At 34.5% G+C, this 72,089-nt stretch overlaps 2 protein-coding genes across 2 annotated transcripts; one reads left to right on the plus strand and one right to left on the minus strand.

Annotated features, from left to right (window-relative positions):
• Positions 1 to 21,325: 21,325 nt before the first annotated feature.
• LOC137401739 (uncharacterized) lies at positions 21,326 to 30,304 on the minus strand. Its single transcript, XM_068088208.1, has 6 exons — positions 30,188 to 30,304; positions 28,286 to 28,480; positions 27,396 to 27,521; positions 25,243 to 25,346; positions 22,528 to 22,661; positions 21,326 to 21,865 (listed from the first exon to the last, which is right to left on the minus strand). The coding sequence occupies exons 2-6, from the start codon at positions 28,472 to 28,474 to the stop codon at positions 21,780 to 21,782; spliced, it is 639 nt and encodes a 212-aa protein (XP_067944309.1). The 5' UTR covers positions 28,475 to 28,480; positions 30,188 to 30,304; the 3' UTR covers positions 21,326 to 21,779.
• A 1,954-nt stretch (positions 30,305 to 32,258) lies between these two features.
• LOC137401835 (uncharacterized) lies at positions 32,259 to 41,159 on the plus strand. Its single transcript, XM_068088307.1, has 5 exons — positions 32,259 to 32,290; positions 33,910 to 34,076; positions 35,631 to 35,792; positions 39,185 to 39,309; positions 41,083 to 41,159. Exons 1-5 carry the CDS (start codon positions 32,288 to 32,290, stop codon positions 41,157 to 41,159), a joined length of 534 nt encoding a protein of 177 aa, XP_067944408.1. The 5' UTR covers positions 32,259 to 32,287.
• The last annotated feature ends 30,930 nt before the right edge of the window (positions 41,160 to 72,089 follow it).

Raw genomic sequence — 72,089 nt, forward strand, 5'->3', positions numbered from 1 at the left:
TTGAACTCGCAGGTTTATCTTTTCTCAAGTAATAAAAATTTTGAGCTATTCATTATTGCAGGTTAAGGTTGCTAGGTCAAAAGGTCAAAAGCTAGGTCTACTGCGCCCTGTGCTCTTTATTGTTAACTTTATTGTTAACCAGCAGGTGCTCATCTTATGACAAGGCAGTGCAAGTCCCTATTCAGATTGACTAGACATTCATTTTAAATTGATAGGTTAGACTTAACATGGAATAAGTAACAAACAATACTTATAGAACAATTATACGCTGAAAATTCTTATAATTCATTTACCGTGATCAAAGTATGGTAGAAAATATAAAATCTACAATGCTTCAGTTAATTCTATTCTCTCTTTGTGATTTCTTTTTAGATTCAAAGCAAGTTGAATAAAAATACTGTCAAAATATTTCTGACCAAGTAGCATCCCCACACAGCTGTGTGCAAAGATATTTGTTTACACGCCAAATTTATTGAGTAATGTACTAGCTTTATCTGGTAGTTTTTACGCTTGAGACAAATAAAAACTGTTTTACATATGAAGACCACAATGGAAAAAATCAGTGATGTCACATTTTGGTTTTTTGGAGTTATTGCCACCTACCTGTAGTTTTGGCGCTGTAGAATTGTATGGTGAATTAAAAATTTGAAAAAAACCAGTGTTATCTTATGAAAAACTGAGTTTAAGTTTTATTCTCAAATGAATAAACAGAAAATGTCCTAGCCATAATATGGAAAAATCGGTTAAGTCCAACAGCTAAACAAATCAAACAGAGTTTCGCTCCTTAACGCGGTCTTGCATTGTTTAATGTTGCTTAGCTAGCAGATACGATTGATGTGTAACGCGTCTTTGTTCGCTAAATTATTACAATAATGAGTGCTTCTGAAGATAGATCAAGTCTTCAGAAAAAACTGAGAAGCCTAAAAAACAAATAAAAGATGGTGGTGCACAAAAGCAGGCTAAGAAGCAAAAGTTTTTTAGTCGCACAACAAGAAAAAATTGCTTATGCAAACAGTTAAAACACTTTGCAAATGTGTGCAGATGACAGGCAGAAGTTGTTTCCTGATATTAATAAATTTTACACTACAAAAAATACAAAATGATTATTTATCTTTGCTAATAACTGTGCGCAAAGTGTAAAGAAGAAGGCCCCATTGAAAGCTACATAGGTCCCAAAGTACTGTAGTGCAGTTAGATTCGTTATGTGATAGCTACGCTGGAAAGAATAAAAATTACCTACTCATTAACTATTTTCATTGGCTTGTGCATGAGAAAACTTTTTTAACAAGATCACAATAAGCTATTCAGTGCGTGATAGTTCTTACATAAAATGTGATTGAGGCATGACTGCAGTGAGTTGCAAGTCAGATGTAAAACTACCGTCTCATTGGGTGAAGTCGTTTAGAAATGCTCACAAACATCCTAAACCTTTTAATCCAGTTTATCTTAACAGCTCAAAGTTCTTTAATAACACAAAATATCTTAAACAGATGTACCTGACAACTTTCCCAATGAAAACTAGGCATATAAGTCAAGTGAAAGCTGTGAATACGGAATTCATGGCATTTTATAAAAATCGTGAAATGGCAGTTGCGTCGAGAGTGCTATTAAAAAACAGCCTAAGCTTCTTCATTGAACTCAATCAACTATCATTACCATCATTCGATTGCCAGTCAGCAAAGCAAAATACTAAGACTGGCATTTCCCTAAACAATTTTGCAAACTAGAGAAAACCATATTTTGACAATTTTACAACCAGTGATGTTGTGACAGCAGATAGTGATGAAATTTAGACATTGTAGTGAAACTTTAAACTGCTATTAATTACTGGTTATGTTACAGTTTTTATATTATAGTTAAACATTGTTTGAAGTAAAAAAAAAAGTTAAATTGAACAAAACCTTTTTAGTGCATTCAAATGGAAAAATAGGTGATGTCCGTTGCCGAGATGCATGTTCATTTTTGACCACTGAATTACAAAAAAAAACAATATTTTGAGTTAAAAAAGTTATTTTATAACTATCAAATTATGTATCTGTCAAAAAACCTACATATATTTGTCATAAGCTGTATTTTGATTGCGTGATTCAGTCTCAAATCTTAAAAATTGATTTTCTCGAAACTGCAAAAGTGTGACCACACTGTCTTTTTCCATTGTGGTCTTCATATACGTATGTAAATCCTGATCCTCCGCAAGGTCTGGTATGCTATGGAGACTACATACTGGTAGCTGCATGCAACAGCTCTATCATCTACACACTCAGCTATGCTACAGGTAAGTTGTATGTATGAGGTGCTGGTTAGTAAAATTTATTGAGAGTGTCATGTTTGATTATGATTAGATAATCATCAGCTTTGGACTGCATGCTCAAATACCCTACATGATGAAAATATTCGATGATTATAAAAATTCGCGATTTCGCGAACAGTAAATTCCAAGAACTTTTGAATTTGACAAAAAATTAGTTCTATTTTTAATCACAAGAGAGAATAACTACTGCCTCAAAATTAAAAACTAGCCGCTAGACATAAATACTAAACGTAGTTGAGTTCCAAAACATTTTTTAAAATCTTTGCTGGGGCTTTGAGTTATCCCCATTGCTGATGCATCACATTTTTTTACAAAATTATTCAAGGTTGTCACAAGAGAGGTATTCAGAATGGCGTCATTGCCAATATAGCCGCTAGGTAGAAGTGCTAAACGTAGCAGAGTTCCAAAACTTCTTTAAAATCATCAACGGGCTTCGACTTTTATTGCCACTGCATCTAAATTCTTTACAAATTTATTTAAGGTTTTCACAAGTTATTTGGCATAGCTTCCTCTTCGCAAAAATTTCTCTTATAGTCTTTTGACATTGAAATCAACTCTATCAATCTGATTCTGATCTGGACATTATGGTACGTATTTGATTTGCATTGCAGATACGTTTTTTCCATAATTACCTGTGTTAGTTAATTCTCTCGTTTTAAAACTGATCGCTTTCATTAAATACTTCAGCTATTGTTTGTATACTTCCTGAACACTTATTAATATTTTTTTGTTTTTGTGTTTACTGCAGATTGAGAATGAAATATAACCTATTCTGATTATGAAAACTAGAGACAAGTAGTAATATTCATCAATACAGGAATATTGGCAGAGAAGCAACCAGTTAGCCTACACCCCTTCATCAACAACTCCTTGATATCGCTGCAGCAAACATGATTGTATTACATATTTCATTTCATGTATAGATATATTATAATTTATTACAAACTTGCATGTACAAATAAAATATTTCAAATACAAATAGTATTTTACAAAAGATGAATGGAGTGAATATAAACAGTTCAGTACATATAACAGTTGTCTAGCAATAAAATTAAACCGGTACTTTTGATAAGTGAATACTAGCGTGTAATGGTGCTCTCTGACTAGTTATTTTAGTAATAGCAGCTCTATATCGCTGTCACTGTGTTGGGTAGATGTTAAAGGCAATTCTCTTACTACTACATAGCTGGTGAGGAAGTTATCATCAAAACTCTCTTTGTGGCTTACTATTTCAATGCAAAGTTTTGCCGGTTGGCCAACTATTTGTGCTGGAAAAGGCATTTTTGGTCCTTTTTAAAACATATATATTATTCTCAATAGCTGCTGCAGTTGCTTCTACCTCATTTCAAGACCTCCCTGAATAATTGGTGATCTTCTATGAATGACATATACCACCCTTGCCATCATTGTGCCTATGTTTATGATGAAAAATCTCTCTCTCCCACTAAAACAAATAACGAAGCGGTAGAGATAGAAAAAAATAAATATTGCTTGTTACCAAAAAAACTAAAGTAAAATTCAACTATTTTAGTGAATGGTTTTGAAAAAACTCTTACCACAAGTTGTCGGTTATTAAAGGCCTCCAAATCTATGAATTTTCGTGAAAACCTCTGAATGCAGCCAAAAAAATTTTAGCTTTGCCCAATCGACCCGTAGTGGTAAGCTAAATAGAAACCGAAACACGCAGTGTGCGCATGCATAAGGTTAACTCTTCATAGAGAGGTACAACGTGTTCAGACGCAAATAAATTAATCCGCGAATATGCATGAAATGGCAATTTTTGAGAAATTTAACTTCGCGAATAAATTCATACTGTAGGGAAATCCATTCTATCCTCAACATATTGTCACGTTAAAGTAAATTTTAATGTAGGGCGACAAACAGACAATTTACTATATTGTTGTGAAATGTGATCCACTGAGAGCTGAGCTGAGCCTAGGACTGAGCCTAGGGCTGAGCTAAGCCGAGCCGGGCTGTGCTCATTCAGGCAGAATAACGAGGTGAGAGTTAAGCCAGTCAGAGCCAAGCCGAGCCGAGCCAAGTACATGTAGAGCCAAGCCAAACCAAAGCATAGTCGGGTAAAGCCCAGCCAAGCAGAATGAGAGGCGGGCCTACCCGCTATATAAGCTTGAATATTTGTGATAGAGAGCAGAGCTGTTCTAGGACTGTTCATTGCCTGTTACTTGAGCATTCTTGTACAACTTATGCGCTAAGCAGAAAATAAATGTATAAACTCATGCACCGAGTCTTGTACCAGTGGAGAAAAGTAAAGGTTGCATAAAACCTGTACACCGGTGGCAGCAGTGGGATCTCTGACGATCCCAAGAACTCCAGGGCTCACATGGGAACTTTAGGGAACGCAGAGCTCGCATCAGGATCACTAAACTCTGGATGAACTGGGCTGCCTGAAAAAACGGCGACATTGCTCCTACTGGAGGAACTTACTGGCAACAGGAAGAAAGCCAGAGAGAAAGCTGTGGAAAGCCCTGCAGTGTCGGACCCAGTAGATGCACTGCTACAGGAGCAGAAACCCACTGAAGGCTCTAACAGGACATGTCTGATGAACCAGTGTTGTTCCTACTGGAAGAACTTCCTGGCAACAGGAAGAAGCCCAAAAAGGGAGCCGACGGTCACGGACTCAGTAGATGCACTGCTATGAAAAGGGAGCAGAAACCTACCAAAAGCCAAGCATGGCCAATAGGAAATCACGTAGCGCTAGGTATTACTGCTGCCAAGGGTGCAGGAACCGGCACCGTGTTTCAGGACTCCCAGTACATTGAAAAGAGAGATGTGTAATACTTCATTGCTCGCTTCATGGAGGTAGCCGATGCCAAGCAGTGAATGAAAAGAGCAACCCTGTTGTACCTCTGAGAGGCACTGGGCAAACCGGCTGAGGACTGTGCGCGGGCCGAGGACAGGAGGCTATTTTCAATGCCCTCTAGGCAAGATCGGGCTATCCTCTCGGCAGGCACTAAGCCAGCTTAACACTCTTAGGCGAAAGGAAGGAATGACGCTTCAGGAGCATACTATGGAGGTCGAGAGGCTGGTGCGCATTGCATACAGAGATCTGCTGCATCGCCACTAGAACAGCATGGCCATGGAAACTTTTTGAAGCTCACTAAGGGACCCTGCCTTGCAGCGACATCTGTGTGCCGTACACACGCCCACACTAGCTAGCACACACGTTGTACAGACCAGACATGATTACCTCCAAATCCGGGAAGGCAAGTGCAAACACACCGGATCTTTGGTATGGGCCCTGGAGGGGGGATCCTCTGACAAGGTGAACTCAGCCGAAACCGATGTCATTGGCCAACTAGCCCAGTTAGTCCAATCTCTCACAGGAAAAGTGGAACGGCTCGAGTAGCAGGTTCACACTCTAATCGAGAGGGGGATTAAGCCAGCTATCCTTTGCTGGAGTTATGGTCAGCCAGGGCACGTGCGAAAGAATTTCTCTCGCTACTCAAAACCGGCTTTAGGAAACGAACAGAGGCCACAGCAGTAGTTCTGATTATTTGCTGTGCCAAGGCCAAACAACCCCGAAAACACAGTAGGAGTACACGGGCTTCAGTGACAGCCGACGGTTGGTTTGAACCAGCAAAGACTAGGCTGAGAAAATATGTGCATAGGAAAGGCCTGTAGAGACACAAAACTGCTATCAGTCTTGGAGTGAGGGCAGTCTGGACATGTTTTTTGTCTCGAATACCCCCTTTGCCCCCCACCAATGCAAACGGCAGGGATGTAGCCAAAACGAAGAAAAGTGACTCCCATATCCCCTCCACCCCAGACATTGAGAACTACTCCCACTGGACTGGATGGTCGGAAGCCTGCCTTAAAAGCGGCAGAACCAACCCCTTCTCCGCCTTGGGAATGGCAATCACAGGAGCCTCAGGTCTAACTGTGAGACGTGGGACCAGAACGTAGGACGACCTGAGGAACCGACTCCGCCTCCAACACAAAAAGGAAAGCTTCCAGGTTTTACCGAAGATGTCTTGGAAGACACCACTAGGGCGCAAGCCCTCACCCTACCTCACTCCACTAGATATTTCCTCCTAGGAAAAGTGGAGGGGTGGCCCATCCAGTTTCTTTTAAACACAGGATGCACCACAAACCTGATCAATAAGCAGGTATTTGACCAATTGGCAGGAGCTGTACGGGACCAATTCAAGGAGAGTGAAAGCCATGGGTTATTGGCTAATGGAACACAGATCCGCTTTTATGGGATAATTCGTTTGACCATCCGCCTGAGTATGTGAAGTCGGAGGAAATCTTTGTAGTCAGCCGTCTAAGCGAGGATGCCATACTTGCAGTGCCATTTTTCCTGGTCCATCAGTGCTCTCTCGAGCTTGAGCAACCGGTGGTCCAAGTGGATGGCAAGCAGCTAGTCTGCCAAGATCGACATGGACGGCTGCTACCAAGCAAGGTACAGGTGATCAGGGGGTGGTGGTTCCTGCCCGGACAGAGATGGCGATACACTGTCGCTTCACCACACAGAATTATGGCCCCATAGGACTGATTGAAGGATTTTCCGACAGACTCCTGGTAGCAAATAGCCTGACTCAGCCGGAACCCAAGAGGCAGGTCATCACCTGCTGCATGAATGCTTTAGAGCGGCCATTGATCTTCCGGTCTGGAGCCACTCCCACCACTTACTCGGGGGGTAGAGACCCTGCAGGTCAAAGAAGAGGATCCATTATTGTATGAAGTCAGTGCAACTTCAATCAATGGAATGCCCGGCTTACCTTGAGGAGTTGTGGCAGGCGGCCCGGCTGAACTGTGAGAGAACAGGCCGGACAGTGAGGTTGGCCTGCTTGCTGAGTCAATATGCCACTGTGTTCAGCACGGATGACGGCGACATAGGGGGATCTCCGAGGCAGAAAATTCCATGCCCCTTAAATAGGGCACTAGGGTAATCCAGGAACCCTCCACAGACTCGGACCAAAGAGGGAGGCAGAAGTCAAGTGACAGGTCCAATATCTACTTTAAAGGGGGCTTATAGAACTAGCTAGAGGAGCTTGGAGCTCCCTCGTAGTTTTCGGTCCAAAAATAGGATGGGAAGTGGCGCGTCTGCATAGACAACCGGCGTTTGAGCGCCGTCATTGAGCAAGATGCCTACCCTTTACTCGGGATCAATGAAAGCCTGGATGCCCAGTATGGCAGCCGCTACTTCAGTATGCTCGACCTGGTGAGCGGGTATTGGCAGGTACACCTGGATGCAAAAGTGCAGGTGAAGTCGGCTTTCTCAACGAAGTCTGAATTGTTTAAGTGAAAGGTGTTGCCTTTTGGTCTAACGTGTGCTCTAGCCACCTTCCAAAGGCTCAGGGAACGCATTATACATGGCTTCCACTAGAGAACGCTGCTACTGTATTTTGATGATATTAAAGTTATTGCCCCGGACTTTGATACGCACTTGCATCGGCTAGAGGAGGTCTTCCAGAGACTCCACAAGGCCTGACTGAAACTGGAACCATGCAAATGTGAACTGTTGCAACCCCAGGTTTGCTACCTGAGTCACCTAGTAAGCCAGGACAGAGCCTCTACAGACCCTGGCAAGATTAAGGCAGTCACAGAATGGTCAAGCCCCCACGGAGTGAAGGAACTTCAAGGATTCATCAGGACCATCAGTTACTACTTACAGTATATCCCGGAGTTTGCCACTATAGCACATTCCTCACACCGGCTGACTGCAAAAGGAGAGACTTGGAGATAGACAGAAGAGAACAGGTCACCTTCAACAAACTGAAGGGCAGTATCAGCACCACCCCGATCTTTTGCTACCCAGACCCCCGGAGGCAGTACTTTCTGGACACGGATGCCAGCGGATGTGGAGGGAAACCGTGTTGTCCTAAGTATGGAAGGGCTGCGACAGGATCATTGCCTATTACAGCAAAACCCTCACTCCTCGGAGGGCAATTACTGCGTCACTCAATGAGAGTTGCTCCCGGTGGTCAAAGCGGGGAAGCGCTTTCGACCCTATCTGTATGGACAAGAGTTCCTTCTACGGACAGATCGTGCTTCACTATAGTGGTCATGTAGGAAAAGGGAACCTTCGAATCAGGTGACCAGGTGTCTTGATATTCTGTCGGCGCTCCACTACACTTTGGAACACAGGTAAAAAAGTCGCCACTGAATCGCCGATGGGCTGAGTAGGCAAACCTGCAAGGACTGCTGGCAATGCCCAAGCATTAAACAGAGAGACAGAGGTCCTTCCCGAAAGGAGTTCGCATGGGAGCAGGAGAAGTTAAGCGCGTGGGTACCGACCAGTTGCCTGGATGGGTCTCCCGCCCTGGACACAGCGGGATTGACGCTGGGCAACATCGGGCACAAATGGTTGCCAACTGGCAGCTCGCATGGAACTCCCGCCTCAACAGTGGCGAGATTGAACCTGAGTGCCTGTGGTACCCCAATGGGCTACCAGCCCCGCCAAGGAAATCAGGACGGAAGGGCGAGCTGGCAAGGCTACAGGCCACCGGACAGGAACTGGTAGCCATTATGTATGACAGAATGGCTACAGGAAAAGAGGTATCGATGGAACACCTGGAAGTTGGAAGCAGAGAACTGGCTATACTGTACCACATGCAGGGCTCTATGCAAATACGACAGGATGCGCGTGCCTCCACAGGATGCACAACAGGATGCATGCATGCTTCCATGACAGGATGCACACGTGCCTCCACGCGTGCCTCCACGCGTGCCTTTAGCACGCGTGGCCCCACAGGGCAGAGCTAGTTGGTGCGCCATCTGTCCGCCGGCCATGCGGGAAACCATGGTATGCCAACACATGCCTTGGCCCACTCTGGAGTGGGAAGGATGACAAGCCGCCTCCAGCTGACCTGGTACTGGCTCGAACTGAATCCATAGTCAGACGGCTCATCAAGAGTTGCGAGGTGTGCCAGGCCGCAAAGCATAGAGGAACAAACATGGCTGGAGGGAAAATAAAGCTTTACACCAGATAACCTTGGCAGAAAGTAGCTGTGAATCATGTCGGGCCATTTCCGGCCAGTTCAAAAGGAAATAAGTGTGTGCTGGGCCTCACTAACCATTTCACCCGATGGCACGACGCACTAGCACTGCCTGATGCTACGGCACCGGTGGTCGCAAATGCGCTAGATGAGCGAGTGTTCTGCTACCTGGGGCTTCCAGAGCAGATCCGTACAAACCAGGGGGCACAGCTCGAGAGCCAACTGATGGCCAGACTGTGCCAACTTTAGAATGTGAAGAAAACATATACCACTCCTTACCACCTACAGGCCAATGGAATTGTGGAATGGAATAACCGGGGACTCGGAGATTCCTTAAAAGAATTAATCCCTGCCCGGGGACAGGACAAGTGGGATCTGTTGCTTTCCTAGCTGATGTGGGCACACCGAGGCACCCATTACTCTGCAACCAAAAAAAACAGCCAACATGCTGATGCTTGGATGAAAGATGAGGTTGCCAGACCAGCTGGAGAAACACCCCCACCGACTGAGTTCTTTCCTGCTCTTGAGCACGCCCTCAATGTAAGGTGATGGTTACAAATAGTACACAAGTCACTACGACAGAGCCAGATAGACGTTAGACAGGAGGACTAGGGGGAGCCACAGCTGTACGCCCAAGGTGACTGGGTATGGCTCACGAACAAAAGCTGAAGACAGGGAAAAAGTCTCAAGCTGCAGCGCAAAGTTCGTGGGACTATACCAGGTCCTAAAAGTTTGGGGCAACCACACATATCTGGTGGACCGACAGGGCCAGTTTTCTATCCAGAAGGATGCAAGGCTAAAGCCCAACTATGCTAGCCCAGAGAAACTGGGACAAGCCCCGGCGGGGGATGGAGCCAAAAGAGGGGCCCTAACATGAAAGGGGCTCAGCCCAGAAGGGCGGAGAGAAAGACAGAGGAAGTCAGGAGCAACCAAGTGCCAATGATGCCACCCCCACTAGGAAAAATTGTTGATGGATGCCGCAGAAGAAAGAAAACTAGAGACAACTCCCAAGGAATACCCGGCCGGACTGGAGGAAGGAGAGCGCCAAGAACCGAGTTCAAGAAAAATCATAATGGTTTGGCTAAGAGAAGAACTTCCGGGAGAACCGGAATCAAACTCGGAGGAGGCCGGAGTGACCGTGACTCCAAAAGTTTCATCAACTCCAGAAGTCCCATCACCTCCAGTCCGGCACAATCTGAGACCGGCTCAGACTACTAGGAAGCCGGAACGGTACGGAGATGGGGTATGCTACTCCATGGAAATGTCAGAAAACGGCCCGGAGGTCGAACAGGAAGGCAGTAAAACGGTCCTCACAAACGCGACCAATTATTTTCTTTTAAAACACTCATTTTTTCTTAACGACGTTAGAGCAATCAAGAAGATGGACAGCGAGGGTAACATCTCGCTACAGGATTTATTGACTTCGGTCACTACTAGCTTGAAAGAAGCTGAGGAAGCACTGGGTGCACCGGAGCCGGTAGGTGTGGCAGCACTCAAGGGAGATCAGGAGTGGTGGGGGTGACTGCTGAGGCCAGCATGATCTGCCTCAGAGAAGCTGCCTCTGAAGCGGATGATGAGGACCTGGACAGAACCCTGACAGGAGAAGAGGAGGTCTGCCGAGTGGTTACCATAGGCTCTCTCCCAAGATCTAGATTGGAGAGTGTGGTCACCGATGAAGGGTAGAGTGTTGTGGAATGTGATTCACTGAAAGCTGAGCCTAGGGCTGAGATAAGTCGAGCCAAGCTGTGCCCAGCCAGGCAGAATAACGAGGTGAGAGTTTATCCAGTCAGAGCCAAGCCGAGCTGAACCGAGCTGAGTAGAGCCAAGCCAAGCCTTTGCCGAGCCGGGTCAAGCTCAGCCAAGCAGAACGAGAGGTGGGGCCTACTTGCTATATAAGCCTGAACATTTGTGCTAGAGAGCAGAGCTGTTCAGGGCCTGTTCATTGCCTGTTATTTGAGCATTATTGTACAACTTATGAGCTAAGCAGAAATTATATGTATAAACTCATGCACCAAGTCTCGTGCTAGTGGAAGCAAGTAAAGGCCGCACAAAACCTTTACAATATTATCATCAATTTTATCTTTAGCATTTTATTAGTTTAGCTGCCTACAGTTATTTTGATTTGTGTACAGAATTGATCATATAGTTTAAACGAAACCATTATTTTAGTGTCCTATTTAGTATCATATGAAATTGGTTGAGGCAATCATAAGTAATATTTTGAGCTGTGAACAAATTGACAGAATTACAAGTCTGATAATAATATACGAGTGCTATGACAGCGTCTACTGCTAATTAAATACATCTTGCTGCATGTAGAGTATATGAAACAGTGACAAGGAAGGAGACTAAATTATCAAGCACTAACACTAAACTTATATCTATCTATTGTATCATATTAATATCAATGAAGAACAGGATTTAAAATAAAACTGAGTAACACATAATGGATAAGACAGACTTTCTGATATAGAGTAGTCATGAGAGATGAATATAATGACTCATTCAGCTCGTGATATACTTATTACTGTTCATCTTTATTATTCTTTTATATCATCTACAAAAAATATTGTTATCCGTTGAAAAACAATCGCATGAAACCTGTACATTTATTGAGTGTAAAGGAATGTGTTTATATTCAGAGATTTTGCTTCAACCTTCACAAAAATTAGCCAGCAAGCGTAGGCAGTGTATTGCATATAAGCGAGATAATATTTGTATTATGAATAACACAATTGCAGTAACGATAATAACAATGTTATATAGGTACGACAGTAGTAATGCAATAAAAATATGATATGTAGTAGTTGTGATAACATCGGTGTAAGCTACGGGGTAAAAATCTAAAAATACTCAATAATGGCGCTTTTCTGTATATCTGATCTTGAGCTCTTCAGTCCAAATGGATACATGTAGATTAATACGAGTGGACATCATCTGTTAAATACAAAAGTTATGCGAAAAGAAATTGCCATTGTCAGATTAATAAAGAAATTATAAAATGTACTTATGGCTATACTATTACAAAAAAAAATTACTGCTACCATATGATAGTCTAGGTCAAACAGTACCATCTAGCAGCCCCATTCTATCGTTACTACTACACAATTGTTCGCTAAAGGGCGATTTCTGGTAGACAGCCACACGATCTTCATCTATTTGACTGTTATCACCTTTAGCTCTCCAGGAAGTTCGTTTATCAAGAGTTTTCCTATCTCTATAGTTTCACTTCAAGTGTATATATGTCTCTATCGGGTGATAATATTTATATAGCCTGATCTGGTAGTAGGATATCCTAGCTGAACTGAACTTGCATATAACTATGGGTAATGACTCATATAATTGTACTTTCACCTTTGACCATACTATTCCTATCTTATCCGTTTTGATAGTTTTTGGGTTATTTTTTTGAAAATTAGATACTAGATGTTATGTTTATGCTCTTTGGTAATTTTAATTTAGTTAGATCAAATCTTACAAATCATTAACTGTATACTCACATATCACGTATCAATAAGGAATATCTCTACTACTGCCTATAGACAATAAATTGATGGTATGTTACAGACATATAAATACTACTCACAGTTCTCTTTCAATGTAACAAATAGTCAAAGGTCAAGTACAACAATTTCAATTAGTAATTATCTTGTGTCGGTACCAGAAAGAATATAATATTACCTACTCTGATTGACTAGGTCAGAATATAATTATAAAAACTGGAGTATATCAGCTGGTCTAAACTATGGTAGAACTAGGTGTTTATTGTTAACAATAGTTTTCTGACCTCTAAGACTTGAGGCTAACACTACTTGCTAAGTATGTTCTGTATAATCCTTATAAATAACAGTTATTTTAGATTTCAATTAGAAGTAATATTTAATGGGAAGACCTACAGGTACATCGTCTATACTGTACATGGAATAATTTGTTTCATGTCCGCTAAAAAGTCTTATTAAAAACCTAAATTTCAAGAATTATTAAAAATCAACATGGTTTTTTTCACAATACTTATAGCTCTTGGACCTTAGAAATTAAAGCTGTGGCAAAATGTCCAAATTATTTAGGACAATTGTTATTTTCTATCGCAGATATAAGTAAGTTATATAGGTAAGTTTCAAATGCTGCTTAGATCAATATTAAATAAAAGTGGTGTGAGGTACTCTCTGCCTAGTAATTATCGTTACAAGTGTACCCTGCAGAATGAATTTACTCGCAGAGTTAAATTTTGCGAAATTGTCATTTCATGCATATTCGCAGATTAATTTGTTCGCGGCTGAACACTGTCACTCTTTGTGAAGAATTAACCTTATGCATGCGCACATTGCATGTCCCGGTTTCTATTTAGCTTACAAATACGAGTCGATCATGCTAAGCTATATAGTTTTTGCTGCGTTCAAAAGTTTAAACGAATATTCATAGATTTTGAGGCTTTTGATGAACCAACAATTTGGGGTAGGTAATGAGTTTTTTTCAAAACCATTTACTGAATTAATTGAATTTTACTTTAGTTTTTCGGTAAAACACAATGTTTATTTTTTCCATCCCTACCGCTTTGTTATTTGTTTTTGTGTGAGAGAGAATTTTCATCATACATGGAGACACAATAACTGCAAGGGTGGTAGATGTCATGCTTAGAAGATCACCAATCATTCAGGGAGGTCTTGAAATTGAGGTAGAAGTGACCGCAGCTGCTAAAGAAAAGAAAATATATGTTTTAAAAAAGGAACAAAAACGTCTTTACGAGCACCTATTTTTGGCCAATCGGCAGAACTTTGCAATAGTAAGCCATAAGGAGCATTCTGATGACACCTTTAACATCTACCCAAGACAGTGACTGCAATATAGAGCTGCTATTACCAAAAGAACTAGTCAGAGAGCACTATTACATGCTAGTATTCACTTATCAATAGTACCAGTTTAATTTTATTGCTAGACAACCGCCATATGGACTAAACTGTTTATGTTTCTCTATTGATCATTTGTAAAATATTATTTGTATTTAAAATATTTTATTTGTACACTCAAGTTTGTAATAAATTATAATATATCTATACATGAAATGAAATATATAATATAATCAGGTTTGCTGCAGCGATATCAAGGAGTTGTTGTTGATGAATGGTTCTAGGCTGACGGGTTGCTTCTCTGCCAATATTTCTGCCTTGAATAATTTTACTACGTGTCTCTAGTTTTCGTCATAGGAATAGGTTATATTTCATTCTCAATCTGCAGTAAACACAAAAACGAAAAAATATTAATAAGTGTTATGGAAGTACAAAAACAATAGCCGAAATATTAAATGAAAATGATCAGTTTTTAAACAAAAGAATTAACTAACACAGTTAATTATGGAAAAACGTATCTGCATTGCAAACCAAATACATACCATAATTTCCAGATCAGAATCATTATCACCCTCAACTACGGTATTAGAGATTTATGGAGTTGATTTCATTGTCAAAAGGCTGTAATAGAGATTCTTGCAATGACTAAGCCATGCTGAATAACTGGTGAAAACCTTGAATAATTTTGTAAAGAAGTTCGACGCAATGGCAATAGAACTCGAAGCCCCGGAGATGATTTTAAAAAAGTTTTGGAACTCGGCTACATTTAGTACTTCTGCTTAGCGACTACTTTTGCGATGACGCCGTTCTGCATATCGTGTGACAACCTTGAGTAGTTTTGTAAAGAAATGTGATTCATTAGCAATAGGGTTAACTCAAAACCCCAGCAATGACTTTAAAAAGGTTTTGGAACTCAACTACGTTTATTATTTGTGCCTAGCGGCTAGTTTTTAATTTTGAGGCAGTAATTATTCTCTTTTCTGATTAAACATAGAACTAATTTTTTGGGGAATTCAATAATTTGTGGAATTGACTGTTCGAGAAATTGCGAATTTTTATATCCATCAAATATTTTCATACTGAAGGGTATAATAAGAGTACATTAGATGTGATAATTATACATTAATAATAATATATTCATGGACTCTATTACAGGTAAAAAAGCATCAGAGATGAGAGATAATGGTTTTGGTTTTGACTATATCTATAGCTTAAGTGCTACTGGTAAAACCTTAGTTGTACCTCAGTGACGGGGTTCAGAGCTGCACCTCTATAAACTGAGTGAGAAACAAGGACCACATTTTTATTAATCATCACATAACAATATTCATGATCAGGTTTCATCAAGACTGACCACTCTACAGTGAAGGTATATTAACAGTATCATTATTACTGTCAGCATATTTTGTATTCTATAAACTAAATTTCCCATGCTGAAGCCTTAACTTTAAATATTAATTTTTTTTTATCAATTCAAATATTGTTTTCTTGTACTATTCTGTTTGAAAGTTTATTTGGCTACAGACAAACATTACGTACTAGTCTTATGTCAGTCTGAACCCAAACCATTTGTTTCTTTTAGCAGTAATTATTGGAAAAAGGGTCACACAATATTAGACTTCATGGAAAATCACATTTTTAGTGTTTTATAGAATTATATAAACTTGTAGTTAAAATTTATTTTTATTTAGATTGAAACCATTTTAAAAAATGAAAACACTTATCATTTGGTATGAAACCAAACACTATTTCTCACAAGCTCGTATTGAGATCGTTTCAGTCAGATAATAAAAAGAACATCATGGAAATATCCTACCTTAACGAAAAAAATATATTCAATAGAGAAAACTAACTAAACAGATAATAGCAAAGAAGGAGCACCTGTTAGAAGAATTTGAGTCATCTATTGAAGTGTGATGGCTACCACTAGGTAAAAAAGAAGAAAAGATAGCAGGAGAGATCTGGCAGAGTAAGTACATATGGCAACCTTCGTTTTGTTGGAAGATTTGAATATAGTCATTACAGTAGATGGGTAGCAGTAGCGGAGTGAACCTCAAAAGGCAATTTTGGCAAATGGACTGACATTATCCTTCTCCAGAATTTAACAACTATGACCATCTTTATTCTTAAAACTAAATCTTATGAGGTTTATCATGTATTTAATTATTTCCTTAATTTTTTTCAAAATATTGAACATAGAAATAATTGTCAAAGTTGGTTTCTTGTATCCCATCTAATTCCTGATGTTATGAACTTGCCTATTAAAGAAGGATTACCAACTTGTTTGGCAGTCAATATAAATGCCTGTAACACTCAATCAAGCTTTTAGAAGACGGACTGCTAATTAATGCTAGCACACTGTAGAACCAGCCTGTTCACTCGCTGTTATCAGCATTCATTTGCTCTCTTTGATACTGGACATATTGTGCTGCTACACTATAGAGTGGATGAGTTCTAATTGATAGACTGAAGTGGCACATGGAATCGATAAAAAAATCATTCTTGTTAATAGTGTAGAACTATCTAATTGATTTTAAAATTTGATGAATTGCTAGGCGTCTGATTGTTAATATAGGCATTTCTTGCAACAAAATGTATCTCCTATGATTGAAACTTATCTATAACATTAAAACTTGTAACTTTAAATCAGACGTCTAATAGGATGTTTGTAACTCTTGTATGTTCTTGATGAAAGCAAAACTTTGATTTGAAAGTACGATAAAACCAAATAGTCTGAGTAATGCATTGATACTGCTGCAGATGATACACGAATGTTATTTGATATGGTGAGGTGACAACTGTAGTAATCACAAAATATGTTTTTAAATCTGGAGCTATTGAACTAAGATATATGAATTAACAGATAAAGTAAACTACCAGTCTACGGCTGATACATCTAGATAAAATATTAAAAACATCTGCTAATCAAAATCTTTTCTGATAGAAAAGACCGACAGCAAACACAATATTAGCATGACTTACTGAAGGGTGGTGTTTTAGAAAGTTTATCAGAGGTAAATGTATTTTGTTAAATTCAAGGCAGCAAGCGTTCACTTAAAGAGAAGGATTAACTGTATAAAAATATGTATTGGAATAGAATGAGGATCCCTCAAATGTTTCAAAGGTAGTATACTCTTTAAATAAAATTGAGCACTGATTCAAAGAAGAAACAATAGAGGTGGTTGGCACAGCACTGAAAATGCAAAGCTTCAGATGTACATAAACTTAAACCAACTGTTTGAAAACTGACCATGGCAAGAATAATTTGAGTAATATTAAAATGACCAGTTTGTTAAAAGATCATCTAGTGTAACGGGAAGTCACAAACACCTCATTATGGCATACACACAATATGCAGTTAGTTAGAAATTCTTCAATTCATACAATCCAGCCAGACGGTTAGATGTGACAATGCTAAGCTATTATAAACCTGGGATGAGGTAAACACAAAGTTGCTATTTTGACTCTAAATCAAATAATACTCTAAACATAGTGAATGGGCTCTCATATAATTTTAAGTTGCATTTACAACTTTATTTTTTTCAATCCTGTTACAATTCTTCATGGAATTCCTTTTTAACAATCATTTAAAAAAAAAACGGAAATTTCAATCTTTTGTTGCAACTTGCTCTTACGCTTACTTCCCAAATTAGTTTTGGAACCACAAGTTAGTGTTTCTTACTGATATAAAATTACAGCCCTAAGATATTTTCGATCACCTTCAAAAGTTTGTAGGAATTGTCGGCACTACGTTACCACATAGGACATTCCTCACTAGATTTGGTGTGGTAATCTTTGTATTATATTTCAGGCATACTTTTCTACCACCTGAGACAAGTTTTTTTTCAATTAGATTTGACAGTTCTGTAACCTGACAGGAAGTAAAGTTGTATCAAATAGTGGAGGGATTTGGTGCACTTACCTCTAGAACAACCCCCACTCGAATAAAAGGCTAAAATTTTGTACCCTGATTAGAACAACCAGAAAGCAAGTATGTCAGGCTATGTATTTCAAGTTGTGAACAAGAAGTTGACTAAAATTTTTACACCTCATTCTGTCCCGTGCTGACTTCTACAGTTTATATGCAACTATTTTGCCAATTCATGTCCAGTAATTTTATAAAAATTTGGTGTTTTTATAACACAACACCTTAAACTCGTTTGGCTATGCACAGTGATGAAAGTAAAAAATTCTGAAATTTTATGGAATAAAGATCTAAACATATGATACACTGCCATTAGAAGCCATACTAATATAACAAAAGATTGTTACAGACACCGTGGATTGAAACATACATGCAGTGGTCATCTGAGAAGCCAAATGAACCGATTTGAGCTAAGGAGACTGAGATTATAGAATTAGTGTTGTATAATTAAAATTGTATGCAGTTATGACAGCAAACCTGTAAAATTTAAATCTGTTAATAAACATCCTTGCTTGATTTTGACAGCAAAAAACTGCAAGTCAGAAGTTCGATTCAAACTCGAGTCTACAAATTCAGATTGCAACCTGAACCAGATAAGTATTTGGAATCCAGATTTACAACTGAATTATACTAGACTACATTCACAATATTTCTAAAGCTCCCCGCCTAATTAAATATGCAGATGCTCATTATTTTAGAAAGTTAATAAGGTACTCATCGTATAATAATATCTTTGTAGATTTGTATCACAAAGTTCAGGGTTGAGTGTAAATAAGTCCAGACTATATCTAAGGACCAAACGGTTGTTACTGTCTACTTCTACTGCAAAGCCTTGTTCGAAATCTATGCTGTCCCTAAAATTGCAATTTTTTGTATTTTCCCACGGCACGTCTCCTCTTACTTCTGTCAGATATGAGATCCTTCAGTACCCTATTATTATTATTATTATTATTAGTTTTATTACAGCTCAAGTTAGTGTTGTTTTTATCATCGACCTAGTTCTAATAAGCTGGAGTAGACAGGAACTTATTAAGGATTTTAACCTATCTTAACAGAGTTGTCTGTTGTACCGATGTGTATTTCTTCACATCAAAACTTAGTAAAACAGCTCCTTAGGTGACTCGATTCAAACGTCATTTGTGGATTGGCCTTAACAGAGATTCACAAATATTGGCTTTTGCCCGATGCCTCACTGGACCACTGCCTTGTGGGTTGGACTATTATAATGATCAGGGACTGAGAGAAATAACCTTAAAAACCCTACCATGTGGAACAGATCGTCGACAGGATCATGAGCAAGAGAGAAAACCCTGACAGAAAATCAACAACTCAAAAACTATAGTGAAATTAGACAATGAAAATCAAGATTACAATGTGAGTGCGATGGATAGCCATGCCAAACAGTTCTCGTCCGATAGTGGGGATGCTGAAGATCAGACAACTTACTGTTGTCATCCTGTTATTGATTGTCTGGAGGAAGGTAATCAAAAGATTATTGCTTTTTGTATAAACTGTCTTCACAACCAATTGGTTTGTAGTAAATGAGCACAGGTCATAGCTTAAGGCCAAAGAGTTATCACTTTACTTATTCCTTCTGCTGAGGAGTCTCGCTCAGAATTTTTGCAGCTCCTAGTAGCGCTGTCTTCGGATTTTTTTCAAAAGACGGTTTAGGACAGATTTCCGCGAGATATGAGACAAGTTGGCTGGCTAGTATCCTAAGTGCTCAAATCGCAATATGTATGTATCATCTTTGACGGAACTTTCTAAGGTCTTTGACATTCAAATCTAAGCTCTTTATACTTCTCCTTCTTTCTATGTTCTTTCCTCTCTACTCTAGCTCCTTCTGGGATTGATATGTAAATAACCTGACATTCTACTGCTTCTTTGTTGATTATTATTAAACCTGGTTTTTTGCCTCGATTACCTTATTATTCTGAGTATTGAAGTCCCACACCAGCCTAACTTTTTCATTCTCAGACACTTATTAGCCAGAATGACATTTATTACTGGTACGTTACTGGTGCTTCACCTGACTTCTCCTGCCCTGCGAGATCGACCTTTTTGAGTGTCAACGGCTATGTTAGTATCGTTATTATATACTCCAATTTGGAGTTAACTTTGGTTTTGATTGTGTACTAAACAAATGGAATAATAAAGTTGAAAAACTATTACGAGAACAAAAACTGTGTGTTAAAGGAAGTTTTGATTATAGCCGTAAATTACATAAAAAATATTTTATACAAGTGGAAAATGTTTAATAACATTTAGATTAAATAGGGAGTTAAATTAAATCATTAAATAGATAAATGAACAGAAAAATCTTTGACACTCTGTTAAAGGAGTTCAAACTTGGCTAGCATGATAGTGGTAGAAAATACTTTTCATAAGTACAAAAAAGCTGCAATCATTTCAAGCAAAAAACCGAAATGAGCATGTCATGAGGTTTTCTGTATAATTTTGGAACAATAGCTTAATATTGGACTGCGGGCAAAAATCTGACTTAATTTTTTTAAATTTCACTATTTTAAAAATTTTACCAACAGATGTTGGTCAGTATTGATGCTAAGAAATCGTTTTAAAGAATCTTACAGCATGATAAAACCTGTTTATTGAGGATTGGGTGATTGAGGCAAATCAAATTGAAAAAAAATTCATCAAAACATACGTCATTTTTCAGCTGCACTTTTTGATTAATTCTGCTAAGATTTGACGAATACAGAAATCACATCACTGATTATAGGTAGCCTTTAGACCTTTAAGTTATATATGGGTATAAAATGAACCATTAGAAGTCTTGTTCTCTGCTGCTGCTTTCTGTAGTCGCACCTTATAATTACTTCTATTTATATCAGTATTTAAATATTTATAAGACTGCGTGTCCATGATTATTGCCACTAGTACTCTGAGAGTCTAGCATGCTGGAAGTGATTGCCAGATGGGTTCATATAGCACAGAGAATTAATTTAAGCATGGTAAGAAGACAAGTATGTGGAACAGGGTTGAGAGTGTCACTCTAGTAAGCTGTACGCGGTGAGTTCAAGTCCTGCTTATAGCAATATTTTACCTCAACATCTAACAATGGCTTCAGAAAAAAGAACAGTCATGCCTGTTACTATAGGTAAGATTAATAATAATTCCATCAATGACCACGGGTGAATATATGAAACGAGCAATATTGCCCTTAAGCCGTAAGAAATATTAGCTTTTAACAAGGCGAATAACATATTCACTTTGTTAAAAATTGGTTATGAATAATAACATATAACAAGATGTTAACATGTATGGAAGTGTGTTAACAAATATATTTGAACAACAGAGAGAAAAAACGCTTGAAGGTTTGACTATTTCATCAAAAACATTACTATGGGATACTTTTTAACTGCAATACAGACCATTTCACAATATGGAAGATTAAAATATTACCAGTATATATATATCCTCTAGCTTCCAGCAGCTTAAATATCAAAATGGGATGAATATTTGATGAAGTCATGTTTAACATGCATAATCACAAAATTTCAAAAGGCAGGCAATGTTTTGTTTATTTGGAGCAACAAGGGAAATAATGAAATTGTTAGCAAAACATTACAAAAGTGAAAAGTATAACATTACTGATGATTTCTGGTGTAGATAGTTAAATTGAAAAAGACCAAACTTTTAAACATTGAATCCCTGAATAATTTATTTAAGAGTTGTTGCTAATGATTTCAGCAACCAAAGAAAGAGATGTGGAATTATCCTAACATAAATGCATTAAGTAGGTCAAGTGATTCCTGATTCTCTCCAATCACTCTGAGTATATCTTCCAACTGCTGGAAAGCTGCAACAACAAATATATCCATTCACTCATACAGTTGGGAGCAGTTGCAACTTTACCATAAAAATCACTTTAAGATTTTGTGTGTAGAGTCAAAATAAAAATGTATCCTTAAAAAGTGATTGGCGAAAATACATGAATTAAAACTCCTGTGAAAAACAGTTTCAAATATTTATTTTTACGATAACTGTGAGAGCAAACTAGCTTGCAAAAAATTAAGTTTTAAAAATGAAATAAAAATCTTGATATACGATTGTTGTTATATCACAGGAGTTTAATTTTATGAGCAGAAAAGAAAAAAATCGAAAAAAAAAGATAAACAAATTTAAGCTTTTTTTGGGTTGTAGAATGAATTAAATAAATTACATTGAACTTTTATGAAAATTTTGGCTTCAAATACAACAGTTATAACGTAAAGTTCCAAAAATTATATAACTACACAAATTTATAAAAATTATTATGAATTTTTTTGAAATTGTTTACATATATGTATGCTGAGATTTTTTTGCGCATAAAATATAAAACTTTTGTTTTTATTCACTGTCAGTACAATGCTGTTGTGTGATACTCTGGTACGTAGAGTCTGAGATCTAAACAATTAACAGGGTTGTTTTTGGACAAATAAGAATTAAGATTAATACATGCATATAATATAATAATCTTACTGAGGCAGTTTCCAAGGGATGGGTAGTAGACATAACCATTGCAGCAGACGATATTAGGTTCTGGACAGCCATTGGTCCACTGCGGGGCGGGTATCAAGGGGTACTCATAGTCCTTATAGTACTGAGTCACAGTGCTAAAAAACGATAATTATATTACCACAAAAACGTTTCTTTTTTCAATAAAGCTACAGTCTAGATATGCTATATATTCATGTTTGGTTCTAAAAACTTGCTATAAGTATATGTGGGAGTTGTGTTCTCAGCATAATAATGCCACTTCTAGTGATGAATGACCATCTCCTCATTGTTGTACCAGTAATTAAACTGATACGATTGTTTAAATTTTATGTTATGAAATATAAAATCACTCATGACAACTTAGTTACAAGTAATAATGATCTTGTTTTGTAAAACAGGCATCTTAGGAAATTCTAAGGTGCCCAACTTCAATTATCATGCAGGAATGGTACTCAGTGATGTACTAAATTCATTGATAACTATCAATAAACTTGGCATTGCACGGGATTTCCACGCACATTGCTTCTATGCTTTCATGACAACAATCTATAAATGTGTTTATTGAGTGCAATTTCCTTAATGCATGAGAAGGTATTTTATTGTGTTTTAATCAGATAGTTTGTGGCACATTTATATGAGAAACAAAAGCTTTAAAATTGCCAATTGAGCTGGAAATTACTTGGAGTGAGTCTCCTTTTGTACATTAACTAAGCTGTTGGGAATGTGGAAAGCCTTGGTAGCCTGTTCTTACCACTCTTTCCTCATGGAATAATGGTTTAATATCACAGAACACCGCTATTATTATAGTAAAGAAGGGATTGGTGCAGTTATTACGGTGTTGGTATCCTAGCCTGAATGTCATAAGATCAACACTCAGACAAGAGAATCTTGCATCACCACTTTAAACCAAATGTAAACTTTAATCACCACCCATCATATTTTCTCAAGCATGATTACAAGATAATCAAAGTTTTATAAGTATAAAAATTGTGAAATTGTTTAAAAGATAATATTTACTATATTTAGAGTTGAGTCCACTTGTCTGAAGCAATGGTTGACTTTTTGGCACTTTTTGGCATAGTGAAATAATTGTAGAATAATTGTGCATATACTTATTACTCATACTAGTATTCTGGTGTCTTACACCAGAATACTAGTATGAGTGAAAATTAGACAGCAAGTTAAGCTATAACTTATAATTATTATCTTACCAGTAGAGTTCATTTTATTATTATGGTTAACTCAGTTAGCTAACAAACTAAAGGCCTGAGTATGATTAGTATGATAGGATAGGATAGGATGAGGATGATATGAGCAAATAGCCACCATAAATTCTATTCTAGGAATAAGACTATTTGCACTGGTGATCTCTACTGGGAAAAGCTAACAAAAAAAGCTAACAAAACAAAGATGAATTGCATACAATCTGTGTTCAGGGCCATAGCCTCTTATACTGCAGCAACTGCCATGGCAGTTGTATTTTTTGAGGCTCAAAACCACGGAGCTCACCCATTTTTTACTTGATTTTTACCCTTTGGCTGGGGAAGCGACCAAAATGTTGTTTATCGGTGGCGTTGGTGTTTATCAGCGGCTTTATAAACGTTTAGACGTTTATAAAGCCGCTGTCTAGTAACGTTAAACAAAGGATATGAATGCTAGTAAGTTTTAAATATCATCAACAAGGTATTAGTCGATGAATTAAAATATGAAACGATTATCTGTGAGGTGTTGCTTTGTGCTAAAGAAATCGCGACTCCTTGGAAAAGAATAAAAGTAGGAAAAACCGGTCAACATCGGGTCGACTTTCAAAATGGTAAAATAAACGATTTTTTGTGTGATCTGAATAAAAATTCAGATGATAGAAGTGATGTAGGCTTAAACCTTTTGGACTTTTATTATACTTGGAATATACAGAGAAAAACGATCGTTATGGTAGCTCGCACGGCAAAGTTATAGCGTTGGACTCTACCGAAAAGAATGCTTCCAAGCATTTCATACGGAGACAATTGTACATGGTTGTATTTTTTGTATTAGTAGATATGTTAATGAACCCTCATATACAAAATATTTTGTTCATAGGAATAAATTTATGTTTGAGTTATGCATGTAATATGCATAGCTCAAAATTAAATCTACTACTTGCTCAGTGGTGTACAGTATAAGTGCATTATTTTTAACATAGTGCTCTATTAATTTTACTTTTTAACTCTACAATATTATTTAATTAAACTATTTCATAGAAGACTACTCCTCTCCTATACCATTTAGCATTGTACCCAGTGATAATTCTACCTCATGCTAGCTGTGGCCAACCCTTTTAGCAGCTTTCATTCACATTATATTTTTAATAAGCGTTGTCAAAGACAATCTCAATAAACAGTTTTATATCTAGACAATCGGATTATGTCAAATTTGCTGTTAGAACATGTGCCTCATCAGGAGCCAAGTGTGCTAGATTTGCACAATATTGACTGGTTATACTAAAAATTTCCTGGGGAAGAACCCCCGGACACCCCACCCACTGAGAGGGCGCTCAGCACCTCTCTTGGACTCTTCACGCCGTACCATTTTCAAACAGGTGGATACGGCCCTGTCTGTGTTCATACTTTCACACTATAGATATGTTAATCTATATTTACAGGTGGCGTTCATCACATCTGATGTTTAGACAAAAAATACAATAAATATGCTACTTACACGACTCGACTCCCAAAGTGAGAGTAGCATCTCCTCCAGCCAAATAAACCACAACGTACAAATCCTCCCTGTGGGATGGTTTTGGTGACAACTCTCGCACGAATCTGCAACAGAGATACAATGTAGCACTTTGAACAACGGACATACTTTAGTATTGGATGTTTAAACTATATAAAAACCAAAATTGTTTAGATTCTTCGATTACAACTAATTCAGAAAAAAATAAATTAACTTTGTTAGTTTATTTTTTCTGAGTGAGTAACACATAAAATAGAATATAAATTTGTTGCAAATACTGATGGTTCAAGGCGAATTCACTGTTTTGATTGCCTAAAATAGAAATTACATCACAAAATTAATATAGCGAATCTCTTTTTATGTATCTCCAATGCTAACAAGAGAAGCAACTGTTATTTTAAAAGAGTAAAAAGTAAATGATATGGCATTGTCTTTAATATTTTGCTCAATGAATAAAAAAATTATTTATAATCATAAGTTTTAGCAACAGCAGCTTCAACAAGAGACCTATTTACATAAATTACCAAATAAATCTGATTCAGAGAACTAGCTGAACAACTTGGGAGTTGTCTTTTTTATAAGTAACACAGCTCCTAAAATTTATGGCTTTAAATTTGTATCTCATTATTATATTCACAGCGCTTGAAAAGACAAAAATAATTGAACTAATAATATATTAATGTCTCTCCTACAATAATGAATGGACCATTTCTCAAATACTCCAACATTTTACACTCCCCAGCTTTAAAAGATTTAGGCTACTGATTAGACTCCCACTTCAGAAAGGTTTTCTTAATAAAAGCTTGCAGAAGTTGTCATTTCATACCCTCCTATGGAGGGTATGAAATGACAACTTCTGCAAGAGCTCACTCCCATTTTACCAACAAGAGATGATTATTTTAAACAGAAACATAAAACAATGATTTCTGTAAAAAATAAATTTTACATTTCTGTTAGAAAAACATTGGCAGACAATTTGTGAATTATCCTTGGGTTAGCGGAAACAGAATTTAGCAGATTCAGGCCTCACACCATGCATACATTTGTCATTACTTCCAATCGACTAATCGATATTTGAAAAATGAGTAGCCTCTAAGTCAATGTAGCTTTTAGCCAATGAGAAGATGGGATACAACAACTTATAATGGTGACTATACTTAGTACTGTCTACTAAGTGTAGTGACTACTAAGGCTTCTACAGCTAAAATACATTTATTTTGTCTGCAGATACGTGTAGGTAACTTTTAGCAACAACAAAAAAGAGATTAGATATTTAAATATGTAGTATATAGTAATAACATTAGGTATTACATAGTGTTATTTGTAAACTAAAAAAGGTAAGTTAGAAAGCCTGAAATGATAAAAAATTTAGTATATTTAAAATGTATTAAATATTTAAATATTAAATATTTAGTACTAATATTTAGTATTAACCCTTTGAGCCCAATCAGGCGGTATTCTGGAATGGCGTAGGGTGTGTCAGAATCCCTAACAGCCAAACTATAGGCATTCGCACAGCTCTGTTTATAAAATCTGTTTCTAAGCAACAGCATAAACCAATCAAATAAATTCTTGCACATGATGGTAGACCAGAAAATCAACTTCTATTTGTAACAGTTTTCAACTATCTTGATCTACTTCCTTTATTAAAATGAAAAAATTTTATTAGAGCAATATCGCGAAAAAGTTGTTACGACTCACTCGTTGGTTGGTTATAAATGATTATGATGCAAATGAAGAGTTTTATGATACTAACTGTAACTTTTCGGTACATTTTAGGTCAGGAAATGATGATTAACAAGTGCTTGGTGGATATGATACTACTGTAAATGTTTTACGAGTTTTTTAAAATTGTACAATCTTTAATAATTTCAGCCCAATTAATGGTGATATACTGTTTGTATCTGTGTGATGAGATTTTCTGTGGGTTGCCTGACTATTTTGCTAGTGTGTTACCAAATATCATAGTAGTATGAACGCATTTAGATATATTTAATAAAAGTTCAAAAATTTTGGGTTGCTGGACAAATTGCCCACAGTTACTGACACACATTGACAATAACGCCTAGGGTGCAAGAGTTAGGAATAAGCATTTTAGTTCTATATAATTATGGAAATTAATTTGTTCAACTCACTACTTCAATCCTCTCACCAACTTGTCCAGGATCATTCTTGTTGCAGCACCATTGGGAGTTGTCTCCTGTGCTTCTCCTAAGTCTTTTTAGTCCCTCCATTGCTGCCAGCTTTTGTTTTTCTTCAGCCTTAGTACATTGAAATCATATTTATACTTATCAAAAAAACAAGAAAGGAATGAATATAAAGGTGACGAGGTTTTAGCTAAAACTTGGTTATGTATGTTTTACAGAGAAATAAAAGCTGTATTTACACCTAAATTTTTGTTGAAAACTAAAAAAGCATAGTAAAGTATTGATTATTAAAAAACAAAGTTCCTAATCTCTATTATTCTACAAAAGTTATTTTTGAAGAAAAAACTTTGTTACAAAAACTAGATGTTAATACACTACTCAGCAAATGCAAATTAAAAAGGCAAACAGGAAGTGGCCTCTCTTCAGTTTAAAATATATATATTTTACATAAACAGTTTATCAAAAACAACCATTATATCTTCCTACAAGTTTGAGCTTGCAATCAAAAGGAACAGAGCTGACAAATAATATGCAATATATTTAATAGAGTTACATTTTTGCCTCACTAAATAACTTTGGTAACAGAAAAACATGTTTCACTGCTTTTAGTTATTGGTACTTCTAATGAATGTGTCTAGATTTTTTGATAAAAACATTTAAAAATCTTCTGATAAACACTTTTAAATGCTCTATCAATACTATGCTGTCGTTTTAACTAGATAAAGTAAAAAACCACATCAAATTAAGATAATCTCATTATCACAGCAGTTAGTATTAGTCTAACAGGAAAAACATAGATATATAGTTTATAGTTGCCAGTTTAATCATCCCTTACTCTTAAAACTGCAAATATTTTGACGCAGCAGTAATCTACTTACTGTAAGTGCTTTTATAGCATCTAGCAATATGCTAACTTGTCCATCTGTAAACGGCCCTGATGGTAAATCTTCACTCCACAACACTGTCACATTCTCAACGTTCTCAGTGGATAATGGAGAGCCTGGCAGGCAATTGACAGCGGTGAGGTAAGCAGATACCACAAGAAGTACAGAGACAGTCTTGTCCATGTTTATCTGTAAGACTGTAACGAATGATGCAGAATGATTATAGAATTGCTTGTTGTGGTGTTGAAATTTATACCTAAATTCTATTGGTTGACACTAGAATTTATGATGACTGGAAGCTTCATTGTCTTATAGCTGCCTTAGCTCAGTAGTTAGGTGCTGACATATTATTGACAGGCCAATTGTTTGAGTCACATAAGAATTATTGCTTGTGTTTGGAAGGAAATTCAACCACAATTGCCCCTGTGCCAAGCCTGGTAGTTGGCAATTAAACCAGCCACCCTACCCGCTCCCAATCAATCTTGCGGGATTCAAAACAATGGCTGGCAAAGAGCAAATGAGCTCCTTCATGAGCCAATGGCAAGCTAGTTAAAGATGGTGACTCAATAAGAACACTCAACACAAATAAATGGGAATCTACTGTTGAAACCTGCTAATAACAGTCATGGTTATAGAACATGGGGAAACTATGATCGTCTACGCCTTCACAGGGCATCTTACTTAGTGAGAAAATTATTGCGTTATCGTTAACTGTTTGGTTTATCAAAATTTTAGGGCTATTATCTATTTGTACTTCTTACCAAATAAATAAGAAGGATTAGCAGTTAAAAATTGGTGGATGTATTATTGAGATAGTCATTCTATTTATAGTAACACACAGGAAACATCAGCAAGCAGATTATGTACTATAGCTACTATAGAGGCTATCACCTTCATGGTGTCTAGCCATCTCTTTACTAACACAGTAACACACCATCCATAACAACTACTGTAGAGGTAATAGGCTACACTAAATGATGGTAACACCATCAACTCCTTCATTTACAAATAAAATAGAAACATATTTCCTGTAGGAAGACTTTGGTTGGAATAACTTGTTTCTAAAGGTAAAACTAGTGCAAAACCTTATCTAATTGAAAATTAAAAATATTTTTGACCCAGAAATGTCTATCCATTCACATTACTCATTACACTGATTCAATACTCTGCTTGTGGAAAAACTCTTAATTTAACAGATTTAGTTACGAATCAAGAAATCACTGATAATTGCTTTATAACTTCAGAGGATGAGCAAAAGTGGCACCTTTAAACACTATTTCTGGCAGCTAGATGTGTGTAGGTTGCATAAGACAAATATTTTGAGGATGACTCATAAGTTAACTACTATTGGACCACATCACAATAAAAGCACCATTTACATGTACAGCCAATTATATTACATAATGGCACTCTCACTAGTGGTCTTTGGATAAATTTTGAGTAATTAAAAAAACTACTTGTAAATTTTGATAACAAGTTAACTATTATACGTTATGGATAGAATCCAACTTCTAAATGCTCAGAGCATTATCAAGCTATTGACTACGTCAATAGCGACAAGGAAATTATATTTTGACATGTTGCTCTTTGTAACTTTAAAATAAATCATTTGATGTGAACTAGCACTAAACTAGTGATGTTGCTGAAGGATTCAAACTATGAACTAGTCTTAGAGTAGCTCTATGCTTTAGCGTGCAATAATAGAGTTATGGCTAAATGCTGAATTAACAGATGTGATGCAATAAATCGAGAAATGAAATTCAACTCTTGTTATTCCTTCATACTAATTATAGCAAAAACAAGATATTGCGCTGATAATTTCGCTAAAGCATTGCATTATAGCTAACAATATTCAATGACTCTAAATTCATTGAACTTAAATGTAAACTAACATACCTCTTGCTGGTGGCTGGGAGTCTAGACAGAGAGTACAAGTCGGAATGATTGAAGAAGCATGATTCAAAGGCAGCTTTTATACCAAAGAAGCTGCTGCGGTTTTGGTAATGTCATAGCGCTTGACCTCATTGAACTATTTTCCTTGTTGCACTTTCCAGATGCCCGCTGAATGCTCCCAGATGGTCTTTCCTGCTTCTCATCAAAAGCTAATTAAAGGCTGCCCACATAATAACAAGAATGTCAGCTTGATTAGATTTGAATGCTGTTTTACGCCGCAAAAAGGCATAAAATACTTGTTGACTCATGCTACGATGAAAAATATTTTTTGAGATGCTTGGTTGGCTCCCTAACGACCAATCAAATTAATAGCACTAATGTTGTTGTCATGCGATAGCGCAGCTTGATAGGAGGAAATAAACTGGCTGGCAACAGATATCTGGCAGCGCTTATTAGTTTAAGCAGAAAAACAAGACTATATGAGTTAAAAATAGGTAGCTAACCACATTGCTATTCCATGTTGTCCTTGTAGCAACTTGGCATAATGTTTGTTGATGAAATTTCATAGTGGGATAGAGAGCTTTCAGATATGTCTATTTGGAACATTCTTAATTTCAAGCTAAGCTAAATTGAAAGCGGGAATGTTGCATCAACTAGTGTACAAATTTTTAAACTTTGAAATTGTGGTTTTGATCGTAAGAATAAGAAGGACGTATGTACATGATATGCAAGAGTGGTCACACAACTTCCAATGGTTCGTAGCCAAAGAGTTTACTTGCTATAGAGAAATCGTTGTACAACTCCGTGTTTTCTATATTAGCCTGTTGAGCTTTTAGCTACAAAGGAGAGCATATTTATAGTGTGACTGACACTGTTAAAATGTGTCGAAGGTCAAGCATCAATGTCAAAACGTATAAGAAATTTTATTTTCAAGTTCGGAGTTAATATTTTCATCCCAGAGATAATATTTTTAAAACCTGTGCATTGCAAACAGATATGCTGAATATATGTCACCAATGAAGACGATAAAAATTAAACTTCCAATGGAAAATATATATGCAATAGTGCGGATTTTGATGTTTACATCATCCGAAATACTCCGTTGTTGATACAATCTTTTCAAAAATACCCCTTTGAATTGGAGGTTTGAATCGCTACGAAGAATTAAATATCCAACTTTTGAAATTATTTACATGCTACGAATATGAAAAATACGACACAAATTTGTAGTGTGTAACACTGGTAAACTGTATGCATTGATAGATCAATACAGCTATATAGTTGTAAATGAAAATAGACAAAGTGGGAAGAGAGAGTGGAAAAGAGCTAGGCAACAAGAAAGGAAGCCAGAAAAAGGCGGAGGGGGGAAGCAATAAAAGAACAGTACAGAGGGATGGTGAAGCACCTACTCAAGATAGCTAGCAAAATCGCTGATTAGAAAAAACTTTACTTGGTGATATTAACCACTATTACCTGTAAAGAAGCTTTGTTAAATTATTTTCATTATAAAGGGCAACGTTGTTAGTAATTTTATAGAAGCTTATTTCCTGTCACAGTAGCATTACTATGGTCAATATTGCATGTAGCTACTAAAAACTTGCCCCTTAGATTATAGTTGTGAACATAAAGTGGCACACACTGGTCTACGGAATTGATGTGTAAACAAAAGAACGGTTGGTTTCGCTGTAACAACTATAAGTGGTAGACTTGGTCGACATGCTAAGAGCTAAGTAGCAGATGCTCCCAATTACATGTAAGTGGATAAAATATTTTTCTCACATGTCATTGTTAGTTGAGCAAGAATTTGGCTAGACTTCAAGTAGTTTGTAACAATAATATGTGTGAGCGGTACCAGTGATACCCTTGCCTTGCTAAGCACTAGACTCCGGTTCATTATGATACCTGTTCGGTCTGCTATCGCAATATAAAAGGTTACATTGATGACCTCTGCTGTCAAATATCTCTTCTTCTCACTGCCTAACGGCTGACAAGCTAATATATCTAACTATGATCACGTGACCTAAACTGCTGACATGACAGCTCTAATCAATGTAGTAGCTGCATTTGTTGAGGAGGAAGGAGGAGGAAGCAGCTGGACACATAATGGTAAGTTTTTATTGTAAGTGCTTCTCTGTGTGTTTACCTTTAAAAGGATAAATGTTGGAGAAAAAATATTAAATCGACAAAAAACACTGAACTATGCTGTAAAAATGGTATCAGTTGTACTCAAAGTGACACCAGGTGATGATATTTCCATAGCTACTGCACTAGTTATCATTGCTGTTGCCATTATTAAAATAACAATGATAAATCAAGACCAGAGCAGTAGAGAGAAATTACAGGACCATAGCTTTGGCTCCTTTATGTTACCCTAAATATAAACAACACAGACGCTAGAATTTTGTGCTCTCATTATAATGTGATTATCAACTGCTAAAGAGCTCTATATTACAGCTAATTGTTTTGAAAGAAAATCTAGGCAGAGTTGAATTTGATTCTCGATAAAATCAACCTTGTGATCTTCTGATGGTAAACTTGAATGCTTAAATCACTCTGCAAGTATTCAAGCAAACTGCCACACCATATAACACTACAGTGCATGAATGCTGCCATGCTTGATAAGAAAACTTAAGCAGTTTTTTTAAAAACAGCCACTATATATTTCTACAACAACAAGTTTTCAATCAAAAAGGAACATAGCTAAAAAATAATATACGGTATATTTAATCAAGTTAAACATTTTTGCGTAATTACATATTTTCGGTAACATTACAACATGCTTCCACTGCTTTTAATTATTTAACACAACCCTTCTTTCACAAAACCTTTTGTATGCTATGCACATTGTATGCTGCTGTAATTACTAGTCTACCCATAGCAACATGACATAATATGTTAGTTTTATTAATATTTAGTTTTTTGTACTGTATTGCAGAACCATTTTTAGATTTTGTATCAATACATTTCTGAAGTGCATTCAAGGTTTGACTATTACATAATCAATATACAACACATCAATAACAGCCAATGTTTGTGAGGAAAATCTCTATTCAAGGAGTGTTTTTGCTGTATTTGTTACTAAATTTGATTATTATTTTATTATTATAGTTTATTAATATTTTATGAAACAAATATTGAGAACAAATCAACATAGCCTACTAAAAGTAACTTGAAAAATCTTCAGATTTGTGGAGAGCAATGTATCTATTCAATTACTGGAGGCTGAAAACTTGGTGTAAATTTACCAACAATCCATTTACTTTGCATAATGCATTTTGATGTTGCAATGCTATAATACAGAATAATATATTAAATTATCATGTGTTACACAAGTTTTAATTTAATTAAGTGTGATGGAATATATTATACTATGAAGTAATGTAAAATAACTAAATGTTTATTACAAGACATGAATAGTAAATACAGTATTTAAACCAAAACTTTGAATATAGATAAAATATTTGCTGAAAATGGACAAAAGTTAATCGAATAAATATATTTTCCTTTTCTGTTATTTATGACAGCAAAATATATATATATATATATATATATATATATTTAAACTAGATTCATTCTTAGCTTCCAAGTAGTAAATGCATGAAGTAGTGGTCTGTTATAAACAATGCATATATATTGTTCAAGTTGAGTTCATGTAAGCTAAAAGTTTTTTACTATTAACACAAAAAACGCAAGTAGAGCCCTTATAAAAGTACTCAATTTTACAGGAAATGACGAGAGGCAATCGACTACGCTATCTTCTTTTGCTGTGTGTAGCGACATGCTCTACAGCTTATATTTATGATGAGGAGACAACTCCAGCTCCTTTAACCAGATCTTCATCTGATGAAAATGAGATGCTATTCATTCCAGCAGAACGTCCAGCACTGACGCAGTAAGTAACGGTCATTTCTATAAGCATTAAAGCAAAAATACATGTTTATTTACTTTTATTACACGACCATGTTAGTAATTTGAAAAATTTGTAATTTACGTTTTTGATGAAGATGCAAACGTAATGAGAACGGGGCAATGATGAAAATGTTAACCACGCAATTCGTTAAAGTGCTAGCAAAACATAAATAGTCTTTGTTAAAAATCTTTGTTGCAAAAAACATTTGGATTAGAAAAATGGTAATATTTTAAACTAAACAGATGATATAAGAATAAGTTGAATGCATTTATTTAAAAAGAAAGAATACGTTTTGTTCAAATATTTTCAAGTTTTCAGAATAATCTAGAAGAAGCAAAGATATTGAACCTCCATAAAATAATAACTCTGTTAGTCTGCTAGAATGCAATAAAAAATTATCTAAATATATTGTTTAAAAAAATATTATTAATGTTAAAAATGTCCGATGATGAGATAAACAAATTTCCTCAAACACAATTTCAACCATCCTTATCCATTCCTTCTAATCAATAAATTAGTGTGTCATTTGTAGTATGAAAATAAATAGACTTTAGTTAGATCCCAGTCTTGGTATTTATATTCCAGATCCTTGAGCATTGATACAATGTTCAAGGAACTGCATGGACATGCATCAATCAACCTCTATTTAAAAAAATTGAACTCCGCTATTAATCAACATATCATCATCTCAGTCTATCACCCAAACAAGTATAAAAAATTGATAGCTCTAGTTCTTCAGATAATAAACAAACTAGAGAAGTCTGATCATGTCAAATCCCTTCTATATCAACCTAGAAGCTTCAGCTAATAAGTTTACTCATGATCAACCTTTTCATTAGAAGAAAATAATATGGGTCGTGTTTTTATTAACAACCACATAACTTATTACAACTTATCACCCGCTAAGAGTTCAGTGTAATAACTTCATTAAATTTATGCATATGTTAATAAATTATGTAAATCTACATATTGTTTTAATACTAAAATGATTAGAAAGTACTTAATTTATGTTGTCTGTAAATATAAACAAACAACTAACCACATGTTTTAAGTTATTAATCGATCTTTGTGCAGTGAACATGCAGTGCTTTATTCAAGGCCACTTGACAATTCAAAATACACCATCACTGCGACAAATCATTTTCTTTGCATTTCACACCAAAAAGAACATAAAGTGATGTATATTACTGTGTATTGCTAAATTATATTTCCAATTTTGTAATTACTAGCCCACACATAGCAACATGACATAATGTGTTAGCTTTTATTAAGACTTAGTTTTTTATATTGCATTCCAGAACCATTTTTGTATTTTGAATCAATACATCTCTTAGAAATATTACACAGCTAATATTGTTTACTCGCTTTTAGTAATGGTATTTTTACCCAATTTTTCTAATGCCCAAGAGCTGTTACATCTATTGTAATTAATTACTTTTATATACGCTAAAAAGTTTTGAATCTCTATTGAACATGAGTTTAAAATCTTTTTATAACTACACAGGTATTACATATACAAAATCTTTTCCAATTTAGACACCTGTGCTGTCTGTCAGCTCCATACAATGTGACCGATCGAGTCAGTTTTGTCGCAACAAGAGAGGTTCCTGTAGTGAAAAGAAGAAGAGTGCCATACATAAATAGGTGTCCCTTGTTTCCTAATGCTGCTGGATGCCAGATATACAGATGGGAGCAATAGTAAGTGGATATTCTATGACTTGTAACTTTCATGACTCTACTATAGTTCCTCCTCTACTAATAGTAACTTTATAGTATAGTTTTTATGCAATTTGCGCTGTTAGGAAGTCTGTATGTTCGTAACCACTGTATGAGTTTGTGAAAAAGATTGCTTCCTACAGCATTGAAACTCATTTCATACTTGCTGTTCAGTAGCTTGTGTTGGCAATGTGTACCAGTGTTGGTAGCCTGAAATAATAAGATCTGTTTTAGTTACCTACATTGGAAGTTGCCAAATAATAGTTCTCCGTGTTAAAATCTGTGCTTTTTTGGCTCACCTGGTCATCTATCAAAGTTCATGAGATTACCATAGTAATAGTATAACATACTAAGTAATATAACCTAAATTATATTAATATGTTATCTTTAATCTTTTCGCTGCCAACCATTCACAAACTCAGTTATTGGCCTAGTGCCAGCCATTTTACCAAAATTGCCGATATTGCTTCATGATACAGTCAAACATGGATAACTCGCCCACGGATAGCTCGAACACACGGTTAATTCGAACGTTTTTTTTGGTCCGTTTCCACGTAATGATAAATTGCTATAGATAACTCGAACTCAACACTATTAATTCGATTTTTTTTGCCTAACGGCTACCGAAACGGTTGTTATCGCTTTAAAAATCACTTTATTCAAAGCCATAGGGGTAAACCCCATCTTTTTGTGATTCATGAGCGTCATTATTACCACCATCGGCAAAATATTTTTTTCAACGACTTTTCTAAAGGTTTGGTGAAATTTGATTTATACTGCTATACGATGAATAGCACGGGCTAGCCGGGTCACGCGCGCAAGGATTTTCGCCACGCACATACTAAACAAAAACAGCATGTTGTTTTTGTTTTGTATGTGCGTGGCGGAAATCCTTGAGGGCGTGACCCGGCTAACCCGTGATGAATAGTTTTCCGACGTTGATTCTGTGTTGAATCAACGTCGGAATGTTTAATGTTTAAAACGTCTTAAAAATTGTTGTAATTGAACGTATACGTTGTCTTAGCTAAAAAAAACTATTCATCGTTTGACCTAGACACAGAATACGTGTGTACATTCAATAAGTATCCATTCAAAAAGTGTGAGTTATATACAATGTCCCGTAAAACCTCGTAAAACTTTTAATTGAACTGCCTCGGAGTGTTGCTCTTAACGAATCCCAGGTAAAGTAAGGTAATCTTTGCATAAACTTCAAGAAAAATCGGCAAAATTGATCGTGGGTAAAACGCTCAAAAGAAAAAGATGTCTTTTCTTTTGAGCATTTCAACAACGATCAAGTTTTGCCAATGTCAATCTAAAAAACATCCTGACAATAACATCACCTCAAACAACAAACCAATCTCAAGTGATAGAAAAATCTCTATGCTTTTTGATGAAAACGTTTTAAACTTTACATTAGAAGCATTTAATTTGAAACAAGCCATTTGTGCTTTTGATTTATATTATAGTTTGTATATGTACATGTATCTACTAATAAATAAGTAAATACATGGACTTGTGACAGTGCTCTGATAACTTGAACGCTCTGATAATTCGAACACTTTTGCTCGGTCCCGTGAAGTTCGAATTATCCATGTTTGACTGTATGTATACAACATTTTTTTAAATTCAAACTCTATCTAGATTATTTTTCGTAACATATTTTATTTTTCCAACATTTAACCTAACACTGCTATGCAAAATATTCAATGTATCTATACTTTGTGTGAAGATAAAGCAATGTGAAGCGGTTAATACAAAGCAAAGGCGATCCTCCACAATGTTCCTTACGCTTACAAAACTATTACTTTCACCACTATCAGAGTCACTACTGCTACTTTAATTATTCGTATAATCACGAAAGTCTAACTCCGAATTGGCTTTAACGTTATCAACATAAGTAATTACCTGTTTTCTGACTCACCTGTGGTACTTAATGAACTTACACCAAAATTGCTTATTTTTAGGTGAGTAGCTCTCCAACAAAAGTTTAAAATTGCTTCGTAATTTTAAGCTAATTTCATAAAAAAAATTTCTTAAAACATTGTCAATATCTTGAAATTTCTCAAAACCATGGGTTATGTTGTCAACGATTAATAAAATGAAGTTACTACGCAATTGCTGGTAAAGTCACAATAATGCGTATGTGGGAATCGACCCCAGAAAACGCATAAATGCGTCTTTGGCAACGAACTGGTTAATAAAGGATATTTGTGTCCATTTATCTGACGCCAAAGTTCAAAGTTGAAAAGAGTAGTTCTGTCTGACGTGGTAGTTCAAAAATGAGGAACTATTTTGCATTATAGAGCATTCAAGCTCCTGACATTCAGCTTACCATCCTGAAATTCAAACATCTGCACTAATCAGCCATAATATGCCGTCTAGGAATAATAGTACTAATTTTTATCTCTCATGATTAATGGTGCATTGTGGGGCATTCAAGTTCTTGACATTCAACTTACCAACCTGACACTCTAGGACCTAAACCAATCCCCAATATTACATAGTCTAAAAATGATAGGATAAATTGTTTCCTTCTGCGCTTTATCAGCGCATCTGAAAATTTCTCACAGTGTATACTAGACTGCCAGGATACTAGTATATTATTGTCTATTATGATATACTATGTTATAATAAAACATAATGTGATAAGTTATGATGTAATATAATATTGAATAATTAAACAATCTTTACTATAATAAGTGCTGAGTTTTTTTGTCCATCTGTTTTAAGCAATGCTAATGCTGTTAGGGAAAAAGATCACACTGCATGAGAATTGAACCCTGATATTTGAATTTCAAGCTAAGTTTGCTACCATCTGTACTACTTCACCCCTTTTAAAAGCTAGGAATAATTGGGCGCATAGTTATTATGCTTAGTGGTCTTAAGCGGCACAGAGGAATATCAGCATGCTATCACATAATAGTGATGATACTGTTTGGTAACAAACTCTCATAGTTCTATTTTGTTAGGTATTTCTGTATATCAGTCTCTTTTGCTTTTATTAATTGTATTAGTGGAAGTTATTATAAAATCCTATAAAAGTATGGTTAGATTAGATTTCTATATATATATATATATATATATATGTATATATATATATATATGTATATATATATATATATATATATATATATGTATATATATATATATATATATATATATATATATTGTTCTAAAAATGTCTCAAGGACTAATAAAACACTGAGATAGGCTGGTTTTATGTACCTCTAGTTTATCACCAAATATTATAAGTTATTTTTTACACGTCGACAAGTTCTTTTGCTGTCATCAACATCCTTAGGTACTTTTTATCTATCCTGCACATCTATTGCAAGCAAAGGTACACAAACGTGTAAACTATCACTATGTTACAGTTTTGATTACCAAATGGTGACTAGAGTTGAGTACAGAACAGTAGTGAGAGAGATCTACTGCAAAGAAGGAGATGAGGTTTGCTGTCAAGGTTATACCCGGACAAATAGCTTTAATGGTTGCATGAGTGAGTATATGAATTATAGGCAGGGTACAGTAGATGCTACATATTTACATCATAAACCTACTGTGGTATCTTCACTTGACAAAGAATACATGCAAAAAGTTAACTGTTATAAAATATTTTCTCTGATCACAAAAAAGTATTTAAAAATTAGGAAAGCGTAGAAAGTTAAATCATTTTGCTTATTTTTTCTGTTGGATCTTAACAATAAGACAATATTATTTTTTATTACACTCACTCGGTCTAAAGAAAATCTTGCAACTTGAATACATGCAAAACATTCTAAAAGCACCTTGCTTGCAGCTCCAACTAAACTATACAAGTGTATTTATTCTTGCCCTAACACGACAATAATTAAACCGTAAACTTTACCCATAGCTGATGAAAAGAAGACACAGAGCAGTTATCAATTTTCTAATAAATTTATAGGGTAAAAAAATCAGGCTCCTTTGTAGCTACTCTTACAAATATGTACTAACGATCAGCAATTTATAAATATAAGTTTATTGTGATCATTTTAACCACATGTCTGAGTTCAGCTAAACTAAAATATAATGTAATCACAAAGAATTATTTTGATGTGTTTTGAACAATTATGAATCTGCTCAGTAAAAAATTCGAAAAATTATTTTAGATTTTAAATTAATTTGATCAATCTTAATGTTTGTTTAATCAGTTAGTAAAAGTTGATAATTAATGTTTTTAATTCAGTCAGACAAACATTTCACCGACGTTGTCTTTTATTTTGCATCACCAAACTCAAACCTGCATGACATATCTGGTTAAGTTATGACAGCTCATGAAATTTTTTTAAAGGCAAGCAGTGTATAAGGTGCACATACAAAAAATATAACAAAGTTTGAAGTTATTTTCGTGTACTTACAGGTTTTATAACTAACAACGTAACCAGAAAAGTATCTATATACTTAGAGTTTGCACAATGGTGAGACAACTTCACTCTGATATCATACAGACAGAGATAAAGCGCTAAAAATTAAAATTTGACTAAATGAAGTTAACTTTGGCAATATTTTCCTTAATTTTATGTTAATTTCAACTGCATTTTAAAAAGCACAAAATTTAATAAACAAAAAATTAATTATGTTTAATTAAAAATATCATGTTTACTTTAGGATTCATCAACTTCCCCTTCCAATCGCATGATCATACATGTTTTGGTTCATTGTTGATTGTTCATTGCTGCTGTTGATACATTCTACTTATGACTGATTTTTTTCCTGTTTATATAAAATGTTGTAGTTTATTTTAGTTTCTTATTAAAAATTAATTTCACAAGCGGTAGTTAAGCTTTGATTATAAACCTCATCAGCACACTCTGTGTCTTTATTCATCTGTTATTATATCAAGTACCACGGTGTACCGGGGGAGTGTCAGTTTTAGTATTGTTCATCAAATTTTGTCAGTTTTTTTTAAAGCTTTCAGACAAAAATATAGCTGCAAATTCTTTTGTGACAAATCATGATCAAATGGTCCTAATAAATAAGTACTTTTTACACGGATATACAATTTACAGCAGCGACCCTAAATGACTCCCAAATAGAAAGACCGAAAGAAGACTTCTACATATATATATGAGCAAATAAGAGGTCAACCTTGTTAAATGCCAACTTTACCATCAAAAATTATACTAATGTTGTAGCAAAAACCTTAACATGTGGACCTGCTCCTCAATTTTTTTGATAATTGTAAAAAATGACAGTTTTTGATAATCATATTTTCTGCGCTAACATTGAATTTTTTTCCATGTATTGTCAGGTACAGAAGATCAATACAGAGCTGACTATCTGTCTGATTGGGCAGATTATGCGTTCAGAAGATTTAACCTGGGATAAAGTCTTAATATATGGACAACAGGAAAAAAGACTGCTCCTTTGACCATAGTGTTAATAATAAGGGATTGTAATACTATATTAACTGCATAATCACCTACTGACAGGTGGTTGATAAACTTCATTATTACCTTGAACTGAAAGTTTCATTTGAGTAGTTTGTACATATAGTCTCACTATCAACAATTTGATTAATCTATATGTGTTATTTTTATAGTAATTATGTGATTTTTCACAGTCAAACTTTTATGTGCTGAACTGCTGCATACCTATGATGATATAAAATATAAAAAACCTATGATGAATATTTAGAAAATTTTCTGATGAATGTTGAAGGGTATGTGATGTCAACAAACTCTTGTCAGCTGGGTAATTCAAAAAGTTTTTCAAGTTTATTTTGATGGCTGAAAGAGCTAGGTTATATTTTCAAATTTCATAGTTTCACACTTGATAGTATTATTCACTTAGTGTTTTTGGACTTATTCAATATTATAATGGCAAATATTAATAAATGTGTTATTATCTTATGCAGTCGGATGCTTTTTTAAGGATAGTATGACAACATGATATTGTTATTAGCAACATCAGTAGGTCTTATGAGTATAGTAGGTTTATAAAATCTACTATTATAATAAGTTACTAAGTGGTTGGGTGTCACATCTGTTGGTACAGTCAAAGCCTATAAACTATGATTACAGTCAGTGAAGCTATGATTACAGTCGAAGCTTTTTCTAAGGGGTTTCTATCACTGCTACATACAACATTTAGTAATTTAAAAGTTGGCAAATATTTACTCACACAAACAATTAGAAAAAACTTGCATGACTCAGTAGAAACAGCAATTCATACTTTATATGTACCGTTACATAAATTGAGATAACAAAACAGTTTAAATAGAAATATTATACCGTATTTGTTGGTAAACTAAAGTACACATACTCATGATATTCACTATTATTGAGGTAGTTTTCGCTAAATGTGTGAACTTGTAATGTGGTCTAAAATATCCATTGATTACAAAGATGAAGGTCACAACTAGTAGAGAAGATTACGTATTGACTAATTTTAGTAGTTAGCTGTGGGGGTCCTACCACACAAAGTTGTCGTCAGAATAGTCACTTTTAAAATCACTGTCGTCACTTTTAAAATCACTGTCGTCACCTTTTTTAAGTTGGTAACCAAAACAACCTCTCTCTTCACATTCGTTATTTTAATGCGAATATCCATTTTGGTGGCACTGGGTTGCGTTAAAAACCCAAAACTTGCTCAGCTTTAACTTCTGCTAATCAAAAGCATGGCTCAACCAGCGACCTTCAAAAACTTATTACTGATGTTTGGGAGCATTGCTGAGTACCCCACAAAGAGTGACAGCCGTCTTAGGTTTTTAGGGCTACATTTCTTGTACTGAAAATAGACCGAGCTTTTCTTAATCACTGTCAGTCACAGACTTAGAAAGGGATGTGCTGTCAGTTTCGGGGCATTTCATTGATGTTTACTTTAATTACCTGGCAGTCTATAAATGCTAGGCCAGATGCTTCAAACCAAAACTGGTGAAGTTTCGCTTGATCGTGTTGATTTATGGACAAATAATAAGTTAGTACAGGTACGGCCACACGTAACAAAATTTTCGTTGGTTCTGACCGAAATCATGATATCAACAAAACACACAGAATTATTCTGTGCAGCTAGAATAGTGCTAGCGAGCACGATTCTAGCAGCTTTTGTAATTAATATAGTCCAAGAAACTTATAATGACACACAATAAAAATATAAGTGAAATTCAACATAGTACACAATGCAACTGCTTAGGTTGCGCTATTGTATGCATATATATTTTGGAAACTATGCCTAAAAATTGTTTATTTTTTAATAATAAAAATTTCTTTTTTAGCAGCAAAAGTTTTGCGGTAGAAAATGTTGCCATCTTTAGCGCAATCAAGTCAGTTGCATCGTATTTGCTAGGCTGAATTACCGTGATATTTTTTTGCGTGTCGCATTATGTTCTCGGACTATATAAAGTTTAAAATTTGCTAGAATCGTGCACGATAACCAACAATAGCTCAACTTCAACAGTTACATAGTGTATACTATGTTAAATTGCTTTCGCATTTTTATTGTGTGTCGCAATACATATCTTGGACTATTATTAATACTAATTGCTAAAGCTGCTAGAATCGTGCTCGTTAATAATTTGTTTAGTCTGTTAAAAGCGTTTCGTCGACGATTTCGGTGGACATGCACAGCTCAAATAATTCTGTGATCTTCGACAGAATAATTCTGTGTTTTTTGTGATTTCAGCCACAACTCAGAACCAACGAAAAAGTTGTTACGTGTAGCCGTACCTTTAGTAAGCCTACTTACACAATCATCGTCACCTCGTCACCTACATTGATAAATGGTCGTCTCGTCTGTCACTTTTCAAATATCCCTGTCGTCGCGTCGTCAGAATCGTCACAAAACATGGGAGGACCCCCTGCTGTAGTCAACCCCATCATTTACAAAGCACTATTTGTTAATCTACTAAAATTGTATCTCTCTACAAAACCTCAGATGTAAGGAAGATAAATCTGAAATAACATGAATTTACTAAGAAAATTATTTCAGAACCTGTTTACCAAATGTTGTATGAACTGTAAACTAATTCCAAATTTAACAAAAATTATTGAAACTTGGCGGATGAAATAAAACAGAAGGCTCAATTTTTATGTGTTTTAATTCAAATTGAGAGTTGTCTACTATTTGAAAGCATCACATTAAAATAATACAGTATTAGTAAGTTGCTGAAAGCAGCAAAACCTAATAAAGTTACTTGTAATAAAATTCAAGCTAATTCTACCTTTTTCTTCTTTACATAAAAGTAGCACCATATAAGCTGCTCAAATTACTTTCTGTTCAACTGACAGACTATGAATGACGTCATATGAAGGTCAAAATACTGTTGGGCCACTAGCTGCTATGACCTATGAAAAGCGTCAGAGGAAGTTAAGCATGACAATCAGCAGCTATTTCAAAGTAAATAATAACCTTTTGGATTTAATAGTCTGTTTGGAGTAGACCAGCAGCCAGTGCAGCCTAAAGTGCTGACTCACTGGAATCATAGGAGTTATCTTTTCCAATGTAACACTATTTGCTTCTAGTGAATTACAGAAACTTAGAGTTGTACAAACTTTGAGTGTTTTAACCAAACTTTAAATTTGCGTTTGATCTATAAACATATATAAAACTGGTTTTTAATTGTTTCAAGTATGAAAACTACAACATTAGGCCATACAATTTTACATGAATAAAATTTGAGCGCAAAATAATTTAACTTATCAAACAAAAAGCGGTGAACACAGCTGTGTAATGATGCTACCTGATCAAAAATATTTTGGCAGTATTGTTATTTAACTCAATTTCAGTTATATATGGCATCCCAGAGAGCATGCTATAGCAATAGGCTTAACTCAAAGCCCAACAAAGACTTTAAAGTAGTTTGGAATTCAACTACATTTACTAGCTCTGTTAAGCGGCTAGTTGTTCATTTGAAGTGGTAGTTATTCTCCCTTAAAATAGAAATAAAATTAAATATTTGCGAACTTAATAACTCGCTGATTTTACTGTACGCGAACTCGCAAATTATTAAATCCATCGATTATTTTCATCTTCTAAGGTATAAGTACTCTTCACTACTTGTTTCATGGTAAATCTAACCAATCGATTTAAAATCAATGTTATGTCAGTCTGGATAGGCACTTTCTCTGCCCTGTCATAGAAGGAGCACTTGCTGGTTAATAATACACTTACATCAAAATAAATATAAACAATAAGTGTTTGGTTGCTTTTATTTTTAGGTCTAAGAAAAAATAAAAATCTAAAAAACAAATAATTGAAACACAATATAATAATGCCTTACATAAAAATTATTTGTTGATGTCTTAAAACTCAACAATGTACTTTAAAAGGGTTCTACAAGGCATGAGCTAAGACTCTCAGTTTATTATTGTTTTGAACAGCTTTGTCAAGACATAAGTTACAGTGACCTTTAGGTGACCTTTAACAAATGATCAGCTCAAAGACCTTTTGATTCAAAAGAGTTTGAGAAATCAAACAGGTTGAAAATAGTAGATACAGTGCTGATTAAATTCTATTCATAATATCCCTTAGAAAAAACGGGACTGCATGAACCTTAAGTTTGTTATGTCAAAAAGAATTGGTTAGGTTCAACTATTCTTTTGCAAGTTTCAAGTTAGTTAGTATCAAGCCATTCCTAAATGGAAGTTTTTATTTGTTTTAAAAAGTTTTTGTCTTGTGTGCTTGCAGATTATTATCCTTAAATTAGCAAAATGAGCGAGGGTTTCTAAGACATCATAATCAACTGGTTTTAATATAGAATATAAAGTGTATAAATAATGTAGAATGAATTTAGAAGCAATTAAATATTTAAACTATATTTAACGATATTAAATAATTAAATAATCAACAATTTGTTTATTACTACATGGTGGTAAGACAACTCCCAGGTAAATTTATAGCAGTGCTAAAGTTTCATGTAGTAAAAGTGAACAGCTACTGCATGGCAACTTTGTTAAAACGATCAAACCTGGATATTGAAGCTTGCAAGAGAATAAACATTGATATGAAAGTGAAATTATTTATTTCAGATTTACCGGGCGAAAGCCAAAGCTTCTGCCAAAATTGGTAACTGGTAAGATGTCTAATGGCAATATCTCTATGGCAAATCCATAGTGACCTCAGCATAAACTAATTCACATGATGGTAGTTCAATTTTGTTTTGTATCTTAAGGCAGAAGTTTCCTCGTGTAGCTTGAGGTACTTTAATTCACTATATTTTATTAGTTTATTGTTATGCTACTCATCACTGTAAAATAACACATTTTAAGTTAAACGAATAATATCAAAATGTGACAGCTAACTCAACATTCAGTACTAAACCATTGTTTTTAATAACTGACATTGGCAGTAGAGGATACTTCTTTACCAGGATCATTCATTGCGCTGATGCCATTTAAGTTTTCTCTGCATATTTGATAATGTTTTAGAGTTTTCCTTAGATGGAGTTCGGGCACTTTATTTTTCCAACAAAACCAAAAATGGTGTCCAACTGTCTGTCTCAACATCCAATCTCATGGAAAGTTATCATCACCATTCTGACAAAATGTGTATGTTTCTAGTGTATTCTCTTTAGCATTATACGTTGATTGTATGGTATATTCTCATTTTAAGAAGATACAACACCAAGTCAATTGTGATAAATTTGTTTGCTAACTAATAGTCTAGTTTGTGCTGTATTCGCATCTTGCCATTGTGTTATGATTGTGCCTAAGTTAACTCAATGCATGATTGTGGCATGAGTTATAATTATAGTGTTATGTGCATGTATGTGCAGTGCAAATGCAATGAATTTATATGCAGTGCACATGTAATGCATATATGCGTATTGCACATGTAATGCATGCATGAACAACGCATATGTAATGGAAAGGCTGTTACTCTACTTGGAGCAACAAAATGCACCCTAGCTACACTTTCAGTGCAAACAGTTGGTGTAGTTACTTACTATACAGAGAGCCATATATTATATGTTATTATAGTAATATATTAATTATATAGAATAATTGTATTTAGGTCATGCTCATTGTCACATATAATTTGTAGCCAATAAAATTGTTACAATAATTTTTTTTAAATCAATATTGAATTGCAGTTTGGTGCAAAGATACCAAACATAAAACTTGAAAAAACTATTTTTTTATTAAATTTTGATCTTGCAGTGAATTTCGGTTAAGTAAATATTAACTTATTGTTTCAGTCAATGCTATAAATGTCGGTGATGCCGTTGAAAACTAAGCAATCACTAGAAACCTCTGGTCAGTTTGGTGCTCTCAGAATGCTTTCCACTCATCTATACACTTTCCAGCAAGCAGAAACAAATAGCAACATCAACATTATAACCTTAACAATTGTGCAAATTGTAATAAATGCCATTGATTTAAATTTTAAAAGCTCTCTCATCCCATTGTATTAGATCAGTAAAAAGGCTGAGAAGTGTCACCTTCTAGTGTGTTAGTATTATCTATGATAGTACTATTTAAAATTTAGTTAATCAAAACAGTATACATGTATATATACAATTAAAATGAGTGATTAATTCATAACAAATTCAACAAAGAATATAAAAACAACATAAAACTTATACGTATATAGAAACAGTTATTATAGATGAATCAGCAGAAAAAGGCACACAAAATACTTTTTAATGCGTAGCTAGTAATTAGTCTTTAAAATGTGATTTTCAATGACGCTTTAAAAAAATCCATAATATCGAATCCAGCTTCGTGAAACTAGTTGGAAGTTGTTCGTACTTTTCTATAAACTTTAGAAATGAAGTATGATAACTGAAGCTAGTACTACTATTACTTAAAATTCTCTAAACAGACATGAACTTTAAATACTATAAATTATAACTATAAAATCAGAAATTGAGAATAAATACAAACCGAATGTTTAAAATATTTTTGTAATGAGAGAATTGCCTTTTTCCGCAAAAAATAGAGTAGAAAGGCATCTCAATTGCTATCAAAATGTTCACAATGTTAATTGGATTCATTGGGTAGCTGATTGTTTACTGTTGAATCAACTAGCTAATGCTGCTACTACAGGCTTGTGATTGGTCAGACCAAATATTCAGGTTGACAGAGAAGTCCCACCATGCGCTTCCTATTATTAATAAGTATTCCCTTTTGCACTTGTTCCTATATGAAAGTTTTTAAAGCTAATTTTTTTGCTATCTTTACCTATTTTTGTTTGGATTTATCAAATGTTCCAATTGCACCATTAAACTCCTGTTTCTATAGTTTTTCCTAAGATTCAATTGCTAAATTCGAAACAAATAAATACTTTTTAAGTAGCCAATTGTTTTATCTCAAGTGCGATTAACTTTTACATTCTTTCGATATTTGGTCAAACAAATTACTAGACAAATACATTCCGATATCTCATTTGTACTTTTGAACCAATATTGAAATTTATTAGTAAACTCAACTAAATCGTTGCTGTGAACCAAATTTTTTGTAGTAAAAACAAGATATGCACGTACCATTCAATAAACATTTAAACAGCCCAGTCATCAGACACATGTATAAAATGGGAGTTCATGTTTAATAATATCATGGTCTGAGTGAACACAACTCCGAGTAAGAATGAAAAAGTTATTTCAGATTGATCAAGCTTTTATGATTGAATGCAAAACTATTCCTAGAACTATTTCCTATATAGTGAGAGTCGTCTTACTATCTTTCATTGTTTTTCTTGAGTTTTTGGCCCTCACATGTACGTGTAGATGAGCTCATTATTTCTTAATTGCAGAACATTATCATTGTTTTGCTGCCCTATAGCAGGTGGTATCAGTAAAAATAGTAATACGGGTCAGTTTCCTAAATTTCCTTTGGTAGCCAAAAGCATAGGTTTGTTCTGCTTTGGTCAGCTAAAATTAATAAAACAGCTATCCAGAGTTAAATGCCCTCCCTTACACCAGAATCATTGCAGTTTATGAACTCACAGGGATAGTGTGCGAACATATTTTAGGGTTAATTTTATATATGAACAAACATGACTCAAATACCCTTTCATGATGTCTAGATACATGCAATGTATGTTTTTCTTAATTTTACAGAATTGTTTAAGTCAGCCTCAATACCCTATGTTGTTTAATGCATATGTAAAAATACGCAAACCAGTTCCAATAGAAAGCGCAATAATATATGAAAGGAAAGAAGTTTGGTGGATTTAAACTTGGTCATTTGTGTAAATGTAACATATTCATTGTTGTGGGAAACAATTATAATCATGAAGAACTGAGCACTACATAAAGTGATGACAATAATTATGGAACCACCTGGTAAGGCATGACATAGAGTCACTTTTTATCTCAGGACATCCATAATAGTACAAATGTTTGAAGAGCATATATTTGAGAAGTATATTTGGCGGACTTATGCGTGCTACTCAAAGAATTTTTACAAAATACTTTGTATTTATTGTAAACCCATTTTATCCTATTCTGTAATTGATAATGAGAGCTGGCCAAATAAGTAATAAGACATTAATAATACTCCAAAGCCTAGCAATTAATTTCTTCCTATAAATAGTTAGATGTATACCATGTTTAAAACAGTGCCAAATTTGGCCAAATTTGTCAACAAATGCAAACTTGTTGTAATTGGACGATCAGAGCCTGTTTTAAAAGGAAGTTTTTGATGCTCTTTGAAAATATTCGCCTTACAAACATATTTTATTTTTTTCAATATTCGCACTGTGTTATTTTGTATAATAAATACTTTAAAAACTATAGTTCATCAAAAACTATCGTGTTTATTTTGATCAGTCCGATAGTCACAATCACTACTATATTACTGTAACTAAATTTAGTAATCCTATAAGACAATCAAAAGCATTACGAACGTCATACTGAATATTAGCATTTGTGCAGCTGTGAGTATATATTTAAAAAAAGCTTTTTTACAGATTTTACATCCATAAGTGTAACTGTTTAGATATTATTTTTACTGTCTACTCATTTCATCATGAAAATATTTGTTGTAGCATGTTTGGCTGTAAGCTGATTGCTAAAATATCAAAAACACTAAAGTATCTACTAATAAGAACCAAAATTGTTCGCTGGCACTAATATTATTCAGGGTGTGGCAATTATTTGTGGAAACCAATTTAAAAGTGACTAGCTAATGCAAATAAAAGGCCGTAATGCCAAAGTAGACAAGTTTTCTTATGCTAAAAATTTCTTTTGGTTGTTGTAAACTTGAAGTAATTTTTGTGTAATAAGGATGTAATTTTAAGTCACACGTAGACATATGTATGTAACTCAATGTTCACTTGAACGCAACGAAAACAGCCCAAATGGTCAGCTCGTCTACCTAACTAGATTTAGCTACAGAATGTCTACGTGCATTCTTTTTCAAAGTGCTTTTGATGTCTTCTGGTTATTTCAGTTAGCAGGTTTCAATCAAAACTTCTTAGGCAGCCAGATAAGTTTACATTTGAGAGACATCGTTGTTGGCAGCTAGCTGAATATCCCATCAATTAAGCCAGAACATTAACATAGCGAGTCTCTCTCAACTCATTTCTGTGTCATCCCTTCTGTTCTTTGATATCCTCATATATACATGCAAAAGTCCTTCAGTTTTTGTTGTCAGCAGCACAATTGTTCCAGGACTACAATTTTAAAAAACAGCAAATAAAGTATCTCCTAAGGTTTTCTGATTGTCTCCTTATTCCAATTTTTTCTTATGATTCACATCCGACAGTGTTGAATAAAATATTTGTCTAGCAGGTCTGACACTATTCCTGCAAGTCACATGACCTGCCTAGAATAGCTCACTCTTCACAATCATAGCTCAATACTTATTTTTCCAGCTTTTCCTAAAAGCATTTGTTTTGGTTCATTTGTCACTTCATGCTGCTCGTACTAATTTTGGAGACATGCATTATATAAGTTCTGAAGATTTTTCAGATTGAAAATGTGAAGCAGGTATAAGAGAGTGGTGAATACAATGACTATTGTGTACCATTTGACCATTTTATCAAATATAACCTATTTATATAAAGGGATAGTTTTAAATAAACTATTTCAAATACATGTAGGTTAACTGGCTAAATTTTGAGTAAACACCAAGTCCTGATTATCAGTTAGCAGTTTCAGTCGTTATCCTCTTTATCGATTATTAAACTTGAAAAATATTTAGCTTTATTATTCAACTTTTCAGCTATATTGAGTGTTTGGAACATTTTTTATTAGTTGAAGTCAACATTGATAGCTGAGATTTTACAAGTCTTTCAACTAGTTTACCATTTTGTCAAGCTCAAACTATAGATATGATTTGTTATTAAGAGTAGTAATTTAAAAATAGTCTCAGATAAACTGGAGTTATATCCATAAAACTAAACTGGTGTATTTTCTCAGACCTATATGAGGTGTCAACCAGCTGCACATTACGCAAGAGGTATAGGCTCAAACACCAATAATTGCAAAGCTTAGTAAAATGTAATACAATGGGATCTTCACTTGATTAAGTGTAATGATAGGAGTTATGCTAGCTTTCTGGTAAGTGTGGATAACTAAGGCGCCTAGGCAATTTCTAAACATAAAAATGGGCATCTATTGGTGATACTAATTTTACCCCGCAAAGCGGGCTAACATGGGAAACGTAAATTTTTACTTAAAAATTAAATTTATTGTTCATCTGAGGTCAGAGTTTCTCAAGTTGGGAAAACAACCAAATTTATTGATCCTGGAATGAGATCAATCAGTTTGCAACTAAAAACTTCAACTCAGTGATATTTCTAACAAAACACATTTAAATGGTCTCCAATTATTAACTCATCAATAGGATTTGTCTCATATCGTTCATAAGCGGAAGTAGTTTGTTACCATTTCAATAATGTGGACCTCAGTTTTCCAGTAAACTGAATATTGCTATGGGCTTTTTCAGACATGATTTCGTGCCATTTTCTTGCTTGTCAGCAAGAAAGCAAGAAACCATGGTATAATGAAAACGTTTTATGGTAATATATCACTCTATAAGCTAATTAGGTTGAATCTTTTTCTTTTCTTAGTTTGCTACTGTTTGAGGTTGTTTTATTTTTTGTCAAAGCTTTTTATGTTTTTTGTTCTAGTTTTTTACTGCCTATTAAACATTTCTCAGCATCGATAAATTTATTGTTATGTGCTTTAAAAGAACTGTGTATGTTCAACTTGGACTCATTACATTCAGAAGGTGAGAGCAGTTTATGGTGTAAGATAAAATAACTCGATTGGATGGCAAACGGATTTTCTTTCAACAAAAGGTTGCTAACACAAAAACTAATTCATGAATAAAACGCCAATATCTTACACTTGTACTTTTATACTGCTCTGATAATTTTTGGTTAGTAGGCAAAAATATTAGAGATTTATCAGATTTACAGATTATTATCACTCATAGTCAGCTTTCAGAGGAACAAAACATGGTAAAACTGTGAACAATTAGAAAAAGTAATGTATAAAAATTTGATAGTTGATAAAATTAAAAGGAGCAAAATTTTACTATTGTTACGTATGCTTCTGAATAGTGAAACTCTGAAAAACCCTGTTCTGTTAATGTAAAACATTCAGTTGGGATACAGCTGGATTATATATAATGATTAAGTTCAGTTGAAGATTCTGATGATGTTGACAATGAAGATGATGATGATGTTGATGACTCTAATGATGACAGCGACGACGACGGCGACGACGACAATGATGTTGGAGTCTTTACTTTTCAACTAGTTGATAGACAAGCAGTATTTTAGTGTAGCAATGAGGTGCAACCAAAGTGCTACCAACAACACTGAGGCTATAGATTCGATATTTGCAGAAATAACTGTGTGTCATCTCAGAGGTCATCTCACTTTCAACAAAAACACAATAAATTTGTTATCTCTTATTCATATTGCAGATTCAGTAACATTTTTGCTCATATTAAACTTTTTAATAGTACCATAAAAGCATAAACAATCATAACCTCTGTTGCTCCTTTAACTTATGTTACAGGAGACTAACTTTGACAAATGTAGACGAGCTACAAACTATATATTTATATGTTGTTATATTGTTTCACCACGTAACTTTTTGTTGCTATTCTCAGAGTTGCTCAGGCCTCTGGTTCAAAACCAAAATAGTGCCAAATCTGTATTTATACATATTATTGGTTCACATTGCTCAATCTTTAAATATTCCACTTGATTAACTTTATTATTTGGTAGATCACACGAGGCCATCTACGATGTAACAAATTTTAAGTAAAGCTAACCTTCTATGCTGCAAACTTGATTACGTCGAACTTGGTTTTGATTTTGTTGCCAAAATTATGGACTCGTTTTGGCCATCTTTTTGCAGAATTTTTTATATTTTATCTATACAATAATAATGGATTTTTTTGCTTTCAGCTCCAACTCTTTAAAAGGCTTGAACCATTTTGTAGCAGTGTTTATATGTAGTTTTTAGTTTGTCTTTTAAATATATGTGCAACTCAATTTCTGTTCTGTGGAGTATTGCCCTAATAAACATCCCATAATATTTCAATTTTTTTGGTGTCATTTGACCAATATTAGCACACTAATTAAATAATGGCTTTTCATAGATTGTAGCCTTGTTTTTATTGCAAAACTTTACCTGCTAATATGTTTGGTTTAACGATGGATTAATCATGAAATATATGATGAACTCGATTACAGAGTATGCCGGACTCGAACACAGCTTAAGCATATTATATTGCTGTGATAGTAACTCACCTTGAATGTGACCAGTTTTTTTAATTGTATTTTTTGCTGGTAAGAAAAGTTGGCTTGCTTTGAAAAAATATTTTATTTTTGATGAAACAAAACAATTTGCTGTTAAAAGGTTTGTAAAGCCTGATAAGACAGATGGAAATGGTTATTTTCTTGTTTATGGTAAAATATAGTCATTATATTTAGCTATGTGCTACACAAATGTTTTTAAACAACTTAACCATTTAAACTATAACAGCCGGTTTTTGCCATTGTGTAGAGTGTGTCAGAATCTCTAATGATCGGAATTCCGGCATTCACATGGTTCTGTTAACAAAAGCTGTTTACAAGTAACAGCGTAAACCAATCAAATTAATTCTTTTACAGGATGCTAGACCAAAAAGTCTACTTCCTTTTTAACAATTTTCCAATTGCTTTATTTACTTCCTTCATTGTAATAACACGTTTTATTAGAATGATATCGCGAAAAAATGATACAACTCATTTGTTGGTAGGTCACAGATGATTCTAACGCAAATAAAGTAATTTATGAGCTTAACTATAACTTTCCAGTAAATTTTGAGCCATGAAACAATGATGAAAATGTCATCAACAGATGTTATACTACTGTCAATGTTTTTACGAGTTTTTAAAGTTGTACAAACTTGATTAGTTTTAGCCCAAATAAAGGTGAAGTACATTCTTTTTCTGTTTGATGACATTTGCTGTAGGTTTCCCAGATTTTTTACAAGTGATTTACCAAATATCATTGTATTATGAACACATTTAAATATATTCAGTAAAATATTTTTAAAAAATCGATCATTTAATTAATTGTTCTGGTTACTGACACGCATCGACAACAATGGCTAGGGTTCAATGAGTTAAACAAATTCTGCAGCAATAGAATGCGCGAGCAAAATACAAAACTTGCCTTATAAACTTGTAAGAGTAGAAATAGCAGGTTGTGTAAGTGTAAGTTACTCTCAAATTTTATTAACAGAACTTATTCTATCTTGGTACTGTCTCTTACTACTATAAGCTATTCAAAGTCACACTATATTATCTCATCATTATCTTCAGACAAAAAAGGATTATTAAAAATAGCTTTCAGCCCAAAACCAGTAACTTTTCAAAACAAATTGATTGACATAAAAATTGCTTATATCTTTGTTTTTTATTAGAGACTAATAGACAAAAACTTCTCCTTACAGTTAGAGAAAAATATCATGACACTAAATTTTGTGAATATTAATATTTATTTTTTATGGTATAGTTGGCTTTCAATATTAATTTTAAGGTTCTTGTAAGCATTATAATAACACTGTAACACTCTCTATAGATAAATTACCGGCCAGCCTTCCAACAAACGACATACCATTAGTGTACCACTTATCCTAGAAATTGTTTTGGTCGCGAAATCAGATCATATCACATTGCATCCACGTCCAGTGCCTATCGACATCTTATGATCACTTAAATAGCAGCAGTTGACGTTATTCAGAGTCTTACCAGTGAGAGAATAATAGTTAGTCTTTTAATTAGAATGATCGGCAACCACAACATTACCTGCTGCTACAGCCAGCATGCAATAATAATGACCATAGTTTGGGTGATTCCAGGTGGTGATCACTTGTCCTGACAGATCATACACACCGATTGTGTGAGGTTTATCATGTGACAATATGTATAGTCTGTTCTCATGGAGGCTGATGGACTCAACAGTACCAGAAGTAGAGATGAATGAGTCATGCAGCTTGTAGTTCTTATCAATTCTACTGACTGTACTGTTATACAATCCTACATACGTAACCCCTTCATGCTGACATAACGATATGGGCTGAGAAGGTGGATTGATAGACTGGAGAACAGTAGCTGACTTTGGAGGCAGTATTTTTGAAAAAATTACATCCAACTCAATATTCCGATTTTCACTTGAAAATATCAAAATATGTAGCTAATTAAAATTAGCTCTAAATTATGGATAGTTTTTTTCCTACAAAAGTTCAGTTTAAATTATTTTTATGTGCTATTTTAAATAGTTATATTAGTTTTAAGTCAAATTTAAAGCTTCTTTGTGGCTAATCTGCAATTTGGGATTAATTATTTTAAAATAAACTGTTGCTTAGGCATCCACTATTGATAATGAGTAGCGTACTTTTTATCAAATTATTTATTTGGATAGCTTATCCTTAAACTTGTGCTTAACTTATGCTTGTTGGGCCTTAAAGCAACTTTGTGTGACTTTTTAATCAACAATTTTTATGCTTAACAGTATAGGGTTGTGATGAATAGACTGATGTTCAAAATTGACCAGGAAGTGCTTATAAGCGATTACCACATGTTAGTAAATAATAAACTAGTAGGGTACTTACTGATTGAATAATCTTTATCAGATGTAGCCGTCTCATTTAGTAATGCAGTTTTTGGCTAACCTAGTAGTATAAGAGAAGTTTAGCCTTTTTTTATTTTTGGTAATTAGCAGTGCTATCTTTATACACCTCCCATTTTCAGTCACTGTGCGAGCAATTGAAGGCTTCAATCAATACAAGGAATTTTAAAAAGATATGTTGTTATTGAAGTGAAAGGATTATAATAGCACATGTTAGACGTTCACTGCACAATATTTATTTCTGCTAAACTGCCAACAGGTTTGACTTCCTACATTTTGATAAGACGCTAAATGGTGAGCTTGTGCAAAAAAGTTTTAAACAAAACTTATAAAAAAATTCCATATTTCTACTAGCATTCAAATGTTTTAGCTTCCAGCCACTAAAGTTTTCATAGATTACATACCATGTTTGTTCTCTTTGAATAAACAAAATCTTGAAAGTGTGCCAATGTTTAGTATATATCCTAAGCTTTGGCTATACACTCAAAATATGTGTTTATTGAGTAGCCAATGCACTGGTAATTTATTTTCGCACTTGTGTCAACAATAAATTTTCAATCGTCTTATTAATCAAGGGAAAACGGTGGATGAAGACTCGCTGGCCAAATAGATTTATTTTGTCTCTTTTAAGGTTATCGCGTGCTGGTTCTTTGTTAACAACTGCTGTAAAATTCATCTAGTATTTTCTTAGTCAAGTTTTAAAAAGATACTGAAATGCTAATGTAGTTACCAAGTAATGATCACTGGTAAAATACTACTTATTCTCTTTACAAATAATATCCAACTAATGAGTGAATGTTCTTTGTAAAAATCAGCTTGACTTATTTAAGAGCAGCGAGTTTCTGTTATTCAGTAATAAAATGAATATGTAGCCTTTGTTAAAGTGTTGGTATTATTATTATTCTAATTATATTGACACTTCAAATTGCTTCTAACTTTTAGGTTGACAATAAACTTTTCCTCGCTTTCTCATTAGAGTGAATTGAGTTGATAGTGTTGTTCTTGGTAAATACCTTAGTTTTTTAGGACAGTTAAGTGCTCGGATTTCATTTGAAATTACTTACCAACATGAACTGAAAGTCAGCTATGTTGCAATTATTTTTTTCACCATTATGTTCATAAAAATTATTCAATTTAACCTAGTAGGTATTGCCACCATCAATTGATGAAAATCAATATGTTACATTACCAACTAATCTCTATTTTCTAAATGAATTATTCCTCCAAAGTTCAGCTCTTCCTGTTGAAGTGCATCCGGTTTCTTTTGCTACAAGTATTACCTTGGATAATTATTTGATACTGACACAATTTATACAAACTCAGAAAACGAAATAAGAATCATGAATATGTTGAATTAATATTAGCATTAATTGAGTTAATAATCACAATGACTGCATAGTAGTGTGCATATAGAAATGTTACTGATGCAGCAAAAGTTCTGTGTATTCAAAGTTTTAATGGGTGATACTAACTATTCTTTATACTGGTATAAAGACTACAATGAAATAGTAGGCTGTATTTGAGTGATACTTTGTTTGACCGAATTGAGAATAAATTGTCGACATTATTCGTACTAAAGATAATCTTTTTTTACATGAGAAAAGTACATATTTAGCTTTGATAGATTTAGCGATCAAATGATAGGAAAACTGGAAATAGGATTGTAACAGCAAATTTGAAAATTACAAATTACAAATTAAGTTAGCCTAATGAATGAGTAATGTTAAAAAAACTTTAAAAAAAAGTTACTAACAAAGAAAAAAAATGCAAAAGTTAATATTATTATTAATCAAAAGTATATATGTAGCTTGTACAACTGCAATAAAGAAAGATAAAAAATTCAGAATATGAAGAACAGCTTTGCCTAGTGGTTTGACTATATTGAGAAAAAAAGTAAAACTCCTTTAAAAGGGTTTAAATGTAAAATTATTACTAAGTAATGGCTAGATAGTCTATTTTGTTACAAAGAGTACAAAGAAATTTTATTTGATACTCATAAAATGAATTCGAGCTGGGAAAACCAAATTTAAAATTGTGAATATGTTGAATTAATGATGGCAGGAGTATGAAATGTTTTTGTATTAATAATTTTATGGGTGCAGCAGGTCGTTGTATTCAGGATTTTTATGAATGACACTGGTACTTCTCAATGCTGTATCAAACGTAAAAATGAGCCATCAAATTTTTTTTGTCTGACCAAAGGGGAAGAGAGAATGTAAAAGGCATACTAAGAATTTAATGCTTTGACCAAGGCACAAATATAGAACAAAGCAAAATTAGTCTTTCTAAATATTAAACATGATAGTAATTAATGCAAAAGAACAATTGCAATAGAAGATATGAGTAACTTGGTATACAATGTTTGCTAGTAAAAGACTGTTAAAAATTTTACCCTCTATCTTAAATTAGCTGTCTTCTATTTTCAACGAGGTTGATAAATGCTAAACAGAAAAGTCATTAATTAAATGAAGGCTTATAATTCTGAGCTCAACATTTACTGGTGCTGGACAGTTAACAAGTTTTAATCCTCTATGCTGAGCTGAATAGTGATCTATCAAAAGGTTTAAATATGTAAAGGCTTGCAATAGTTGCTCCATATACACCTTTGAGACTGTGACATGTTGAACAGACATCAATTATAGTAAAATATCTCAGGTTGCAACCTTATATTTTTATGAAATGTGATATTGCAAATGGCTTAATTGGTATGTTTGTTGGTTTTCTTTGACATTTTAAATATTTACCGACACACTCTGAGAGAGGCAGTCTGTTGTAAGAGCTACCTTTAGTTTAATCATTGGCATATTGCTAGTACAGTACAACATAAATATTGATAATATAAACATACCACTTTATTGCTACAATCTAGCCCACTTATAAATTCTGAATCATCAATTCGATGGAATGAAGTAAAGGCATGTAAAGTCCCAGACTTGAAAAATATATTGTCTTTTACTATGAAAGTTAGCAGATGGATGAAGAATAATGTGTAGATGATTTGAAATTTTCTTACTGTGTTACCCAGTTATGACAAACACTACCAAGATACTTTCTCACCTGACCAGATTCTTGGTCATCCCAATGAGCAGGAATGAGCAGTTCTTATAAAGTGTAACAGTTTGTTTAGAAATAATAAAAAAGTTTGGCGGCAGCTATCGAGTGATGATGATGTATACAAACTGGCTCCGAAAGGTAGTGCATTATCAACATCATCTATTCATTACACTGGCAAATAGGAGGACTGAAGGATACAGATAGTAAAATAGGAAGATACATCGGAAACTAGCCTGTCTTGACAAACTGTTGTTTTAGCGTAGTTGTCCCCCGTCGAGCCGAGCGAGCAAAACAACAGCTTGTCGCATTGCGCACTGCAACTGATGCATTACCTGAACTGACAAGGAGTTGTTCTCTTCTGTCTATGCAGTTTGGCTGCGATGTTATGTTGGTCGCTCCATTTCTAATCATAACGGAAAATAATCCAAAAATTTATGAAGAAAAACTAAGATAAAAAGTTACTATTAACATAATGAGTCATGCATCGGTCATGTACATATCATAATCAAATAAGCTATGACATAGTCACAATGAACTATGCAGTATGTCCACAAACAAGTCAGTGTGCGAGCTCCACACAAGTAAACCATCAGAATCAAAAGAGAAGGTATGTAATAATGGTTGTAATACACAGATGGAGAAGATGGCTTGGATTATAACGGAAGCGATATAATATCATTTTTTCTTTAATTTTGTATTCAACCAAAAACGCATGGTAATCTTCAGACATGAATATAATGCGTTCATTAAATGCAGGAGTTGTCTACTCTTAATGAAAACATAAACATGAGAGGATAACTCACACTTGTACTAATATCATTACAACAATAATTACTATGGAAATATCACAACTATGGAAATAGTTCTATATACGTAGAGAAGCATCGTATCTCCTTCAAGCATTTATGGGAATAATTCCAAGTTCCAGGAAGTCCTAAAGAGATCTGTGCTTTGAAATTGCATTTGTACATAGACGCAGGAGTGCAGGTATCTCACCTTCCTGTAAGCCGGGTATAGGGTGATTCCGAATGGCATACATGTAACTGCAGTAAACATTGGTGTTTAGCCGTGTTCCTGCCACACCATCTAAATTCCAATGTTTACTAAATTGTAAAATGTGGTGTAGATTTTATTCTTTGTGTAATTACAATTTTTACACAGATGTATTGCCTTATAATTTACATATCAATCTATTTGCATAATATCAAAAATATATTTCATTTCATCTATTTCGCCAATTATTATATTCTTTGATTGTTCATTGTCCTTAAAAAATAGTGACTAAAAACTTCATTCTCATTCCAGGGCTCTTTGAGGTGTTGATTGGAGAATGGTTTACCATCATAACTGTAGTTTTTGAAAAGGAAATAAATTGGTTTCTGATGAGAGTTGAGTCTTAAGAGTATGTGTGTTATAAATAGAACATATGGAGAGAAGGTAACCTTAGGACATCATGTATTTATACAGCTGGTTTTTACATGATTACACTGTCTAGTCTCACATAAACATATAAGTGGGCAGCATAGGCTAGAGTTTATAAAATTGTAGTTTATGTACTTTACTGTATTCTTTGCATGTGCACACACATATATACACTCTTAGACACACATAACCACACACACACGCACACACGCACACAAACCCATATGCGAAAACATATATACCAGCACAAATGCCCACACAACACACACAGCACATGCGCAAACGTGCTGTTCCTACAATATTACAGTGTCCAATCTCACATAAACAGGTAAGTGGACATGATAGATTAGAGTTTATACGTCCTTAATTTAAGTACTTTAATGTATTCTGTGCACGTGGGCACACATGCATGCACTCGTACACGCACATGCACACACGTGTAAACAAAACAATGGACACACATGCACACAAAACACATGCATCACACACGCTTGCACGCAACACTTAAAAGAGGACATTGTAAACAGACATGTGCAGAAGCACCAAATATACACATGCGTGCATGCACAAAGAAGCAGACACATGTGCACGCATAGACACATTCAACAGCACCGACATATACATTTCTAAAAAATATGATTAGACGCGTCGCGTCTTTTTGTAGGTTAATGTCTCATCATTAAACTATTGATGCAATAATTATTACTTTAGGACCAAAAATACACTTAGTTTGATTTTCAGAATAAACATTGATTGTCTTCCCTATTTTACCATAAATACCAAAAAATGGTGTGCAGGTTCTGACCTGCCAAAAAAAAACCTGTCATAAACACTAAGAACTATGGCTGTTTAGTGGAGTTACCTTGCCATCGTCGTTATCAAATAAGCCTGAGCATGAAACTTAAGATCGCATAGCTGCTGGTATAACCCGTCTCAACCTGTTAGATCTTACCTAGAACTTATGTACTCTTGTCTCAGATTGTACAAAAAAACTAGCTGCCTAATCTCAACTGTCACCTGCCAATAGAAAAGTCAGGCAATGGTCAAAGGTCAAAGCTCACCCATGTAAAACCGAGCCTTGCTACCAACATATTACCAGGTGTAAAACTGCTGCCCTAGTAGATCTCAGATTTTAATAAACCATCCATAGTAATTACTACAGTTACTGTCTCAGAAAACCAAATAACATTCACATATCATCTGGAAACTAGCAGAATAAGTTTAGCACCATAAACAACAAAAAACTACCAGTTGGAAGATATAGACACATAGACTTCAGCAACTAGCAAAGCTCTGCTTTCTCCAATGTTACAAACATATCAGTAGGTCACAGACCAGTAGTCAGTAGCTTTACCACGGTCGGCAAATGACGTTTTGTTAGATGAAAGCTGATTTTAGTAATAATCAATTTTATTTAAATTAAAAAATTGACAGAATATTGGCAAATTACATCTATGACCAGAAACCGCAAAGAACTACCAGTTGGAAGATATAGACATTAAGATTTCAGCTACTAGCAGAGCTCTCCTTTCTCTAAGGGTACAAACATGTTTTTTGGTTGCTTACCGATGTTCATTAGCTTTATCATGATAGGCACATTATGTTCCTTTGCTACTAACATAAGAAACAAGTTCTGGTACAAAAACTAATTTTATTAATCATCTAATGCCAAAACAAAAATATTAAATAACTAGAACTTGAAATTACAACAATTCCCGAATTGATAAACATCGACCGAACACATAATTACTGACTCTAACTCATTATATGATTCTGCTTTTATTAGCTTGCGCAACATTTTAGTAGATTTTATCAGAAATTATCCGTATTTTTCTGTCCGTTGGAGTAGTTTTTGATGTTTTAAGTGGTCTGACTGCATGGATGTTTCAAGATTAAAATTGATAAAACTTGGTTTCGGTTCAAACGGTCAGATCATGTGAAAGTGAATGTATGACATCTATAGTTGGAAAGAGACTGACAGAATAGTGAAATATAACGCTGCAACTTGAACACAATAGCCGATATCAGCCATCACAGCGATAACAACTGCTGACATCATTTTTCACATATTTTCTTTTGAGCGTATTAATCTCATTGAAGGTTTGATGATTTTAATCTTGAAACATCCTGGCATTCAGAATATCGTAAGAATAAAAAATAGTCTCAAATAATAGACAATACTGTTACTTTCTGAAAAATCGAATAAAACATTTCATTTTTAATAATGATAGTTTCAGTATAACTTCACAGTAGAGTAGTCAGTCTTGATGAAACCTGATCATGAATATTGTTATATGATGATTTATAAGAATGTGGTCCTTATTTCTCACACAGTTCATAGAAGAGCAGCAGGTTAGTCCGATACAGAGGTACAACCAAGGTGTTATTAGTAACACTCAAGCTATAAATAGGGCTGTTACCAATAGCATCATCTCTCATCTCTGATACTTTCTCCCCTGTAATAAAAGTATATGCATATCCTAATTATTATTACTGTACATCATCACATCTACACTTATATACTTGTATGGATATAATAATTAATATAATAATTAATATAATAATAATTACTACACAGAGAGTATCCAAAAATACTTTTAATTAATTAATTAAAGTTGCAAGCGCACTGGCCACCTATTCAAGCAGAACATAAAAATCACACCCTCCGAATACAGCTGTTAGAGCCAAGCAAAGAGGAACATATATAACGTTTATGATCCACAGAGTAGCTCCGTTTGTGCCTTACACCCACACATTGTGCTACATACATGTATGATAATATTTATGTACAAATATATCACACAGTAAAGCTACAACAATTTTTATTGTAAAACCATATAGAGTTGATAGCAATAAGTAAAAGGCAGAGATTGCTATTGGGCTGAGTGGCACACTGACCAGAATCTCTGCTTCCTTTGCACTGATATTGCTATAAAAGCTATACATACATAGTTTTTTTTACTTTTTAAAGCAATTTTATACTTTAATAATAATATTTTGGCTGAGAGCTCAATCTCTCATACATAAGTAAATACTTCATGATTTTCATATGTCAATAAAATGTTCCTGACAGTATTTCTATTGTATATTACATGTTATTAGGATCTAACAATAAGCAGTATTTATGAGACCGATGCAAGTTAGACTTAGCACCTAGTCTTAGCCACAGGTCTGAAAGGTCAGGTAAATATAGCTAATAATCACATAACTAGTTCTAGTTCAGACCAGCTGATATTCTCCAGATTTACTAATTATAATTATGCTGACTGAATAAATATATATTTGGTAATATTATTTTCCTTTTGGCTCAGAGCCAAGATAATAATTAATTTCAACAAATGTATTTGACTTTTAAGTTATTTGTTACATTGGAAGAGAACTGTGAGTAATATTTGTATGTCTGTAGCATACAGTCAATTTATTGTCTATAGGCAGTAGCAAAATATTCCTTATTGAAACGTGATATGCGAGTATACAATTAAGGATTTGTATGAGTTGATTTAACTAAATTAGAGTTACCAACCAGCATAAAGATAACATCTAGTATATAATCACCCAAATATAACACCAAAAACTATCAACACAGATACGGCAAGAAGAGCATGATCAAAGGTAAAAGTACAATTATATGATTCATCCCACATTGTTATACGTTAGTTCCCACCAGCTATGATATCCTACTACCAGATCATTATTATATAAATATTCCCATCTGATAGACATCTACACACTCCATGAATGTACAGATACTGTTTGATTGTCTAGCACTTGTATATTATTATAAGACTTGTAATTCTATCAATTTGTTCCATAGCCCAAAATATTACTGAGGATTACCTCAAACCAATTAATATGACACTAACTTCATAGCACACTAAAATAATAGTTTCATCTGAACTATATGACAAATTATGTACAAAAACCAGAACAACCGTCAGCAGCTAAAGTAATGGAATGCTAACAATAAAATTGATGATTTCATTGACAATCGTCAATTTTCTATGCAACGTTAAAATTTATCGTTATAAGGTGACAGTAAGTTGAAGATTGACTGTATTATTTAAGAAATCAGCCTAAAGATGATAATTATCTCTCTCTGGTTGCTCCGGTTGATATAATATTATTTAGTAGTGTGGTGCATCGTTTCTGACCTTTGCCATTGATAACACCTTCAGTTGGACGTTTGCCAAATTTATTAAAAGAAAGCTGTTACATTTCTATGTTTACTTGTACAAACCTATATGTAACAACCTGCCATTACGAAGAAAAGGAGGAAGTACCAGCCTATACTACACTCTATCGGTTAATATGTTAATACAGGCATTAAATACGATAATCATGACTTCAGCGTTGAACACTCATCATTACAATGAGAACTGATCCTCACAGACAAACTTAATAACTATTTCGTATTGTCTTAACTAATTTAGTGAGATTTTAGGCCATACTAAATTATAAATAGTAAATTATACATCAAATATTTAAAATATCGGATTGCATTTGACTTAGTTCTACACAAATTATAGACTGCTCCTATATATTCTACAATAGAAAACAAACAAAGGATATATCCATTATGTTTTAGTCATTTTGGCTATTCTAAGATTTTTTCAATCAATTTTCACAATTCAAAGATGAAATGATAATAAAATTAAAAAAGTTGTATAGCAAAACACAAAAATCGCAGTAAAAATTACTACTCTGTTTACTATAATGTTACACAATGTTTAAATATTATTTCATAAGCAGGTTATTAGTTGTTATTAGCAAAAAGTGTATATTTATCCAGCTTTCTGTAATTAATATTTTTCACAAATTTACGACAAAAGCATTTTATTAAATCTTTATGAAATACTTCAAAAGCAAACATGACACATGCAATAAGTTTTACTAACCAGCACCTCATACATACAACTTACCTGTAGCATAGCTGAGTGTGTAGATGATATTGCTCTTGTATGCAGCTACCAGTATGTAGTCTCCATAGCACACCAGACCTTGTGGACTATTAGGATGGATGAAAGTCCACATGACATCCCCAGTGGTGATGTTAAATCTGAAAACTTTCTGTGTCTTATAGTCAGCTATGATGACATTATCACCATGTCCAGCGCATATCGAGACAATGCTAGTACTCAAAAGAGGGGCAGCAGATGTTACGCAGAGTGTTACCAGTGAGAGAATAAATAGTTAGTCTCTTGTTAGGAGGATCAGCCACCACTACATTACCTACTGCTACAGTCAGCATGCTACAGAAACAGCCATAATAAGGGTGCTGCCAGGTTGTGATCACTTGTCCTGACAGATCAGAGACACTTACTGTGTGAGGTTTACTACGAGAAAATATGTATAGCCTGTTCTCATGGAGGCTGATGGACTCAACAATACCAGAAGTATAGATAAATGAGTCATGCAGCTTGTAGTTCCTATTAAGTCTACTAACTGTACCATTATACAATCCTACATATGTAACTCCTTCATGCTGACATACTGATATAGGAGCTGATGGTAGCTCTATGGATTTGAGTAGAGTTATAGACTTTGGAGGAAGTTGGGATAATGTAAGTTGTTGTTGTTGAGGAACTGCAGGGTACTGATGGCTGTTAACTACTATGTCATCAGCTGAAACAATCTTCAACTCAATCTCACGCTTTTCACCTAAAATTAAGATATTTTAATTCCGAATTAATATCTAACAATAAAACATTAAATAATATTTAATAACAAACTGACCTGTTTGTCAGTATAATTAAAATAATAAAATAATATAAATGTTTAATATATTGTCTACTGACTCATATCAGTCATTTGAGATATTATAAGGTTTGGGAGTTTATTTCAATGGGCAAGCATTATTTTACTTTTTATATTTAAATTCAATATCACAAAGTCGTATATTGTAATAAGTAGGATGTACTTTAATTGTTTTCAATTTATTAATTTGTAATTTGTTCTACTCTCTTTCTCCTTGTCCAACTTATTTATTCGTTGCTTTTGTTTGTGTTGATGTTTTTAATACTCAATCAATTTAATATATAACTAATTTCTTGCTTATGAGATATAATATATTTTTATATTGAATGGATTGTGATGAGGTCTAAATGAATTTGAAAAAAAATTATAGATTAAATTACATTGTGTCTAAAAACTTTGTGCTGCTGACACTTTACATGATATGGTAGCAGCTCAAGGAGTTGTGATCCCTATTCTCTATTTCCATATGGCGATGTTTCATCTACAGTAGCAGGCATGTTTACATCTTTTTCCCCTATCTCTTTTTAACTATTGCACAGTGTTAAAATTAGCCTATACTTAGTTACATATATATCATAAAGCGGTGAACATGTTCTTGTTAACGTGACAGAGAATTATAGGATATCCCCATCACAAGCTGACATGGGAACACAACTCTAACATAACAGACTAATGCACATCTGCATGTAAATAATTTAATTCCCAACACTAATGAACTGTTAGAAGGTTTGAAAACAGATGATAAATAATTAAATGAGAAAATGGCTCTAGTCATTATGCTGACTCTGTTATACTAAACAACCGTTACTTAGAGCAGTGTCTTGCCTAGAAGTAATCTTTAAAATAGTGAAATAGACAAATATCATGGCTGTACTTAGTTTCACTCTAGCCACTCTATCTTACTGATGTACTAACAGTATGGTCCATATTCTATATGATCACCTGATACGTGATCAAGCCACCAAGAAAGACAATTGGTTATTTCATGAAACGATTGTCCGAAATCAATTGTGTTTATTAGAAACAACAAGTTTTACCAAGTAAGCTACACGCAACGCAGTACATGAACTAGTTTCTAACAGAAGATAATGTAAAAAGATGCATAGAAATCTTTTTTTAATGAAGGACATGATTATAAGAAGAAACATGAATATAGGCAGAGTGGCCTCAGTATTAGAAATAGTGACCTCCAGAGAAACTATATTTTATTCTGCTATTTTGTTATTCTCATACCTGTTTGCTTCAGTTTGAGTTGTCCTCCTACATCCAATTTGGGCAACTCTTTAAGAATAAAGTTGTCCATTTGTTCTTTGAGCTTCTTGAACCCTCTCACAATGACATCCTGAAAGTAAACTGATCGTAACTTGCTGGACTATAATTCAAAGGTAATTGAAAATTTATCATGAAACTTTAGATCAATAGGTGATCAATGATCATAGATGACGATAGATGGGAATACATCAGGGTCTGCAACCTTTTCTACTCAAAGAGCCATTTTGACCTGTTTTTCGCCGGCAAGAATGCAGTGAGAGCCCCAAACCCCCTTCGAAATTTTTAATTAAAAAATACATAAATACTACATGTAATGTTTTTGTTTAGCTTTTAACGCTTTCATACCAGGTTTACAAAATATAACAAAAAGGTGTGGCATCTATAATGAATTAACTGCTAAGAAAAAAATTCTACTTTTGCAAAGAACAATAAAATAGCTAATAATAACTTGATCACAACGTAAAAATATGACGTCGTTTATAAGTTTAGTTACAAAAATTGCAACGTCATTCTTAATTGAGTCCTTCTTTTGACAAAGCGTCGAAGCTAAATTCTAACTTTCAGCAAATGTCATTCGTGCAACAATTTTTGCTCAAATTAGCCTTGCGAATCAGTTCTGAAGTAGCCTTTTTTCTTTCATCTCTCTTTGGATATTTTTGAACAAAGGCTGCGTTTTTATTTCAAAAGTGTCTTGCGACATTTGACTTTGTGTTGGCAAATTTCTCATTACATATTAAGCAAACTGGTGAACCAGTCTCATTAGCATTGAAAGTAAGCGAATCAGCCGTTGTACGATTAAATGTTCTATTTTCCTCTTTCACTTTTCTTTCCTTAGTATTCGCCATAGTTTGCCTACCTGGGATAAGACAAATCAAAAAGTTTCGTGCTGGCTGGCTTCATTTTGGGCGTTTTACCGACGGATAAGTATTGGTGCATAACAAGTGGCAGTGTTTGATTTATCACCCTGATTACCATTTTTTACAAATTATATTCTTTAAATATTCTATAAATTTTTACAAATGTTCCAAATATTGTAGTAAAACTTCCATAGTTCTATGAAATAGAATGGTGAAAAAAAATGGTGAAAAATGGTGAAAAAAAAATTGGTGAAAAAAATGGTGAAAAAAAAGTCTAAAGACAGATGGAGCCGCAGTGAGTATATAAAACAGCTACATGCGGCTCCATAACCGTGGGTTGCTGACCACTGTGATAGATGGTGATAGATGATGGAATATGGTGATAGATGGTGATAGATGGTGATAGATGATGGTAAATGGTGATAGATGGTGATAGATGGTGATGGATGGTGATAGATGGTGATAGATGATGATAGATGGTGTTAGATGGTGTTAGATGTTGATAGATGGTAATAGATGGTGGTAGATGGTGATAGATGGTGATAGAGGGTGATAGATGGTGATAGATGGTGATAGATGGTGATAGATGATGATAGATGGTGTTAGATGGTGTTAGATGTTGATAGATGGTAATATATGGTGATAGATGGTGATGAATGATAAATGATGGTAGTGAATAGAGATTGATGGTGATGGACGGTGGTAAATGGTGGTTGATGGCGAGAGATGGCGATATGTGGAGATAGATGGTGATGGACGGTGGTAAATGGTGGTTGATGGCGAGAGATGGCGATATGTGGAGATAGATGGTGATGGACGGTGGTAAATGGTGGTTGATGGCGAGAGATGGCGATATGTGGAGATAGATGGTAATAAATGACAATAGATAGTGATAGGTAGAGGTAGATGGTGATAGATTGTCAAAGGTTGACAAAGAGTTCACTTACAGCTGGATAATGTTTAATTTTAGTTTCCAACATTTCTCTCTGATTTCTAAGACTTCGCCACTTGTCAAGAACAACGTTTTCCAAAAAGTCAGTAATTTGTACTTTAGATGTCTGCCGGTTCTCAAGCACCTTTTTCTGTATTTCATCATACTGTTCCATCAGTGAGTTTACCTGCAGTTATTATCAACTTTGATACATCACAACAAACTTAGTCATTACTCAATAACAGCATATTCAGAGATTGTTGAGTCACATGAGCATTACCAGATAAAATTTTATTCAAAGAAGTTGTAAACATACTCAATTATATTTAATATATATCTTTTTGTGTTGTATATATGGCCATTTTACATATTTTATTTTACCCTTTTTAGATTACGTCTTTGTAATTGTATGTACATGTATGTATATATAAATGTGTATACATTTGTGCAAATGTGCCAAAAAAATATATGGATATAGGTATGCATGCAACTATGTATCTATGTACACACAGTCGTATACACATGTGCGCATACATAAATTAATCTAAGTGATACTGAAGTAATAATCATCTTGAGGTCAGTAAGTAATGTAAACATAAACAAAGTAAAGAAAAAGTGCTCATCACAAAATATGGAGATAAAAATATAGTTTAAAAAATAGTTTATACATAGCATTTAAACATTGTCAGATTGGGAGATGCACTACAGCTTGACAGGAGAATCTTATTTAACAGTAAGAAAGATCACATTGTTGGAACAAAAAACAGCTAAAATTTAGGGATAAATTGTTTTTCATACAAATTTTATACATACATGTATGTATTGAAAAAAGCTGTGACAAAAAATTCTTGAAGGTATATATCAATTTAAGTCAACGACAAGCTTTTGTTCAAATATATATATGGGCATGTATATTTGCATATAAAGATATAATGCAGTCACACATATACATGTATAACTAGAAATTCCCCTGTCATACAGCCAATGACCAAAGCGATATTGGAAAAAAGAAAGGGTACTGATGGTTGATAATTGCAATATTAGCAGTCAAATGGCACTGCAGTGCAATATGATAACTGCAATGGTAGCTGTAATGTACTGGGTGTGGGTGTTATTATGTACAACAAACGACACTAATGAAAGGAAAGGATTATATGTTTATATCTCTGCCCCTGCAATAGGAGAAATGCATTATTAGAAGTAAAATGCACTGATATTATTAAAATAACCAATATTATTAATATAGTAATACAGTAATAATAGAAAACCGATGCACAATTTTGTTTACATTTCAAAACTTCATAGCTAAAAATATCAAGAAGTTGTGATATTTATATAGATTTTTAGAAAATATATTTAACAAAACTAATTAGAAAAAAATAATTACACTAACATATTGCCCATCATCGATGTTGTTAGTGTGACTACAACACTTCAATAGTCATCCAAACTTGTAATTAAATGTTTTAATAATCGCATAAGAATCGTTAGAAAAAAATACCATCGTCATTTTCTTTACTTTCGGCACTTTCACTGCGTTGGACATCAGTTAGAATACCAAAGTACTCAAGTGTCTAAAATGTCAGTTACTTTGAAATCCGCAAAAAAAGAAATGATTACATTTCAGTACTTCTACGTTAATTACAGAAACCTTCGGCAATTCGACAATGCTATAGACTGGTGAAATATGCACGTTATTTTTTCGTGAAACGCTCACGACTTGATTGTTCTATTCTCTGTCGCTCGGCATTTCAAATTCCAGTCTTATTTTTGATAAAAGTAAGGCTTACCAAATTTTAATAACAATTTTTGGCCAAATCAAACTGCTTATTTGTGTATAATCTGTTCAGATGGGTAAGTTTTAAGATACTGTCGACATTTTTCAAAGACTAGGTAATATATTTAAATAGGTTTACATGTGTTTTGTATCGTTATTATACTTAGACAACTCCACAGAAAAGCGGTTAAATGTGTTGATGAGATTTCGGTGCAAGGGTTTGCGACGTTGTTGTAGAATCATTGTTGTGAGTTGTGTGCACCTGCATTTATCATAAACTCTCAAACATTCACTCTGCTCGTTTAGTTGTGGGACAAAGTGCAAAGGTTCTTGACATTACCTCATCTCAAGAGACTTTTTATATAGTTGGCTCAGCTCTTTTTCAAGCTCTTTGGTCATATTCAAATAATTCCAGCCGTTTGGCCTGAACCCAGCTGGCTTGAGACAAGAGTCGACCTAAATGCTGGATCGAGTTGCTTTCGCCGCACACAACCATCTGTAGCATTGTTCTCAAATCGAAAATTTGGTAGAAGCACGGGCATAGCCAAGGCCCTGTGCTGTGAGTCCTGTTACTCAAGACATCACATTTGCTGCTGTACTCAATTTCTGTTTGTGGCCTCGAGAAAATTGGGCCCAGCTAGGCCTAGTCACAAGTTGGGCCACTTCTTAGTTGGTGGTATCTCAAATCAACTGGCTGCCCAGCTTTCCTTCTGTTGCGGCCAGATAGGACATTAAATGCCATTTTGCTTCATTAGTGACTGGTAAGGAGAAGGGTCTCTAACAATTCGGCCAACTTTCTGGATGCTGAGTGGGTTCTCAGGTTATCTCTATCTACATAAGAACTTAGCCCTAGAATATTTTAAGTATACTCTGGTTAAGCTGGCCGGCTCCTGTGTTGAATTGGTCTATCACCTTGGCAAGTAGAACGGTGTTTAGGTCAGTCAGTATTTTTACTTGTTAAAACTGAGTTAGCTCAGGCTCTCTTTTCTTGTCTTACATGTGTTAGTTATTATTGGGCTGGGCTCATGTTTACAAGCTTATATCTGCCTAGCAGTTCCATATCTTCTTAGCTAAAAACATTGGTCGGTGTAGTAGTTAAATGGTCAGCTCATACTCCTTGGTTTGATGGTTGTTCTAATACGTTGCTTGATTTCAAGAAAGGGTCTGT

This window comes from Watersipora subatra, chromosome 8 (genome assembly GCF_963576615.1).
Source record: "Watersipora subatra chromosome 8, tzWatSuba1.1, whole genome shotgun sequence".
Lineage (NCBI taxonomy): Eukaryota > Metazoa > Bryozoa > Gymnolaemata > Cheilostomatida > Watersiporidae > Watersipora > Watersipora subatra.

Excerpts from the sequence above, each read along its gene's own strand:
- LOC137401739 (XM_068088208.1), bottom strand. The coding sequence starts at position 28,474 with ATGGACAAGACTGTCTCTGTACTTCTTGTGGTATCTGCTTACCTCACC. Across the intron at positions 27,522-28,285 it reads ATGCTATAAAAGCACTTACA|GCTGAAGAAAAACAAAAGCT; the intron begins GTAAGTAGATTA and ends CAATGTACTAAG. Across the intron at positions 25,347-27,395 it reads TTGGTGAGAGGATTGAAGTA|ATTCGTGCGAGAGTTGTCAC; the intron begins GTGAGTTGAACA and ends TCTCTGTTGCAG.
- LOC137401835 (XM_068088307.1), top strand. Across the intron at positions 34,077-35,630 it reads GAACGTCCAGCACTGACGCA|ACACCTGTGCTGTCTGTCAG; the intron begins GTAAGTAACGGT and ends TTTCCAATTTAG. Across the intron at positions 35,793-39,184 it reads ATATACAGATGGGAGCAATA|TTTTGATTACCAAATGGTGA; the intron begins GTAAGTGGATAT and ends ACTATGTTACAG.